The sequence below is a fragment of the Engystomops pustulosus genome, chromosome 2 (assembly GCF_040894005.1).
Source record: "Engystomops pustulosus chromosome 2, aEngPut4.maternal, whole genome shotgun sequence".
In the NCBI taxonomy this organism is placed as follows: domain Eukaryota; kingdom Metazoa; phylum Chordata; class Amphibia; order Anura; family Leptodactylidae; genus Engystomops; species Engystomops pustulosus.
Window position 1 is genome coordinate 133,948,709 of NC_092412.1, and position 72,089 is coordinate 134,020,797.

The 72,089-nt window shown below is 41.3% G+C and overlaps 2 protein-coding genes across 2 annotated transcripts; one reads left to right on the forward strand and one right to left on the reverse strand.

Annotated features, from left to right (window-relative positions):
• The first annotated feature begins 846 nt into the window (after positions 1 to 846).
• TMEM54 (transmembrane protein 54) lies at positions 847 to 20,764 on the forward strand. Its single transcript, XM_072136553.1, has 6 exons — positions 847 to 957; positions 7,668 to 7,861; positions 18,356 to 18,415; positions 18,559 to 18,747; positions 18,827 to 18,955; positions 19,676 to 20,764. Exons 1-6 carry the CDS (start codon positions 945 to 947, stop codon positions 19,754 to 19,756), a joined length of 666 nt encoding a protein of 221 aa, XP_071992654.1. The 5' UTR covers positions 847 to 944; the 3' UTR covers positions 19,757 to 20,764.
• A 367-nt stretch (positions 20,765 to 21,131) lies between these two features.
• Positions 21,132 to 34,589, reverse strand: HPCA (hippocalcin). Its single transcript, XM_072136555.1, has 4 exons — positions 34,326 to 34,589; positions 24,087 to 24,467; positions 22,412 to 22,517; positions 21,132 to 21,852 (listed from the first exon to the last, which is right to left on the reverse strand). Exons 2-4 carry the CDS (start codon positions 24,462 to 24,464, stop codon positions 21,755 to 21,757), a joined length of 582 nt encoding a protein of 193 aa, XP_071992656.1. The 5' UTR covers positions 24,465 to 24,467; positions 34,326 to 34,589; the 3' UTR covers positions 21,132 to 21,754.
• Positions 34,590 to 72,089: the final 37,500 nt, after the last annotated feature.

Genomic DNA, 72,089 nt, shown 5'->3' on the forward strand with positions numbered 1-72,089 from the left:
AACTACAATACAGTTATATTGTCATTTTAAAAAGGATTGTGTTTAGGATTGTGTTTCTAGGTGCCTGAGATATACACTCTTAAAGATATCTCTGGTTCTGTGACAAGGAGATGAAGGGAGACAAAGCTGACAGTTTGCAGAAGTACATCCACTCTCCTCATTTGTACTTAAAACTGTGAAAGGGTTACGGATCAACACCGTACATATTTTGAATACATTTTTTAAGATTTATAAAATTTTACTATGTATTGAAAAAAATGTAAAAAAATACACTGTTTGTCATTTTTCCCATTACATTTTTATTCATTTTTCTGTTATATATATATAATTCTATAAAAAAATGTTATTAATAAAATTATCCTATGAAGTTAGTCTCACATGTTATGCAAAAAAAATTTAAGTAAAAATTCTTAAAATATGTAAAACTGTTCCAAAGATATTGGGGCACATTTACGATTACATTTAAGGTCCTTGCACCAGTTTTCTGTAGAACTTTTCACACTCTTTTAGGTGCAAACTGGTATTTAAGAAGTGTCTGCACCACAATTATTTCACACGCAGCCCCTTTGTGCCGCGGCTGCACTATTCTCAATGGGATACACATTTTGTCACTGAAAAAAATTGACCAGATGAAGTGCTCAGCGCAAAACGCGTATCTATACTTTATTACCACATGTTTTAAGATAATAAATAGTGTTTTAAACCTCCTTAAAAGTCATCCAGCGTCGTGATATAAAAATCATGAACTATTGTCATATTATCTCACATGCAGGGAATCCTCATATTATACAGACAGACACAAAAGCACACTGTAGGTGGAGTTCTTAAACTAGTCAGACTGGTTAAAAGATAGAACCGCCCCAAGGTGGATCCCAGAGAAATGTACCAGCGGGAACTGAGACTAAAGGAGAAAGAGCACAGGAAAGATACATCACAAAAAAAACATGTGTGGACCCAGTAAGTTGCCTGTTTTGTTACATGCTAATTCAACTTGTTATAGTTGAGGGACTATCGAGGGTGGTGGATGGTTAAAAAAAATCCTTACTATGTGTATTTTTCACACAAATGTTTAGGGTGTATTAGGGAAATTTACATTAATGTTTGAGGTAATTTGTTACCTCTGAAGAGACTAAGCTTGCAACAAAATGTTGGCTGGTGCTTTTAGACAGAAGTTTTTATTATGTACGGTGTATGATGTAAATGGGATACGACACCCTTTGTTTGATGAGAAATTTCATAATAAAACTTTAGATTTTTTTGGTATACAAAATAATTCATCCTACAAAATGTGTGTTTTGTAACTCTCCTGGCAAGTCTGATCCTGCGAGTATTATCTGATGAGCAAACACTGTTTATGCCTGTACCTATATTCCAAAGATTCACTTATCATAGTACATGCCTGTATGTGATAATATGCTACATACTATAAAGTGGATGTACTGTATATTTTGGGGACTTTCTTGTTGTTACAGAGTTTCAGTCGTAGCAGAAATCCTGATCCCAGTCTCTGTATATTAATAGTTGTGGTGTTCATGATGTTTTTTCTTCATAAAATCCTCATCTACAACCCTGAGGTCCAAATTGCACTTCTTTGTACATTCTTTATCTGCATTCATTTTGAAAAATGAATGATATTTTCCTATTTTTCGGTAGTCAAAACTGGATATCAATAGAAAAGTGTTGTCTTAAGCAGTATACATATAATCATGAGTGTAACAAAAATTAAGTAAAAAAATAGCCAGTTACTCACAACCATGGCCGCACATAGATCTTGTTAATAATTACAGATTGTTTATCTAATGTTAGGTATCAGTGTGACCCTGTACCTTACACAGATGGCTCACTGCATAGTAACCAGCTGCATCACACTTCATCGAGCAGCTGCCCCAAATCATATTAGTTATATAAAAGTATCCTGAAATGTTCATAGGAATGCATAACAAAAGAAATGCTCTGTGTCCTCAGTGATCACTGGCAGTCCCAGCAATCAAACTTGAAGTTTAATAGATAATATCTAATTTACTCCATTATGATACCTTGTACAGCTCCCATCCCCACAATGGTTTACCCCAAAGGGTTTTACCCCCTGGTAGGACAAAACTCTTTCAGTGTATTGTGTCAAATAAAGAATCTAAGGAATGCAAACATATTGCAGCCCCCTCATCAATTCTTTTCAATGGCTCTTTTGGTCTCTAAGTGGGATGCCATTATTTATTTACAAGGCATGTTTGTATAGAACAGTCCACAGTATCTGTACATTATTAACAGGCATGGTCGGGATGTTTCCCTCCTAGACTAGAGACTCATTGCTGAACTACCAAGAGGCAAAGGAATGTGATATTTAACTAGTAAATAGAACCAGGATATTAATTACAGTAAAATGAGAAAATAAGTATTTTTGTCCATTTCTTGGCTAGATATGTTTCAAGTGAATCTGAGAGTGACAACTATCTTGTCTCTTATCCCACAATCTTTAGATTTTCTAGCTGTGTTGGTCACTACACAGCTCGAAAAAAGATAATAAATAAGATAAGATAATAAGCATTATTGGCGACAAAAAGACCTACATTTACCAGTATTTTTGTATGAGAATGCAGAATTGCAAAAATACATACATTATGGGTCACTTTTACTAATAACAGTGCAAACTGCACTAAATGCAGTTTGCCTGTGTAGTGTACAGGGTGCGCCTGATTCAGGATTTCTGGCGCTGTTTTTTATGAATCTGGCGCCCCCTGTTCAGCTCTGACAGATTTCACCTCTTTGTTTTGGTGCACCTTTAACATAGGGCGTGTAACACAATTCTGTCATGAATTGTACGGTCCGACTGAGCACTAGAACGCCCCCAAATTTGTGTTGCATGATGCCTAGTGCAGAAAACTGCCGCACAGCCCTTAGTAAACGTTCCCCTATATTCTTTTTATACAGGTGGTCCCCAGGTTATGTACAAGATATGATCTATAGGTTTGTTCTTGAGTTGAATTTGTATGTAAGTGGACACTCTATATTTTATCATTGTAGCTCCAGACCAAATTATTTTTTTTGTCCCTGTGACAATTGGATTTTCACAATTTTAGCTGCAATGGGACCAAGGATTATCAATAAAGCTTCATTACAGACACTTTACAGCTGATTATTGCAGCTTGGGACTATAGTAAAGCATCCAGAGAGCTTCACCAAAGGTCAAAGTGGGAAGAGTGGTCCGTCTTTAACTAGGGGTCGTCTATAAGTCGGGTGTCCGTAAGTAGGGGACTGTAACTATATAAAAAATTTTTTTTTTAAAATAGTTTTGAAGCTGCACCTTTTTTTTCATTTTTCCATGGACAGAGCTGTGTGAGAGCTTATTTTCTGTGTAACAAATTTTACTTCTCAGTGACATTATTATTTCATGCTGTGTACTGGGAAGCTGGAAAAAAAATCCAAATGTGTTGAAATTGGCAAAAAAAAATGCATTTGCGCCACTCAGCTTTTACATCTTTCAATGTGTACCCCATTTGATATATCCACTTTTTTATTTTGTTTGGTACGATCACCGTGATACCAAATTTATATAGGTTTTATTGTGTTTTAATACATTTTCAAAAATTAAAAGTTTAATTTCGCCATCTTCTAATGCTAATAACTTTTTCATACTTCGCTGTACGGAGGTGTAATTTTTTGCAAGATGAGCTGAGATTTTCAATGCCACCGTGTTGTCGACTGTGACCTTTGAACCACTTTTTATAGAAAAATGTATGTGATGTAAAATGACATAAGTGGTGTTTCAGACATTTGGTTTCTACAGGGTTCCCCACTGGGAATAACCGTTTTTATATTTTGAGCATTTTGGGACACAGCAATTCTTAACATGTTTGTGATTTTTACTGTATATTTAATCTTACATCAGTTCAAGGGAGAGGAGGGTGATTTGAATGTTTAGATTATTTAACTTTTTTTTTTTTACAATTTTTTAGACTCGCTAGGGTACTTTAACCCTAGACAGTCTGATCATCTCTACCATATATTGCAATACTACTGTATTGCAACATATTGGGGCACATTTACTTACCCGTCCGGAGTTCACCGAAAGTGCATTGTCCGACCACACTGTGCTGCAATTCACAAAGATTGTGCTTCCGATATCCTGCATGTGTCTTTCCCTGCTCAGGTCCACCGGAGTCCACCCTCTTCTTCCTGGTGCATGTAAGTGCTTGATCTTGCAACACAATTTTTGTGTTAAATCCCGCGCTGGCGGCCCGTCCCCCGATTTCTGTTCCATGAAAGCCAGCACATCCACGGCACAATTTGACTGCGTGCGGCACAATCCTCAGTTAAATACCTGTCACAGCATTACAAATCCCAAAAACGCCTGAAAATCCAACAAAAGTGCATCCGCGGGCCCTTACTGAATAAGCCCCATTGAATCTGGAATATTGGGGCAGAGTTATCAAGCTGTCTGAAAGTCCGAATATTTCTAGTTGCCTATGGCAACCAATCACAGCTCCCCTTTAAAATATTCATGACCACTGGTAAAATGAAAGCTGAGCTGTGAATGGTTGCCATGGGCAAGTAGAAATATTCTGACTTTCAGACAGCTTGATAAATCTGCCCTATTGTGTTTCACACATGATTCATTACAATATGCCACTGGCAAATTATAACAAATCTGCAGAAACCATACAAACCCAAGGACTCATGGGGAGAGACAATCGCAAACAAGATGGTGCCACCCACACAATCATACAGTACATATTAGAGGGGGGTGTTTGCTGCAATATGCAGCAAACCCCATGTCTGTATGATGAAAGGTTACTCCGTGAGCCCTCCTTATACATAATTAGCAGCTCCGTGCTGTACTGCAAAGTGTTAAGAAACAACAAGGCTGCTTTCTCTAAAAAGTTCACCACCTGTAGCCATGGTTTGTGCCAGGGTAGAAGGCCATCATAACTCTACTCCAGATTATACATGGCTATAGTTTGACCTAGGCCAGAGTTTATCCCCCCACCACTTTGACATAAATATGCCAACACAGTGTTAGGTTGCGCTCACAGGTTGTGTTTACATTTCTTATATTGCGTTGATGTAAACAGTATTTATATTGCATTGATTTAAACCAGTTAAATACCAGAGTATTTTATTTTTAATATTGTAGAAAAAAAGTGAAAATTATGAAAAAAACCCACATATTTCCATTTTTATATACCAGATTCTAATACAAAATAAATCAACAATATTTGTATACCGTAATTTATTTTCTAGCTCAACACTAGACATGAAATGACTGGAGGACATTATGGATGTTGTAGGGTCCCAAAATATTACAAACACTCAAAGTTATTCAATGAAGGGACATTTGGACTTTTTAAATTTCTTATTTTTATTTTGTGGAATTAAATAATATTTTGAGATAAAAGAAAAATAGAAAATTCAGTTTAAAAAAAAAATATTTGGATTCTGTAGCCTTTTTTAACTTTGGTATGTGCTTTTGGGGAAAAAAAAATAATTTTACCAGAGGTTCCCATACTTTAGCAATTTTCAGTGATGCCCTATGTGTGCTTCTTACATATTGAATGAAACACCCTCAAAGTGACTAATTTTGATAAGGCTGACACCCACACGTGTTTATTTAGTGCAATCCTAATTGTAGTTTGAGTGTCATCAAAGTGTGTTTACATATATTCACATCCAATCTCCTTGCAACACATGTATAAAAAACTGAATGCGTGTCGTCTGGCTTTTTTTTCACACACCAACTGACTTGATTTATATTTATTGATTACATGTATTGTATTAATTATAAACTTACTGATTACTTCTATATAGAGAGATCTCTTAGAAGATACAGCTCTCTGTATTAGTATAGTGGGATTGTAATGCAGTATACCTGTAATGAAGCTCTTACTTATAAATTCTCCTATAGCCAGTAGTGTAGCAAAATAGCTCACTGGGCAGAGCTGTGATGCTCAAATCCTGGACAGGTAGTAGTTTCCCCTCAATTCTTGTGTATATCACAATGCCTCTGATGGGGTATAAAAGGCCACTTTAACCGTCAGTATAGTTTGGACTAGGGGTATACTCTTGCCTGTTAATATGGTATTGAAGCTCATCTGCATTGAAACGAATAGAGCTAAGCTCCAATACCACTTTGCGGAGAAAGCAGACATATTTTTCAGATCTTGGACAACCCCATTAAGTGTGGGTAACTTAGTAACATGTCTATCAAACTGCTAGAGGTCAAGATAACTACAATACTAAAAACATACAGAAATTATTCTGTATGCCTTTTTCTTTCATCTACTGTTTTCTTTCGTTTGATATGATGTACTCATTCACTTCCAGGAGACTTTAATAAACTATAAGATTGAGTTGGCACCATTATTATTATTTTAACAGGAAGAGGGAATGAGCAGCTTCAGCCACTTACTTTTCTATTGTTATGTGAACATAAACTCTGCTTCTAAGCCCCCACCTTTGTTGGTGCAGGATGCTGCTGTAGTGGGTGCTGATAGATGGGAACATAAACAGATGGTTATCTTTTAATAAATAACACTGTAAAGGACATGGGAAACTATGTAGACTATACTAGTAGGTAGCTTCCACAACATGTATTGGGATAATTATACACCACTGAGAACCCCACCTGTCACAAAAATGGAGGCCCCATTCCCCCATCTAAATAAAGCAGGGTGCCCATCAGGGGTGAACCAAGCCTTTCTGCTGCCTGAGGCGAGCCATAGAGAGACGCCCACTCCCCCCTATATGTAATATATCTGGGAGTGTCAGGACCAGATCCTTCATATTGGTTTGGTGTGAAAATAAAGCAACGCAAAATGCATACAGCATGCCGCCATGTAGTATGAAATGCATACAACGTGCTGCCATGTAGTATAAGATAGATATAGCGTACCTCCATGTAGTATAAGATAGATACAGCCTACTGCCATGTAGTATAAGATAGATACAGCCTACCGCCATGTAGTATAAGATAGAAGCCCTGATAAATATCACAAATATATATATATACACATATATATATATACACACATATATATACACACACATACATACATACACCATATACAGAATATGCATAAAAACTCATACAGCATATGCACATATACACACACGCACACACACATATATAATATGCACAGATAAGTTACTTTACCATTTTTCTATGGTCCTGACAGGTATCAGGGCCTTGGTGCCGGCCAGAGCAAGGGCGGGAGCTCGGTGCTGGCCGGAACGCGGGCGGGAGAATGGTGCGCCTCATGGCAGGTGCGCCCCTGGTGTCCAGCATACACACTAGTGCTCCATTCATTTATAAGGGACTTCCAGAACAGAGCTCATTTATTATCTGGAGTCTCCACACATGCCATTCCTTCAGATTGTAGAAAGGGAGCACATTATACCCTATCCAGTGGTTAGGGGAGTGACTCTTAAAATTAAAGCTCTTAATTTTCATTATTTCAGCTGCCATTAATCATATTTACCCTATTGTACTGTCTATCAAGATACTAAAGGATCTCAAAAATGGCCCCATTAATTCATAATTTTTCCTTCTACATACTTATTGAAGCCCCAATGAATACAAGATAATTTGGTTCATTTTAGTGTGTAGATGATCCTAAAATGTTTAATATTTGGTACATTATTCATACTTCACATACTTTTCTTTCTTTCCACAGAGCCCACGGACAACACCATGTTTGGAAAAATTCTAATGAAACAGGGTTTGGCACTGATAGTGATTGGGCACCTTAATTTTATAGTAGGTGCTATAGTTCATGGATTGGTTCTGAGACATGTGGTAAAATTTGTGGACAGTTTATCACTACAGTATTCTGTAACCAACATCACTGCTGTAGCATCTGCAATTCTGGTAGGTAAAAAGAAGTAGATTGAAATTTTTGTGTTCTCTCTTGATTTAAAGGGGTTTTCCCATCTCATTTCCACAGGATTTAATAAAATGTATTCTGGCACTGTCCAATCCTGTGTCATAATGTAATATAAAGTATTTATTAAAATGTACATGTAACAATTGGCTAATAAAATCGAATGATAAAATGTAGAGCAATAAAAATAAGCAATAAGATAAAATAGTTCTGAGAAAAATCCATTGGCCTGCTGTTTAAATGCACTATAATAAAATAACATATGATATAAGTGCATACAAGTGGCTAGTAGAAATTGTTTGGGTAGTAAGTTTTTAGGGCTCTTGCACTAATAAATGTATCCAACGCATATACGCTTATATATTGCTTTAGCCATCGGCTGCTAGTAATTTCTTAAAACGTATTATATAATAATAATGTAGACCATGAGTGACAAGAGTTATGCACATAGGTTATACACAGAGCATCATGCCATGGAATGGTATTTTGGGGTAAAATACAGAACATCAGGATTGTCTTCCTATAATTTAATTACAGTTGTACAGAGTCAAATGCCAATTCTGTAGGTTGTTCTTTGCCAATCCGTTAGTGTTCACTTTGTAGTTTGTATATATGGTTATAAAGAGTTTTCAACAATATACACAATTACTTCTTTGCCATGGCTGTAGAAGTTCAATGGTCCATTAGCGTTAGCAACATATTCTTGATTATGTAAATACATAATTTGCACATAAATACATGTAAACTGCACATAAATACATGTGCAAATCGGTTATGAAGTATTTCCAACAGTATTGTGATACAATAATGTGCACATAAAGGGGCATTCTGGTGCACATTAGCACCGGTCGCGAGAAAAAAAATGGTGCACTCAGTGTAAGCATTTCATGCACCGGACTGCATGAATCTGGCATACTTTGCAGGATATCGGAGGCAAACTGCACAGAGTGCACTATTAATAAATGTGGCCCTATATATTGACATGGTGCTCTGGTGTCCCAGCTTTCTACCCCAATCTATTACACAGAAAGAGTTCTGTTACAAGTTAGCCTTTTTTTTTTACATTTATTTCAGTTCTACTAGGGCGTTTGAAATCTGCAATTTTCTGATCAGAGCAAATACGGCTGTGCTACTGAACAGGTGTAATTAGTACCCTCAATAATTGTATCGCATATTACAGTGTTTCTTATTTATGTTTTAAAATCTCTAAGGCTATTTGTCGCATAAGTGGGTCCTACCTGATATCACAATGCCATCTCTATATGAGCTATAAGTGAGCCAGACCACTCAATAGTCTCCTGGGCTCAGAATAATTAAGGATTTAAAATATACAATTGTCAAATTATACAAAATCTTTACCCGTAAAACTGAATATCAATCTGCTTAGAAGCTTCTCATCTATAATATGATGCTTGCAGATTAAACATTTTTACCGTAATTAATTCCCTTTAACCACCTTAAGTCTCTGCAATGTACATGTTTAGGTAGTTAAAGGAAATTTACCATCAAAATCAAACATGTTAAAGAAGGGACACTTACTCATAGATCCAGGCACTGTGACTGTGGTGATCATATATTTGTTATCCATGGCCTCCTTTCTTCTAAGATCAACTTTTGTAACTATGTTAATAGCCTGAGGGGCTGTGATCTGGTTTTACTGTGATCTGAACAGCCAATCCGGCTAATTGACTCCCCTTCCTAATAGCCATGGCTTTGATTGGCCAGGGGGACACCTCATCTCTACACATGACCTCAGTAGTTGATACAGAAAGCATACACGGGGAGGGGGAAGTGGGAATTTGTGGTTCTGTATAAAATGTTTTTAAAAAAACCAATAAAAAAAGATTTGATAAAAAAAAGAAAGCATACATGAGAAAATTTATAAAAAAAAAAATTATATGATTTAAGGAAATGGACACCACCGCCAACCATTTACCCAGCTTCATAAAATTCCTAAGAAAAATAATTTAGTTTTGCCAGACAAAAATGGAATTAAAAATAATCAAAAAGTCATATGTAAAGAATAGTTAAGAAGTATAGCCCCCTCTCAAAAACAAGCCCACAACCAGCTTTCTGAAAAACAAATCAAAATGAAACATTTTCAGAGGCTTCTGCCCCAAATTAGCTGCATGATCAAATGGCTAAAGGAGTTGTCTATATTTAACCCTTTAACTACATACCACACAATAGTAGTAGGATTTGGAATTTTTCTCCAATGCTACAAATAGTGCCACTAGGAAATATAATTTTTCCCACAAATAACAAGCCCTCATAGGTCTCTGTAAATTGAAAATATGGAATGGCTTTTGGAAAAGGAAAAGGGTGGCATTAAAGGGTTCAACATTTGTTTCCATTCACATGATTCTAACAACATACAGCACACTACGGAGCATTTTTAGGCAGTACATTCACTGATGATGCCCCGTGAATGGGTATTGGCTATACAATGGATGAATGTTTCATTTCTTTTGCTTATCATTGAGTCACAATGAAGAAATGTTTTTCTCTATTTTACTTAGTTATTGAAAACACTTTGGGATTTAACATCTACTACAAACAAACAATAACCCAAGCTGTAAAACAATGACAGTTTTAACATATAGTCATAACGTCACATTCATTTCTGGTCTAGCTGACTGTATTCATCCAGAATTTCCTAGGTGTCTTGTTTGTGACTCATACACATGGGAGCCAGTTAGGGTGTTGGCACTTTTTTAACATTTTTTTTTATTACTCAGCCTCATTACTTAGGTATGTTGAAGGTTTTAACAGTACCACTCATCTGTTATTGTTAACATGCATACCTTTGGGGTGGTTACATTTAAAAATATGTAAAAACCTTGATTCTAGAAAACACTTCTAGGCTACTTCATATTTAGCAACATGCTTGTCTTGAATGCTACAGAAGCAAAATAAAAACAGTGCAGCGACTAACTCACTACAGAACAATATATCCTCAAGGAAACCTCATGTCTCAGAACAAATGCTGGGCCAGTGTGAAGGGTACAAATAGAAAATAGATAAAGAAGTTCCAGCAATAAGTGTATCCTTTAAAAAGTAGTAGCTTTATTCAAGAGATGCAGAACACCAAACAGATACAAGTTTATGAGTTTCAAACTCTTCCTGTTCTTAACTATAGATAACCCATTTTAATATGAAATTTGTTTTTTTAGCAAAATAAATTATTTTAAAATGGAGAAGTGCCTTGAAGTGGAAATTGTTCTATGAATTGAGTACCTTGACTTGCATAATTCATTGAAAAAATAATAGTGGTATACATTGCCAAATGAAGGAAGTCAGTGACATAAATGCAAATGTTTATGTTTTGCCAAAAGCAGTTTCAGCTGTTTGTCACTCTTGTCTTGCCTACATACATACCTAATCATATTTTCAGCCTATTTTAGAGGAAGTGATAGAAGCCACCAATCAAGTTCTGTTCACATGTCACTTGCATGATTTGCAGAACTATTCAGCCAGAGGCCATTTCCAATGAGTCCAGATACAGACACAACTCAGGGAAGGGAAACCTGAAGAACTGGGGCACTGGCTGGGTGATTCTTCTGCAATATTTATGACTTGGGAGAAATTAAATTCTAATTGATCCTAGGCAGAAACCAAATGTATTACAAATACTATGTGTTGGAATACATTTATCACAATTAGTTAAAGGACATAGGGTATTACAATAGAGGTCAGCAGAGACATGCAAAACTATTATACAGTCATTACAATTATGACAGGTGTGTATCCTTCATATATAGCTGTCAGAGCAAAGATAAACCATATACATATATGATGTATATTAACCGGTTTGGACTAAGTACAATTTACTCATGATTATTTTGTTGGTTTATAGGTTATAACATCTATGTGGCAAGCCCAAAATAATGTAAATGGATTTAAACTAGAGCTAGGTCTTGTTTTTAGTATTATCTTTTCCCAAAGAATAGAATGTTATGTTAAAGGGTTGGCCACTTTTGTAATGTGTGTTTAAGTTTGGGGGGCAGAATATTAGGTAATTTACCAATAAGTTCTGCATGACTTTCTTGATATCAGCCAGACATTTCTGCAGATGGAAGGGGATGTGATCACCAACTGTACATGAGACACATGAAAAATTGCCTTGCCAGGGCGATTGCTCATGGATAGAGCGGGTTTGTTGAAATTCATATTCAACGGGTTTGTCCAAATTTTGCAACACAATTAGTTTCGGGACCTGGGCTAAACTTTGACCTCAACACAAACCTCATTGAAGTCAATGGGAATTTGGAGTTTAACACCCAAATTGACTATAAATGGGTCTAGTAAGGGCTAGAGGGCTGACAAATGGTGAGAATAACAGGGAAGTTGCCATGCCCACAATGGGCTCAGGAAAATAATTAAAATAATAACATAAAAAATAAACAAAGAATTAAATAAAAAAAAAAAGATGTCACTGCTGCTAAAAGCACTATGGGTGTTCAGACCTAATCAATCATTCTCATAGAGGTAAAAAAAAGCAATGGGAAAACCACACACCCTTCCTCTCACTGATGTTAAAGGTGCTTGGGGTGTTCAGACTGAGTTATTAGAATGCAGAATTTAGAAAAATGTAATTTGCAAGACGCAATTGACAAATGTTGATCTTGAAGATATAAGATACATTAACCCCTTCCCGGCATGTGATGTACTACTACATAACATGCCGGCTGCCCTCTCCATACAAGGTGGGCATTTGCTGCATATTGCAGCAAACTCCCACCGGTAACACCCGCGGCCTGATGGCACTGATGGTGAGTGTTTATCCTTTAAATGCCCCCGGCAAAGTTGCCGGAGGCATTTAAATCCTGTCGCCATCTTGGATTAGATCGCCCTGACATCAAGGGGGGGGGGGGTGGCGATAGGTTGCCATGGCAGTCTTCCGAAGACCCTAGGTTTTAACCTATTCATTACAATGTGCGATTTGTGCAATGTGCATGGGAGTATATGGTAGGATGAATCACATAACCTAGAGTTAAAGTACCCTTGGGGGTCTGAAAAAATCTAAAAAGTTAAAGAAAAATTATATTAAAAAACCCTAAAAATTCAATTCACCCCCTTCCCCTAGAAGTCATATAAATATAAATAAAAAGGTAAAAAAAACATAAAACATGTTAGGTTTTGCTGCATCCCAAAATGTGTGATCAAAATATAATAATGTTTTTTCATGGTGTTTAACCCCATAACGGAAAATAGTGCCCAGTCAAAAATACCACTTTTTGGCATTTTGAAAAATATTATAAATTAAATAAAATGGGGTCAAAAGAAGATGGCAAAATAAGAAAATGTTTTTTTACAGAAGGTTTTAATTTTTGTAAATGTATGAAAACATTATATAACCTATGCAAATGTGGTATCCCCGTGATTGCATTTACCCAAAGAATGAAGTAGACATGTCACACACAGTGAAAACGGTAAAATCCAAGCCCACAAGAATACTGTGCAAATGTGTTTTTTCACCATTTTCACACCATTTGAAATTTTTCCCCACTTCCCAGTACATGGTATGGAACATTAAATACTGTCACTATGAAGTGCAATTTCATCCAACTCTTTACAATAAAAAAAGTTATGGATTTTTGAAGGTGAAGAGTAAAAAATGGAATTGCAAAAATGAAAAAGGGCCTCGACATTAAAGGGGTTTTCCCACAAAAGAAAACTCTCACATTTCAATCCCCTAGTGATGTTAACACAATAGATTATTTTAACCCCTTATTTTGCAAGTTTACTCAGTTTTATTGCTGTTTTAGGTCCTTTCACTTTCTAGACTGCTCTGTGCAAAATCCCAGGGTGTGGGCGGGGACTCTATAAGCCAGCACTTCATGACCCATCTAGTTCTGTGGGGTAATCAGGGCACAGGTAATGTAATACACTTTCATCTGGCTTTTCATCTACACTTTCACTTCTGTAATAACACACTGACACATAGAAAGAGAGGTGAGACAGATCAGAGATGCATTACATAGAGGCATGACAGACAGAGGCTGACAGACTTTTACACTGTTACACTTTTAGGTCTGCTACATTGCACCGATATGTGCCTGCCTCCCCCGGATGACTTATCTCCTTGTAGTTTGCTTCTCCTCTCTGCTCATGATGTCCTGATAGAATGTGAGTGTCTCTGAGCTCTGGGCAGGGGGCGTGGCTACAGGCTCAGAGCAGAGACAGACAGAAAGTTACAGGGTCGTGTCTAAGGGCAACAATTGTGTACACCAGGACTGATAAAGACAGGTTGGACTTATATCTGAGAAATGCTGTATTTTTGTAAATAACAATGTATAAGAGAATGTGATACTTTGTTATCCTCTGTACATATAACAAACTCGTCTTTGTGGGAATATCCCTTTAAGGAGTTAATGTGTAATTGGAAAATTTTTGCATTGAAGTTCCATTAAATATTCAATTAAAATATATGAATTTGAAGTTCCAATGGCAAAAGCATGTTGCATGAGAATTGTTCATCTTAATGAATGTTAGGATGTCCACATTGCCTGTAGAGAGGTGGATCCTCTTGTTGGTGATGACACCGCTAGATGTGCTGAATGTACACACTGACAGCACACAAGTCACAGGGCAGGACAGCACCTACAACGCATAGAGGGCAAGATCTGGCCAGGTGTCCAATTTTCCCACCCGGAAATTGAACAGGGAGGACCCATCCTTCAGGGCCAGGAGACATGTTGACAGATAATTCTCCACCATGTGAGTCACATTCTGTGTCCTAATACAACATGCCCCATTCAATGGTGGTGGTGATTGAGAAGAAGTGAACATGGAATTTCACATAGTGGCCATGCTTACTTTGCTAGTGTTTTTGTTGCATTAGCGACTTCCTCCTCCTCCTCCACGTCTTCCACTTGCACCACCACATCCAACTCCCACAACCCCTGGAACTCTAAAATTATTGTTTTTAATTTTTTCATATTTATTTACTTTATTTATTTATTATTATTTAAGTACTTTAGCCAACCATTTTTCTTGCAGGGCAATTGCCCTGTTTAGAGATGAGCAAACCAAAAATGCATCTGGATACCAATTGTGTCTTTTTTGTCTGTGAGAGGAAGGGCCTTGATTTTCCCATTGCATCTTTTATGGTAGTGAGAGAAAGTGCCTTATTTTTCCCATTGCGTCTTTCAAGGCATGAAGAGGAACTCTACTACTGATGGAGTTCTCATATGACATTAAGCTCAGTGGCATTACAAAAGACTAAAGACACTACATGCATCATTCATTACAGTTTCCCTGAAAATGTTGGTGTGTCAAGTCTTTATCTGTTTTCTTTGAATTATTATGTTCAGTTCCCAATGGGAAATGACCACTATTCAAGGGCTTAATTTTGCCAGAGAAACAGGCAAGCTGCGCCACTGATTTACTGAAAAGTTCTAATCGTAAACTCATCTCTCTAGCTCAGGGGTTGTTGTAGGCACAAAAAAGCAAGAAGCAAGATGAGGAGCTTTACCAGTTTCTTAACCCCTTAATGACCTGGCCCTTTTTTGTTTTTTCATTTCCATTTTTCACTCCCCACCTTCAAAAATCTATAACTTTATTTTTACAAGTAAATAGCTCTGTGACAGCTTGTTTTTTGCATAACAAATTGCACTTCATAGTGATGGTATTTCATATTCCATGCCGTGTACTAGGAAGCGGGAAAAAAAATATCCAAATGAAAAAACGCATTTGCGCCGTTTTCTTGTGGGCTTGGATTTTACGACTTTCACTGTCTACTTTATTCTTTGGGTCGGTGCGATCCCAGGGATACTAAATTTGTATAGGTTTTATAATGTTTTCATACATTTACAAAAATGAAAACCTCCTGTGCAAAATGTTTTTTTTTTTTTATTTTGCCATTTTCTGGATCTAATAACATTTTCATACTTTGTTGTACTGAGCTGAAGGTGGTGTAATTTTTTGCGACTTTTAATGACGTTTTCAACGCTAAAAAGTGCCATTATCGACTTTGGGCGCTATTTTCCATTACAGGGTTAAACGCAGTGAAAAAACGTTATTATATTTTGCTAGATCGGGCATTTTTGGATACGACAATACCTACTGTGTTTATGATTTTTACTGTTTATCAATATTTATATGACTTCTAGGGAAAGGGGGGTTTGAATTTTTGTTTATTTCATTACAATTCTTTTTTTTTTTTTTTTACTATTTTTCAGCCCCCTAGGGTACTTTAACCCTAGGTTGTCTGATCCATCCTACCATATATACTGCCATACTACAGTATGGCAGTATATGGGGATTTTCCTCCTCATTAATTACAATGTGCAAAACTAGAATGGGTTAAAACAAGACAGCCTCGGGCCTTCGAAAGTCGCCATCTTTTTGAAGCCATCACCCGCTTTCAGTGCCAGCACCTATCGCGGGTGTTACCAGCAAGTTTTTGCTGCAATATGCAGCAAAGACTTACCGGCAATGGAGAGGGCTCAGCCCGTGAGCACTCTCCATGTACCCCCACCCGGCGCTGTACTACTATGAAGCATTTTGGTAAGGGGTTAAAACCTTTGGTTAGTGCAACCAAGACATTTATGCTTGTGGGACATTCATAGTGTTGTACCCGCCACACCAGAGAGGAATCAGTGTATTACAATTCTCCCCCCCTGTGTTGTGGATAGAGCTCAATTTTTTTGGTCATGAAGTAACCAAACGTGATCCATATGATAAACTTATTGCAGAACTTTAAGGAAATGTAGCATTTGTTTTCATGCATAATGAACCAAACATACCTTGAGAATACTGTAGCTACACTGATTCAGAAACATATCATGTTTAATCCCTGCACTGAGTGGTTTTGCTGAAAAAACAATTACAAAATTATGATAATGAGGCTCTGTCGCTCCTGTGGCTGCCCCGTTGCTTTCCTCGCCATAATTATGCTCTGCTTCAGCCTTCTCCTGCCCAGCATAAGCTGAGAATACTCATTAATGTATTGTGCCTGCCAGGCAGAAGTAATCACTTGCTGCACCATCCTCCAACTGCTGAGTCATCCAGCTCAAGTTAATTAGTCATTTCTAAACAGTTCAGGAAGCTCCTTGTAATGCGTTTATGTACGGCAGCCAACAGCGCTTTTCCAAGGTCCTGAATTTTATAATTGTTTTTTGAGCAAAACCACTCAGTGTAGGGATTAAACCAGATGTTTCTGCACCAGTTTTGCTACAGCATTCTCAAGGTATGTTGGGTTCACAAAAATGAAGTTTAAAGGAAACCTACCATGAGGAATCAACTATTAGACTAGTAGATCTGATGGTAGATTCCCCCTGGTTGCTTATGTCCTAATCTGTAATGTAATAATACTGGAACCTGTGTAACTCACTACTAAAATAAAGTTTTTGAACATGTAAATTAACCGCAGAGGCTACTTGAGTGTCTACTAGCCTTAGCTCCCAGTGCCTGGCCAGGATAGTACATGCCCCAGTGGTCTCTGCAGTTAAGTTACATATTACTAAAATAAAGTTTGTGACAAGCTAGCTTCCCGGATTATTAAACTACAGATTACAGATCTACTTCTGATAGTAGATTCCTCAGGGTTGCTTTCCTTAAATGAATATTAATGATCACCAATGAATTAAATTATGGCACAGAAAACACTACTTTTCGTAGTGTATTTCTGCGCTATTCTGTGACTACACAACTTTTCTATTGCATGTAATCATGTGTACTATTCACTAACAGGAGGAACGTTATCATCAATGAATGATTGATGATTATTGCGATTTTTCTGGAGCTGAATACTATACAGGGACAGGGCCTTTAAGATCTTGATGGATGATGCAGTAAATGCCAATAATCCTGCCTGATCTTTGCTGGTATTGCTGTATAATCCTCTATAATCAGTAAGAATATCCCTGCGCTGATACAGTTCTTCAGAGTGACGTTATAACAGCAATTATATTAGATTTCCACCTATCCCCAATATTATGAGCCTCTTCTATACACCTAAGTGTCCTAGCCATGGCAATTGCTAATGTTTCACAATTCCCTGCCTATCTTTCTGACCCCATAACAAGTAGCAGGCTCACCTTAGCTCTATCTGCTATATGTGATGGAGTCTGGACATCTGCCCTGCTCTTATACTGCAGAGTCTCATGTCAAGCTCAGCAAATCACAGCGATGCTTACAGAGGACATGGCTGTTGTTGTTAATGGACTGGAAGCTGACTGGCTGCTTCAGCAGTCAATAAAGCAGCTTCATGGTTTTTGCTGAACACAAACCAGATGCCAAATAGAGACGCATAGGCTGGCGAGTTCGGGCACGCTGATCACTACTCATGGACAGTTAGAGATCACATGACCCGACATCTGCAGCCATTTAATGGACAGGAACGTATGGCTGATGAGGTAAGAGACTGGAGAGTTTGCTTTACATATCAAGAAAGGTGTGAAGAAAATCTAATAGATGTATATAGAACTAAAGGATTTTAATTGCTATGGTGACTATTATTTTTTTTCCTTTCTCAGAGCATATCCTGTGGAATAGTGGCAATTGTTCTCTCGCGGTATCTAGCACACACTTCTTTGGTGAGAAAGATCATATGACATATGGTACTATATGAGGTTGGGAATAAAGGATTTATGGGATTAAAAAGCCTAGATGCTTAATATTTTATCATACATCATAGAGTAATGGTGTTTATTCATACTGACGTCTCTTATTTTTGCAGCGCTGGGCAACAGTGATTTTAAGTATTACTAATGCAATAATCTCTGCAGTCTGTACGGTAGGCCTTACAGTGTCTGTTATAATCACTGTGGCCAATGAAGGACGTACTCTGCTGTCTACATGTACATTCACCAATCTGCAGCTAATACAGATATCGCACGAATGCCCCTTTGATCCTACGCGTATCTATGTAAGTAATAGAAAATAGCTTTAGTATAATCCCTTCAGTAAGTTACCTGCTGTAGGTTCTTCTTGTTCATCTCTTACAGAGCACCACATTATGTCTCTGGGTGATTTCTATACTACTGGATGCTGCAGAAATGGTATTCAGTGCACGCTGCTACTTTACAGTACTCCAGCTGATGGATATACATCTGTGTCACAAGACAAGAAAGAAAGTAAGTGAATCATATGCCTTACCTAAAATGGGCAATTTTTCCCATTGTGAATCTGTGCACTGGGAAATTTAAGTGTTAATATAAATGCAATCTACACTTACCGAAATTACCTGATTTCCATAGTCTTTTTATAAAATATTCACAGAAATCACCAATATGGTTCTAAAAATAAACTATTGTACCGATAACCATGTAAACAAGCCTACACATATTACAGAGACACGGTAATCAACACTTCTTTTTCTTATACCCAGTTTTTGAGAGCCAGACAGGAAGCAGCTACATCCTTTACTATAGTGAACATGTTTTAATAGCCTTTTTTATTACCTGAAATTTTAATCCCAAAACCAGCTTGTTGCGGTATGTAATGTCCATGCCATGATCACACCTTTGTCTCAAGGATCATTTCACCATTTTACTGTATGTATTAGTGTAAAAAAAAAAAAAATCAGCATTCCAAAACAATGATATAAGAGGAACAAGTTGTTCCTTTATTCCAACAGGCATGTTTCCGGCTCATTTAGCGTGCACCCACATGACAATTCAGTGTTGTGTTGCTGGGACTTTCATATTCTTTATGTGTATGTATGTTTTATATACACACATACACAATACTTTTTACTTTTTTATACTGGTATCACACACACACACACAATTCGATTTTTTACAGAATATTTTTAAGAAGGTTTATTGTTTTCTAAAATATACAACTTGTTCTAGGTCAGAATACAAACACCCCTAGAAGAAAGAAGAATGAGTGCAGAGGAAGAAATGCTTGGAAGCCATAGTGATTGGCTATGAAGTTACAATAATAAGATATTAGGTTTAGCCAATTCCTTGAAGAAAACAATTCAAAGATGTACTGTCTACAATAGTATGGACCCATAATTGTGATGCCCATGTTGGAAGTGGATTTTTATCAGAAGTTGCGCAATGATATTTGGTGGATTTCAAGGTGGGCTTCAGGATTTTTTTTGCCATGCTATTTTGTGCAGCAAAAGTATATATACAAACATGCATAAACACACATGTAAGGACATACATAGATACACAGAGAGGTATGAAACAAACATCTCCTTTTGTGGCATTATCTGACCCACTGTAAAGAAGAGATTCATTATACAGGACATAACCAAACTGCATTCCATTTTATAGTGCGCAATAAACTTCAGGCAGGATATTGCCGGTAGCAATACTGCAATCTACGATTCAAAGCCTTGTGCAGAGCACTGTACCTATATAAAAAGATTCCTGCATACAAAGGAGGAAGCAGGGTCATTCCATTACCAGTAACAGAAATACAGAGCAAATGAAGGTTGCCATCAATATCCAATGATAAAACATTATAAATGTCATTTCATTCCACATGTGGTTTTCCTTATGCGTGGAAAGGAACACGGTAATAAAAATTTAACTCTAAAATATTTCCCAATAAAGTACTGTTCCTGCTGGTAGAAATACAAGCTGTAAAGTATAACACATCAAAGCAAATTCTACTTATTCTAATAAATATTTCTATATGCGTGTGCGTTTACCAGATAATGCAACCATAGGTCATTTTTTAACAACCTTGCCCTCCTCTGAATAGCGCCTTTGCTAGGGCTTAAGGTAGTTTGGTTTACCAATGTGAAGGACTTAACATTTCCACAGATTCTACCTTCTCTTTGACATTGTCTTTATTTATAGCTACCTCCTGTACATCAAACCTTTATTACAAAGTGCCAGGTAGTGCTGTAAATACCCACTCCATGCATTGCTCTGATGTTCCCCACACATACTGCACTGCTGACCAACACGTGAGGGGAGAAATCTATGTATGAAAGGGGACACAAGTATCAGGATATGGTCTTGTAACTGCAGGCAAATTTGTCTTACAAACAACACTTCAATAGTAAGACAATTGAAGTGTCTAAAGAAATACATAACTGTACCTTCAGTTATGGGGCTTCACTTTTACTGGTCAGTCATTAAACAATATTTTTTTCAGTGTTTTGCACCAACAATCAAAACATAAATAAATAAACAATGGAAAAAAAATAAATACAATATATAGCTTTATATTATTCAGTCTCCTATATGCAATGTCCTTTTATTGTGGACTATTGCAAGTCTCTGCAATTTTGCTATATACAGAACAAAAATGCATATTGTGTTTTTATTGATGCTTTCAAATAGGTTTACAGTGAACACTGGTAAACTTTAATAGAATTGATACTGTAAGTAGAAAAATTAAGTGGGAATAAATTATTACTGGTATTCACATATCATCTACCCAGGACAAAGGGACACTAAATAAAATACTCTCCCTCTAATGAGAGGAAGGAGACATAGCAAAGTGCAAATCTAGACAAGATAGGAAACTATTAATCTACCCCCTTCCCCTAATAAATATATTAAATATAGCGTGCATAGTAACTCCCTGCTTTAGTGCATCCATTTACCACTGCTGCTCATTTCACATAACCCACCTTGTTTCCATCAAAGCAGAAAAGCGCCAACCAGGTACCCTATTTTGTGCTCATCCAAACGTGCAAGGTGTCCCTTGGCGCATTTTCCCATCTAAAAATGCCCACCCCACCCTTTCCTTGTGCCCAAATTCTCCATGCATCCTGTGGTTATTCCATATAATAAACATAATACAAGAGTTAGAGTAATAAATAAAGGGGTAGGAAGTGAGCTGATTGGTTGGCAGTGCATTCATGTCCATCTAATGCCCAAAAGGATTCTGGGACATGCCGCTATACAGAGGCGAGGCACGGCCACTGGAAGAAATGGAGGTTACCCAGGCTGCAACAAGGCTCAGAACTGTGAGGCTGTGCTGGGATCACACTGCAGTAACCGTACAATAGATGGGTCACTCTTGGCACCTTTAATAAACTCTTCCAAGGATAGTTTACCTGGAACAAAGAACATACAAAGAAATATTTGTGATGAAAATGAAGAGGTAACAGTAGACAAAAAATTGTTTTCTGTTATTAAGCCTATATACAACAAACCTAACAGCCTAACCATGCTTTTGGAGGTCATGGCAGTTTCTAATGCCTTAAAAAAAATCCTGTACCCCTTTTATGTTAACTCCACAGCACTGTCCATTGTGCATGCAGAGAGAATGATTGTCACATGCCTTATGAAAGATACCGCTAGTCAAAATGAAAAAGTAACATGATTGGTTCACTTAACAGATCGAGTGCAGCATGTATCTGGATACAGTGACCACTGGCCAGATTTCACCTTACTTTGCTTGTCTTATAGTTCTAAGTGTGAACGTGACACTGAAGGCAGCATATATGTGTTGTACAGATCAATACGGTGTGCTCTTAGGAAAACATTGCTCATTTGCTTCTGAACACATGCACAGTGCACCAGGCAATATGTAAAACACACTGTTACAGACATGACAGGTCACTGCAAGTGTAGCTGAGAAGGAAAAAGGACTGCTCCCTGCTTCCAACTCACCATCATTATTTGTGTCCATCTGTCTGAATATTTTCTCTGTGCGTTTCTCTGGTGTGGACTCATCCTCTGGCATTTTCATTACAGAGGAAACCATCTTGTAGATTGCCTAGAGAAGTCATACAGGAATCAGCCATAGTATTATAAGCAGATCAAGGTTATACAATACATTCATGGCCCTTCCATAGTAATAGAACATAGCTCGCAGAAAGTTTCCCTGTTCCTTACCTGCCAATTACAATTGGTGAAGGGGGAGGTTAGAAAAAGTTCAAAGCAGCCTCTAGGGCAATCCATAGGAGGCCTACTGAAATCTGCGCACAATGTGCACCTGATATGGAGTTATAATCCATTGTGTGCAGGAGTACTCATACTTGCATAGAAGAGATTGTAATTTTGTATACAGTGCATCACACACTATCCTTGTAAGAATCCCAGCAATAATCTGGTTTATAAACTTGCTCTATAACAGTATGTTATCATCACGTTAGATCGATTGACTGATCAGCAGCCTGGCCCTTTCCCTGCAGGGTTATTCCCCAACGTCACTGTACACTGGATCCATATTTCAGGCTTTTCTAATCAGCATTACATGGTAGATGACAGAAAGGAAACTACAATAGTTGGAAAGCATCTCTATAGGTTAGGTGAATGAGGACTGTAAATTGGGTCATTCTGGCTTGTCAAAGTAATTTGCAAGCTCTTTTACATGCAGGAGTTTACCTCAATAACAGGTAGTACACCACAACCTGCTTTAGTTTTGCAACAGAAATGTTACATTTCAAACAATAAACAGCAACCTTGTAAAGAACCAAATCAAGTACATAGTCTGTGCACATCTGCCTTTATATCCACAATAAATAGCTATATCATATAAGAACCTTATAAAATGATAAATCTCAGCTTCCTCACAAAAATTTCTGGCCAAAATACCTGGAGGCTTAAAATCTGGTGGACTATGATCTGACATCACCGTGTCATCTGTCTCCCCCAAGCTTAGTAAGTGTGGGCATGCACAGTTTGCTTACAGAAGTGTTTAGTAGGGTAGAGATACAAAACAATGCCTGCCATACAGGAACAGAGCAGATGCTGAAAAAAGCCATTTCTGTAAGAAGTTTAACATTTTTCATAGTTTTTGTTCCCCCATCAAATTTGTAAGGGCGGGAGGATAAGGGTAAAAACACTGTGGGTATTCTCATTATACACTGAACACATTGGGGGTCATTTACTAAGGGCCCGATTTGCGGTTTCCCGAAGTGTTACCCGAATATTTCCGATTTGCGCCGATTTTCCCTGAATTGCCCCGGGATTTTGGCACATCGGCGCTGGCATGCACGCGACTGAAATCGGGGGGCGTGGCCGAACGAAAACCCAATGGATTCGGAAAAACCGGTGCATTTAAAAAAAAAAAGTGTTGCGGGACTCGTGCCTACCTTGACCAGGAATAGGCCGGTAAACTTCAGTGCATTCCGGCGGGCCTCGGTAGACTTCAGCGCAGCAGCGTCACCTGGTGGATGTCGGAGGAACTACCTTAGTGAATCCCGGCCGGACCCAAATCCACCGCAGAGAACACGCCGCTGGATCGTGAATGGACCGGGTAAGTAAATCTGCCCCATTGACATTTCACACATTCATTTAGAAAATGATTCATGTACAAACTGCATATTCACTCCACATATACCTGTACAATCTCCAACATCTCCTCCCGGCTGATGTAGCCATTGCCATCAAGGTCGTACATACTGAATGCCCACTTGAGTTTCTGCTCCAGTTTTCCCCTTGAGGTGACGCTCAGTGCAATGATAAACTCCCTGAAATCTATAGTTCCATCACCATTTGTGTCAAAAGTGCGGAAAACATGCTCAGCAAACTTGGACGCATCACCATACGGGAAGAAATTAGCATAGATCTTCTTGAATTCTTCAACGTTGAGTATGCCAGATGGACAGTCCTTCAAGAAGCCTTTATACCACTCCTGCAGCTCATGATCTGAGAATTCTGTATTTTCCCGCAGGTCTTGCAACATCTCTGGACGGAGTTTGCTGTTCTGCTTCCCCATCGCCTGCACAAGCAAAAATGCATGGGGACATTAATAAAACATAGTAAATTTTGTTGCTACAATGCATTTTATATACATGCTTCCCTTTGCATTCAATATCAGTTGCTATGGCTCTGTTAATGTTTGAGGGTCTGTAGAAGTATGATCAATGAAGTAATACAAAGGTATGCAGCACAAATAGAATGGCCTCAAGGTAAGTATCTATTCTGCATAGAGGTCAGAGGACCTTAGTCCAAACTTCTAAATCACCATCATCCTGCGGTTTCTTAACCATGGATCAGGAAGGTTACCTGACTTCCTTAGGGACTCGCCTCTAAAGCCTGGCAGATGTGTTAGTTCCATTTTTAACCATCATCATTAACCCACGGAAGGGAAAAGAACGACTCATTACTCCTCTGTAAGGAAGAACATCTGTAACTCACTCCACTGAGACAAATAAAAGACTCAAGGCCATAATTAAGTAAGGAGACTTATAACAACTATCTTACTGTAAATCTTGGGTTTAGTCCATAGTGATCAGATCGTTATCTTATAAGTAAAAGCTGATAAAAAATGTCTGAAAGCCATTGTACCCATTTCAGTGCTAAAACTTGTGCCAGTTACATACCTTTCTGCTGTGAAATACACTGTGGCAGCATTCTGTTCCATATGTACTTCTTTTAATTTTAAGTCTGAGTTGAAGTAAAGCAGAACATGGGGCACCACTGAGAAGTATATTTAAAGAAGATTCATTTTGTAACCCTACCTGTAAGGCATGTTCCTCTATTGTAAATTAACTGCATCCTTCAGTTCAGACATGTTGAAAATCTTTATCTGTTACAAGCAAATGTAACCACTGCAAAAGTGAACTCTGTTACAGGCATGTTGTGGATTTTAAAAATGGCATCAAGACTCCAAAATATGAAATATTCACCAAAATTGAAATTAAAGACTTATGTCTGACAGGGTCTTTTTCTGTCTGATGCTACGATACAGAACACCGAACCCTAGGTTATGATATTGCTCATTCACAAATGTAGTGTGTACAGGCTCATTCAGATGACACTGGTCCATTAAATGCTTACCATTAAGTCGTTCATGTTTCCCAAACCAAACATTATGCAAAAATAAGGACTTCCAGCATCATAATCATCCATGATGCTCGGAGACCTTTCTGTCATGCTGGACTTCTTTTTGTATAGTACCATGGTTTTAGTAGTTAGAGACTCACAGCCTAACATATGATTATGATATGATTAATTTTCATGGGAAAAAAAGTACTCACTAACTTAAAGGGAATCTGTTATCAGAAATTGGCCTAATAAAACACTAGGAGTTTCTTGTAAAGCAGCAGAGCAGCTTTTAGATCATATTTCCATCATGACCCAGTGTGGTATCATCATACAGGAAATCAACTTTGAAGCCAGATGTAAATTTGTTTTATGAAGTCAAGGAGGCGGAGAGTTTAACACTCAAGTCAAGCTTTCCCTGCCTTGAAATGCCCCCTTCACTGTAATTGATGGTCCTGCGGCCAGGGACATTATTAATCAGATCTCCTGAAGTCCAGCACATGCTGTCACCTAACTTCAGATTTTTAGGGTGATCACCCCCAGCTGGGCCAAGAAAGACACAATATCTAGAAGCCGTTGAACTGCTTGACAACATACTGGGATTGTATTATTATTCCAATTTCTAATGACAGGTTCCCTTTAACCATAGGAACTTGCTGATAAGATGTGATAGAACAAAGCTACTCACTATGGGTATGCACATTGGTAGCATTGGCAATGCATATGAGAGGATAGCATGCATGCAAAAGGCTGCATAATACCGGAGGTGCTCTGGTGATGCCTCCCAGAGTGCTTCAGCCAAATTTACACAAAAATCATAAGTTATTATTTGAAAGAGCCTGCTAATATCCGGTGTGTCTGCAGTTAAGAATTTTTATCTCTACACAGCATTCTTGACATGGACAAAATAGAACTAGAATCTTTCCTCCATCTACAACATTCCCCCACGCCAGACAGCAATCACATTGAATGGGTTCACATCCCCCACCGTCACAGACAAAAAGTCAGATGCCTTGGAATAATCTTTGATTCTGCCCTATCCTTTAAGCCCTACATCCAAGTCCTCAATACATACCACTGCCACCACCTCAAAAACATTTTACATTTGCCTCCTCCTCAACTCCGAGTCCACATAACTTCTACTCTATGTCCTCTTCATCTCCTGTCTGGATTACAGTACCATAGTTTTGTGTGCATTGCTAACTCCCTTAGTCCATTCCCATCCAAGCCGTTCTCAGCTGTTGAAAATCCCTGTGTTGCATCCATTTTAATGCACATATTTACAGAAACAGCAGAAAGTGACTGTTCTGAACAACTAAGTTAGGGTAACAGGATACACTCACCGGCCACTTTATTAGGTACACCTGTCCAACTGCTCGTTAACACTTAATTTCTAATTAGCCAATCACGGCTAATTAGCCAATGGCGGCAACTCAGTGCATTTAGGCATGTAGACATGGTCAAGACAATCTCCTGCAGTTCAAACCGAGCATCAGTATGGGGAAGAAAGGTGATTTGAGTGCCTTTGAACGTGGCATGGTTGTTGGTGCCAGAAGGGCTGGTCCGAGTATTTCAGAAACTGCTGATCTACAGGGATTTTCATGCACAACCATCTCTAGGGTTTACAGAGAATGGTCCAAAAAAGAAAAAACATCCAGTGAGCGGCAGTTCTGTGGGCGGAAATGCCTTGTTGATGCCAGAGGTTAGAGGAGAATGGGCAGACTGGTTCGAGCTGATAGAAAGGCAACAGTGACTCAAATCGCCACCCGTTACAACCAAGGTAGGCAGAAGAGCATCTCTGAACGCACAGCACGTCGAACTTTGAGGCAGATGGGCTACAGCAGCAGAAGACCACACCGGGTGCCACTCCTTTCAGCTAAGAACAGGAAACTGAGGCTACAATTTGCACAAGCTCATCGAAATTGGACAGTAGAAGATTGGAAAAACGTTGCCTGGTCCGAGTCTCGATTTCTGCTGCGACATTCGGATGGTAGGGTCAGAATTTGGCATCAACATGAAAGCATGGATCCATCCTGCCTTGTATCAACGGTTCAAGCTGGTGGTGGTGGTGTCATGGTGTGGGGAATATTTTCTTGGCACTCTTTGGGCCCATTGGTACCAATTGAGCATCGTTGCAATGCCACAGCCTACCTGCGTATTGTTGATGACCATGTCCATCCCTTTATGACTACAATGTACCCAACATCTGATGGCTACTTTCAGCAGGATAATGCGCCATGTCATAAAGCTGGAATCATCTCAGATTGGTTTCTTGAACATGACAATGAGTTCACTGTACTCAAATGGCCTCCACAGTCACCAGATCTCAATCCAATAGAGCATCTTTGGGATGTGGTGGAACGGGAGATTCGCATCATGGATGTGCAGCCGACAAATCTGCGGCAACTGTGTGATGCCATCATGTCAATATGGACCAAAATCTCTGAGGAATGCTTCCAGCACCTTGTTGAATCTATGCCATGAAGAATTGAGGCAGTTCTGAAGGCAAAAGGGGGTCCAACCCATTACAAGCATGGTGTACCTAATAAAGTGGCCGGTGAGTGTATATCATTGTGCTTGTTTCACCCCAATAGGATTTACGGAAACCGATGCCAACAGCTGCAGTTTGCTGTGTTCATAGCTCCACCCACCTTAGGGTGGCAGAGATGAGGAGTTCTCATCTTGGCTGTGAACAACAAAGATGGGAATACTAGTTTAAGGGTGCAAATATACGGTGCAGTCATGAAGCGTCTGGCAGCATAAATTAAAGGACATCTACCACCAGGATAAAGGATTGTAAACCAAGTACACTGACATACTGCTGGAGACCCCTTTTCTTTGTGCTTTTTCTTTAAGAAAAAAGGCTTTAAATATTATGCAAATGAACTAGTGGGGCTCCAGCTCCAATAACACTTATTGAGCCTGAAATACTGTAGGCTAATTTGCATAATTCAAAAAATCCTTTTTGTAAAAAACAACGTCATAAAAAGCTACAAGAAGAGCAGATTCTCCCAAAGGGGCAGACTCTAGTATGTCAGTGTGCTTGTTTTACAATCCTTGATCCTGGTGGTAACTGTCCTTTAATTGTCATGTTAACAGTACATGAAACGGTCACTAAATAATCATTTTGTTATGAATTATCGGCACAATTACTTAACTGATGCAGCTGGCTACATCGCAGCCACGTCATGGCTGCACACCCCAACTCTGCTACCTGGTCAGTGCCCTTGTTTCTAGTCATGGCTGCACACCCCAACTCTGCTACCTGGTCAGTGCCCTTGTTTCTAGTCTGCCTTTCTGGCTAGCCATCAACAAGGTTTTAAATGCTAACTGCTAGGCCCCTTCCCCTATTGTTTCCATTTATACTCCCAGTAATCAATTAAAAGAGAGAAGAGACCCACGGCGCTTCGTGTGTAGACCTTTCCTCAGAGGAAGAGCCCGTTCCGAACTTGAAAGGTGCTTTGCTTTTTATTTTTATTTTTTGGAACAACTTTTTGTTGGAATAAAAATAAAGACATTTTAATGAATAGGATTTGAAGTGTCCTGCGCCACAAAGATAGGGGAAGCATTCACCTGAGATTCCCCAAGGATAATAGCAGCTATGCTCCCATACTTTTTTTATCCACTACATGTAAACTCCTTTTTGAATGCATTGCGCCATGGAATTTATGGTGCTCTATGAATAAATAATAATCATTACTGCACACGGATGAATAAATCTTTCAACCCCATACAGTTTGCAATCGTCAGCATCATACTGCCTCGTATCAGAAGGATGAGGTTCTCATTAATCCGCACTCACTTGGACATGTACCATTTCTATCTTGCTCATGCATAATGGGAATATCTGTAATAGAATTTGGATTCGTAGATGCTTTGTGTATGCATGTTTCTACTATAGCAGTGATGGCGAACCTTTTAGCGGCCGAGTGCCTAAACTGCAACCCAAAACCCCCCTCATTTATTGCGAGGTGCCAACCAAAAATTAAAGCAGTAACTTATTGCTCACTGTTCCTCAACAATGTTAGATCATATTGGCCTCCTGAGGACAAGTTGGGAAATTTGCATCATTTTAGCTTCTTTCCAGTGTCCCTCAGTGCTCAGAGAATCGTGGGGCGATCAGAAGGTCCTCCAAAGATAATTCTGCCGTGTCTACACATTCTCCCTCTTCCTACATTCCCAAGCAGCGAAGTAAGTATCACTTTAATATGACTGAAAGCAGCAACTTTTAAGTAGCTTGGAACTGCAGGAAGATTCTTTGAGATCTGTCAGGTGTGCTGGGGTGATGGCCCGGGTGCCCACAAAAAGGGCTCTGAGTGCCGTCTCTGGCACCCGTGCTATAGCTTCCCCACCCCTGTACTATAGTCTTTTTTATAGGCAGTGTTTTATGGAACTTTATATAGCATTGTAAAAATATTGCTGCTTTCTTTCATTGAAATCACCCCATCAGTAAATGGGTTGTGTGTGGTATAGTAGCTCAGCTCTATGGATACAAAACGGTGCAAAGCTGATATAGTACATACAATACATTGAGAGGTATGTCACAGTTTCTGGAAGAAAACAGCCATTTTTTTACAAAATCCTGAGCAACCAATATGAGATAAAATTCTGGTAGCTCTGCAGACATTACTATATTATAAACTCAATAGCCTTTTTACATGGTAAACTATTGGAATAATTTCTGAGCTGTCCTCCTATTACAAGATGATGTTTTCCCCTGCTAGAATCTGGTTGCAACGCACAATGTCTTCACACTTTAAACCCAATGTATTTAGCATGAAATTAGGTTCTTTCCCATCTGTCCATGACAAGAGAAATAATATTCTGCTCCAGACATTTTCTATGTTCACCGCATGACAGCTCTGAGACAGCATAGTGAATCCTATCTAATCAAGGCAAACAGATTACAGGGGAAGCCGGTTTCCAAAGGAAGTCTCTGCACAGTCTATTAAAGAAATAGAAGATGCTGAATGGTGACAGGATGCGTCCAGCAATTACAACAGACCCTGTGGGCAAACGTATGTCATCACATCATATGGGGCAGCCGTGGACATATAACAAGAGACTAGTATGGTCAGTGACTGAACTGTCTGCAAAGGCTCTTGATGAATAAAGGTCCATTGCAGGATTAATCTGCATCACATACAAGAGAATGCTCTACCACTACACAGAGAACTGAGAAGTTCTGGTCAATGGGTTAAGATATACATATAAGAGGTATCAGACATCTCCCCGTGATATCACTTGTATTGAAAGTTGTGGCTCTTTTCATTGTGTGTAGGGCATGCACATTTTACAGTAAGCCCCTACAGAATAACTGCCCCAAAGAAACATCATTAACGATAGCCAAGAGTGGATTTAACTATAAAGCAACCAAAGCAATTGACAGTGGTGGGGAGCCTACCCCTTCCCAACTCACAGTATTGTTAAGCATCATACCTGCTGGTACACCTGTCTTCCCTCTTTCTATGCTGCATAAAAATCAACCAAAAGCAGAAGGTAAAGAAAGAAGGAAACTTGTGCACCAGGGGGGGTTGTACCAATCACTCTCATGTAAGACAGTCACTGTTTGGGCACATTCAGATGGCCAGGTGCTCGCCTGTACCGAATCCCGGACAAGCACAGGGCCGGAAGGAGGGGTGAGTGCTTTTCACCGCTTCTCCCTTTACAGGCAGACAAGCGGCTGCGCCGCAAATAAGCCAGGTTATAGTACATTTCCTATATTTTGCATAGCGGCCGCCTGACTTGGAGACCGTGCCGCGACACACCATGTTCTCACCTCAATGTGACTGTAGAACATAGTCTATGTGGGCTGTGATCTGGTCGCAAATCATGCAAACACATCACGAACCCCCTAATGGCCATTTGAATTAGCCCTCATTGTGCGTAAGGGCCTTCATGGTCATTATTCAAGTGGATATTGGTGTCCCTAAAAGGGTAATTATGTTCATTTTTGTGGAAGTACTTAACCCGTTGCATTAATGGGGGTTTTCTCTATGTAATAGTTGATAAGGCAGTCTCTTTTACAGGGATTCGGTTATATCAGGACAAACACTTGAAGGTTTGGTACCTAGTGCCATGTAATAGGGACACGTTGTTGAATCCCACCAATATCAGAGGGATTCACTACAACAAGCATGTTATAATATTCAGTTCTCCAGGTAATAAAAGTCTGCCAGATAATGGCTACATCTGTTCACATTTACCCCCTCACTACTATAACAGACATGCCTAAAGGTTTAGTAGTAGAGATCTGAGTCAGCAGAGGTAGCAACTTAAAATTGCAGTGGCCATTGTTTTTGTAAACTCCTTTTTGATAGTACTGTGCAGTGGATTCCCATTAGGAGAAGTATCTAAATCCTATGGCTACCTGCACATTAAACAGTCTTTAAAAACTGACCATTTCTTCAATTTTTCACAGATGATTTCCTTCAGTCTGGAATCCGTTTTTCACAAATTAAACAGTAGACTATAAGTGATCTGTGACAGAGGGTTTGGATTAGGACATGCTCTACTTTTTAATGGATTGGGTACACTGCCCTTTAAAATAATGTGTGAAGGCATTGATCCAATGGAACAGACAGCGTATGGCCCATTTTCATTGTTATGGGCATATTCTGTAAAAGAGGATGTTCTGATTGCATTAGAACACATGCATGTCTTAGGGTGCTTGCACCAACAAGGTTTCATTGGACTTGTCTTTAAAAGCCAGGCGCCATGTCCATTTTTAAAAGACAAAGTAAAAAATACAACTTCAATAAACAAGCTTATTTTGTGTTTCCTTTCAAGTCAGAATGGAATTTATCCATAAAGGATACAGGAATTTATTTTTCCAAGTGTTCTTCTGACTGTTCGTACAAGAGTATGTTCATGGATATTATAGAATTGCAGTAAATGTTAAATAAATACAATAAAGAAGTACAGGCAGTCTCCGGGTTACATACAAGATAGGGTCTGTAGGTTTGTTCTTAAGTTGAGTTTGTATGTAAGTTGGAACTGTATATTTTATCATTGTAATCCCAGCCAGAAGTTTTTTGGTCTCTGTGACAATTGGATTTTAAAAATGTTGGGTTGTCATTAGAACCAATATTAACACTAAAGCTTCATTATAGACACATTTGATAACTGTTACAGCTGATGATGGTAGCCTAGGACTAAAGTAGAATAAATTACCAATATCCAGAGGTCTGTTTGTAACTAGGGGTCGTATGTAAGTCGAGTGTTCTTAAGTAGGGGACCGCCTGTACTCCCTTTACATTTATGGAGGCAGTGCAAAATTCTCCAGGCATCCAATTTCTGGTTATTTTCAGCATTCAGTTTCAATATTATATGTGGACTTAGGCCACCTGCGCATGAACGTTGCAAGAATGGATGTTCACATAAGCTTTTTAACAGACACTTCGTGTCAGTCTGTCATTCGTTTTTTTTTTTAACAGATGAGTTAAAAGTGAGTGATATGGTCTCACAGTCTGTTAAGAAATGGCCATGGGTACCGATCCATTGAAAAGTATTGTATTTAGTGTAGCCGTGTGCTGTCTTTTCTAAAAACAGACGGCACACAGACTCTCTTTTGCCTCTGCCCTTGTTTTTATCCCATCGGCACATAGAGATATATATCTAGTTTCTGAAAGTAGCAGAGCAATATACCAGTGTGTAAATATAATATATTTATAAAAAATAATTTTTGGTGACCAGCCATAATCCAATACCAAAGGCAGATATAACAACTGGATTATCAGACACCTACTGCCAATGTTCCAATGTGCTGATATGATAAAAATAAACAAAATTTGTTTCACTTATCTACCCTCCCTTTTTACAAATAAAACAGACCACTGCCATTCTGGAGGCCCACAGAGGATCTGAGAAGGGGGTATATCTACATTTGGATGGTTTAACCAATTTACTCCCAATTGTGAATAATAGTGTACTGGAGCACTCTGCCAATTCTGATTGTATATTATAACAAGTAGGGGAATGATAGCATGGATGTTATATGCCAAATTAATATTACATGACATGTATGTATAATGTATATATTTTTCTTTTGGTCAGTGCCCGATCCTGATACACTGGTGTATGTTTGTGCTGAAGACAGGCATGTCACCTCCTCCCTGTGTGTGATGGGAATTCATTACCGGCTGGCTGATCTCGGATTATCCCAGGGTCTGGTACAGCTGTTCTGCACAGCTGGCATGTGCGGAGTATCTCTGGACACCAAACTCAGCAGATGTGACCCTTTGGGGAGAGGGGGTTCCTTTGGGACCCCAAAGAGCCATCTCTCCCATTAGGCAGGGGTTTCACTAAAGACTAGGCATCAAAATTGCCCAGTTAACCCTTAAATTATCTGCAGATTTAGAAGTGTGTACTGTGTGGCAGTGATGAAGAAGACCATTGGCGGTGCTGCTACACATGAAGTGACAGACATCCTGCAGGCAGCATAATCCATACTTTTAGCAGGATGCATATCCATCAGAGCCATGGCATAATGCTGGCAGAGCCCTCCTGCACGCTATAGCCATGTCTAATGAAGCTGGATTACATAATTCATGTTATATAATATAATGCACTAACCATAGGTGTTACACATCCCAAATCATCCCTACAATGCAGGGCTCATTGCTCTGTATACTATGTAGACACTGGGGATAGGCTTACAAGCCTCAGGTGCTTAGTTCTCAATGACCACAAGGATATATTCAAGTTTTAATATGCAAATAGCTTGTGCTATAACGGATGGGTCAGGCTTCCGTCACTGACAGGGTTAAACTACAACGTTATCATTCACAGACGGCACCTATGTATATATTACCTTATCACCGTGTCCTGTCCTCGTAACAAGACGTAATCTTCCAGCGCCTTAGGGTGTACCGCCGTGCTGTGCCCCAGCTGTGCCCGCCTGCTTCGCGTCGGTGGTCGTGGCTCCCAGATGAGGGTGCGTCCGGTACAGCGGCCCCGGTAGATGTGACTGTGTGTTTCTCCCTGGAGCAGCTGAGCGGATTGTACAGCTTACAGACCAGCCGGGAGCCGGCCGCGCCCACAGCAGAGGAGAAGGGAGGATTCTCATTCAGGTTATAATAGTAATGTCATAGACACTGGCTCTATGAATGTAGTACACGTGACAGAGCCTGGAGAGTTCCTTTATGTACAGTGATTCAACAGTTAAACCATCGGAACCATACTTCAGGTCAATTTAATTCCTAAAGAAAGTGCGCCCCCCTCTGCGGGTAATGGTTTAGTCCAGTTCTCAGCACAAACTGAATGAGGCTTCAGAAAGATCAGACAATGATGCGCATATAACGTTCTGGCAATGTAGTAGTCGCCAAGTTCCTCACACGTTGTATAGGTGGCGGCAGACCTGCGGCTCTTAAAGGGTCTCCTTATTATCCTACTATACTTCCATTCATATGTAGTAAGCTAAAGAACAATACCACATGCATGGGATTGTCCTCGAAATTAGTGCCACAAAGCTGCCACATGTGCAGACTGCAGCTAGGAAAATATAGCAAATCCTGCAGCAGGTCTATTGCAAAATCTGCATGTGTCATTCTACACAAGCTGTGCACTTGGTCCAGTGGCAGGGGCGCCCATGAAAAAGCCCTACGATCAGCCAACACATTAGCCATCTGATCTTTGAATTTGCAATCTTTTAACACCAGTCATAGGATCATCATTACCTGAGGATACGCTGCTGATGCAGGAAATCTAAACTGTATAGGAACCAACAATTATATTAACACATGTGCTATGCCATTTGGGGTTTCATCAGACTGCGTAAAAGGCCCTCATAATGTAACTGCACTCAGGCCAACATTTTTGCCAGTTACATCATTGACCAGTTTTCTTTCATTTTTGCAGTTGACCTATGGATGCCATACGGATAAGATATTGATTGCATACTAAACACGTACTGAACGCAGATACTGACACTGTACGCCCTGTATAAAAAAATGTGTGCAGGTAGCCTAATGCCAAAGTATTTTATTGAACTAGATGTAATAAAATTTTGTTTCCGCACATGTGGTGCAGTTTTATTCTTGCCTAGTTTTTCTATATTTGTTGCTAAGTGATTTTATTTACGTCCTCTTTCCTGGTTGTTGCTCTTTTAAAATAATTTATCGAGTCCAAGGGACCAGCAAGCAGTGCTTTTACACTGCCGTAAAGGAAACCTACAATCTGGAATCTAACTAATAAGGTAGATCCGATGGTAGGGTCATATATATACCCGGGCCCTATATGAAGAACCGCCATAAGTCTTAAAAAAACCTATTATCACCTTCCGGCTTCTTCTTCCCATATTCTGCTCTACCAGCATCACTATGATTTTTTGATTTTTTTTTCTTTCAAGTGGGCCCTGCTGTGGACATCACATTAAAACAGGGCATATGGACATTTCATTAAAGGGGGCCATCTCGGGTAGACATTTCATTAAATGGGGGCATCTTGGGTGGACATTTGATTAAAAGGTGGCATCTGCTGTGGACATATCATTAAATTGGGGCATTTGCTGTGGACATTTCATTAAAAGGAGGCATCTGGGGTGGACATTTAATTAAAGGGCGCATCTGGGGTGGACATTTAATTAAAGGGCGCATCTGGGGTGGACATTTCATTAAAGGGGGCATCTGGGGTGGACATTTCATTAAAGGGGGCATCTTGGGTGGACATTTCATTAAAGGGGGCATCTGGGGTGGATATTTCAGTAAAGGGGCCTCTGGGGTGGACATTTCATTAAAATGAGAAGACTAGTACTATACACCAGTGATTTTCAACCTGTGTGCCGCGGCACACTAGTGTGCCGCGACACAAGGTTGAGTGTGCCGCGGGGGAAAGTTGCCCAAACTAGGCTGCCCCGGTGTCGAGCTGCCGCCGCGCCCCCGTATTTCTGCCCCATACTTACCTCCAAGTCCCACGTCGGCGATCCGCCCGTCTTCTGTAGCTCCTGTACCGCGCGGCCCATGTCACGTGACTGACGCGACCTGACGTCAGGTCGCGTAAGTCACGTGACCAGAGGCGCGCGGTGCAGGAGCTACAGAAGGTGAGCGGATCGCCATTAGGAGTGAAGGAGACGTCAAGAAGACATCAAGGGTAAGTATATAGGGTTATTATTTGTATAAGGAAGGTAGCTAGGGTTTTTTTTTTATTAGTAAAGGGAGGCTGGGGCTTTTTATTTGTTAAGGGGGGCCTCTAGGGCCTTTTAATTAGTAAAGGGGGGCCTCTAGGGCCTTTTAATTAGTAAAGGGGGGCCTCTAGGGCCTTTTAATTAGTAAAGGGGGGGCTCTAGGGCCTTTTAATTAGTAAAGAGGGGCTCTAGGGCCTTTTAATTAGTAAAGGGGGGCTCTAGGGCCTTTTAAATAGTAAAGGGGGGCCTCTAGGGCCTATTAATTTGTAATGGGAGACCGCTAGGGCCTTTTTATTAGTAAAGGGAGGCTGCTAGGGGCTCTTGATTAGTAAAGGGAGGCCGCCAGGGGCTTTTTATTAGTAAAGGGAGGCCGCCAGGGGCTTTTTATTAGTAAAGGGAGGCCGCCAGGGGCTTTTTATTAGTAAAGGGAGGCAGCTAGGGCCTTTGTATTAGTAAAGGGAGGCAGCTAGGGCCTTTTTATTAGTAAAGGGAGGCAGCCAGGGGCTTTTTATTAGTAAAGGGAGGCAGCCAGGGGCTTTTTATTAGTAAAGGGAGGCAGCTAGGGCCTTTTTATTAGTAAAGGGAGGCAGCTAGGGCCTTTTTATTAGTAAAGGGAGGCATCTAGGGGCTTTTTATTAGTAAAGGGAGGCAGCTAGGGCCTTTTTATTAGTAAAGGGAGGCATCTAGGGGCTTTTTATTAGTAAAGGGAGGCAGCTAGGGCCTTTTTATTAGTAAAGGGAGGCAGCTAGGGCCTTTTTATTAGTAAAGGGAGGCATCTAGGGGCTTTTTATTAGTAAAGGGAGGCAGCTAGGGCCTTTTTATTAGTAAAGGGAGGCAGCTAGGGCCTTTTTATTAGTAAAGGGAGGCAGCTAGGGCCTTTTTATTAGTAAAGGGAGGCAGCTAGGGCCTTTTTATTAGTAAAGGGAGGCAGCTAGGGCCTTTTTATTAGTAAAGGGAGGCAGCTATGGGCTTTTTATTAGTAAAGGGAGGCAGCTGGGGGCTTTTTATTAGTAAAGGGAGGCATCTAGGGGCTTTTTATTAGTAAGGGGAGGCAGCTAGGGCCTTTTTATTAGTAAAGGGAGGCCGCCAGGGGCTTTTTATTAGTAAAGGGAGGCCGCCAGGGGCTTTTTATTAGTAAAGGGAGGCCGCCAGGGGCTTTTTATTAGTAAAGGGAGGCCGCCAGGGGCTTTTTATTAGTAAAGGGAGGCCGCCAGGGGCTTTTTATTAGTAAAGGGAGGCAGCCAGGGGCTTTTTATTAGTAAAGGGAGGCAGCTAGGGCCTTTTTATTAGTAAAGGGAGGCCTTTTATGACTGTTTTAGTGTCATTTTGTGCTATTTTGGTTGGTGGTGTGCCCCAGGATTTTCTAAGTATAAAAAGTGTGCCGCGGCTCAAAAAAGGTTGAAAATCACTGCTATACACCATACATTATAGTTGGGGGCCTGGCACAGACATTGCACTGGGGCCCGTTAGCTTCAAGTTACGCCACTGTCTGGACAGTAGTCGGGATGGATGGTTTCATGCAGTTAGGGAATGTAATTGGCTTTCCTAAATAAATGGGTTATAAGAACGTGATTGAAGTTTATCATTAAATTACTTTTATGAACAGTCTAAGCTTAAGGATATACAGTGCCTACAAGCAGTATTCAACCCCCTGCAGATTTAGCAGGTCTGATAAGAAGCAAATAAGTTAGAGCCTTCAAATTTCAAACAAGAGCAGGATTTATTAACAGATGCATAAATCTTACAAACCAAATAGTTATGTTTTAACAGTTAAATTTTAATAAATTTTAAACATAAAAGTGTGGGCCAATTATTATTCAACCCCTTGGTTTAATATTTTGTGGAATAACCCTTGTTTGCAATTACAGCTAATAATCGTCTTTTATAAGACCTGATCAGGCCGGCACAGGTCTCTGGAGTTATCTTGGCCCACTCCTCCATGCAGATCTTTTCCAAGTTATCTAGGTTCTTTGGGTGTCTCATGTGGACTTTAATCTTGAGCTCCTTCCACATGTTTTCAATTGGTTTAAGGTCAGGAGACTGACTAGGCCACTGCAACACCTTGATTTTTTCCCTCTTGAACCAGACCTTGGTTTTCTTGGCTGTGTGTTTTGGGTCGTTGTCTTGTTGGAAGATGAAATGACGACGCGTCTGAAGATCCTTTATGGAGGAGCGGAGGTTCTTGGCCAAACTCTCCAAGTGGCCGTGCTATCCATCTTCCCCTGGATGCGGACCAGATGGCCAGGCCCCTTGGCTGAGAAGCAGCCCCACAGCATGATGCTGCCACCACCATTCTTGACTGTAGGTATGGTATTCTTGGGGTCGTATGCAGTGCCATCCAGTCTCCAAACGTCACGTGTGTGGTTGTCACCAAAGATCTCGATCTTGGTCTCATCAGAACCTTGAACCAGTCTGTCTCAGAGTCCTCCAAGTGATCATGAGCAAACTGTAAACGAGCCTTGACATGACGCTTTGAAAGTAAAGGTACCTTACTTGCTCGTCTGGAACGGAGACCATTGCGGTGGAGTACGTTACTTATGGTATTGACTGAAATCAATGTCCCCACTGCCATGAGATCTTCCCGGAGCTCCTTCCTTGTTGTCCTTGGGTTAGCCTTGACTCTTCGGACAAGCCTGGCCTCGGCACAGGAGGAAACTTTCAAAGGCTGTCCAGGCCGTGGAAGGCTAACAGTAGTTCCATAAGCCTTCCACTTCCGGATGATGCTCCCAACAGTGGAGACAGGTAGGCCCAACTTCTTGGAAAGGGTTTTGTACCCCTTGCCAGCCTTGTGACCCTCCACGATCTTGTCGCTAATGGCCTTGGAATGTTCCTTTGTCTTTCCCATGTTGACCCTGTATGAGTGCTGTTCACAAGTTTAGGGAGGGTCTTAAATAGTCAGGAAAGGCTGGAAAAACAGATAATTAATCCAAACATGTGAATCTCATTGTTCTTTGTGCCTGAACTACTTCTTAATACTTTAGGGGAACCAAACTGAACGCTGGTGGTTTGAGGGGTTGAATAATAATTGACCCACACTTTTATGTTTAAAATTTATTAAAATTTAACTGAACAACATAACTTTTTGGTTTGTAAGATTTATGCATCTGTTAATAAATCCTGCTCTTGTTTGAAGTTTGAAGGCTCTAACTTATTTGCTTCTTATCAAACCTGCTAAATCTGCAGGGGGTTGAATACTACTTGTAGGCACTGTAGAGAATATAGAGTATATCAGGGACGTCGCTAGGTCAAAAGATCCGGGGCTCGTGCCCCGGATCTTTTGGCCTGTGCCCCGGATCTCCCCGGGCATCCTACCCTCTCTCAACACGATCCGTGTCCTGCACGGATCGTGATGAGAACGTTTGCTGTCACTGCTTTCCCCAGCAGCTCAGCCTCCGGTGAATAATAGTCACAGAGGCTGAAGGACCTGTGATGATGTCATGGTCACATGACCTGCTGGGGAAAGCAGTGCACACAGAGAGAGAGAGAGCTGCATCTGTGAGGTAAGGGGGGAGACATGACAGGGAAGGGGGAGAATAAGGGGGGTTAGTGTGAGCACATTACTTACTGGGGGGCTGTGTGTGAGGCACATTACTTAGTGGGGGGCTGTGTGAGGCACATTACTTAGTGGAGGGCTGTGTGAGGCACATTAGTTAGTGGGGGGCTGTGTGAGGCACATTACTTAGTGGGGGGCTGTGTGCGGCACATTACTTGGCGGGGGCTGTGTGTGAGGCCATTACTTGGCGGGGGCTGTGTGTGAGGCACATTACTTACTGGTGGGGGCTGTGTGTGAGGCACATTACTTACTGGTGGGGGCTGTGTGTGAGGCACATTACTTAGTGGGGGGCTGTGTGAGGCACATTGCTTAGTGGAGGGCTGTGTGAAGCACATTAGTTAGTGGGGGGCTGTGTGGGGCACTTTTCTTACTGGGGGGCTGTGTGGGGCACATTACTTACTGTTGGGCCGTGATGGGTAACACGCACCTGGTTTTGTTTAAATGCAAGACAAAGTGTGAGCGCTGCCTTACAGTATTTGGGGGAGATTGTTAGGGGCGGCAGCAGGATAACACTGCCAGGGAACCAAGATGTAGGGACAATGAGGAACATAAGATGTGGTGATGCCTAATGGAGAAGATGGAGGAGACGTCACCTGCAGTCACTGGAGGAAAAAAGTAGGGATTTCTCTGGTGTTTCTGTAGCTGTATACCCTGTCAATAAAGTTATGTGAGGGGTTATGTACAGGAGGGGGCATTACTAAAAGAGTGCTACATATGTATTGGGGCCCGTGCCCCGGATCTTTTACAACCCTAGCAACGCCCCTGGAGTATATAGAGGGTATAAAGTATATAGAGGATATGCAGTATATAGAGTAAAGAGAGGATATATATTGTACAACCGGGCACATGTTGGTTTGGGCCCTAGTTGTGTGAAGAGCCCGGGGTCCATGGGACACTTAATCCGCCACTGGTCCTTAACCCTAAACTATCTCTTATCCTGTTATATAGCCTAATCTGATCTAAACTTTATCCAATATCTAATATGCAAATTTTCACCAGAGGCTACTGGGGCGTGGAGTAGCCTTTGCTCCCACAGCTTGGAAAATATACTCCACTCCCCAGTAGGATCTAACTTAATAGGTACACTCCTGAAGGTAGGTTTCCTTTAAGCTACAAACAAACAACCATGGCCAGAATTCATGGACAAACCACAGTGCAAAGGAAGCGACTCAGAGCATCATAGTAATATATGCAAGGAGTCCCTGAGGAAAAGAAGCTCCAAACTGTTGTCATGATTACAGCAGACAAGAATGGACTGCTTGCATCTCATATCACTATAATGCCCATCCTCGGTACTGTGTTCAGTCCGTGAAATCTAGCCAAGGCACAGTCATGTGTCCCTGACATAAAGGTGACAAAAGACCAAAAAAAGATAAAAACCTAGTACTATACTTTATAGTTTAAAAATCAGATAAAATCTAAAACTGTACACACAATGATACATGACTCACAATTGACCATATTTGCATGAACTAAACATAGTAAAGATAGATAATAGATTTATTAACATCATTCCAAGGAAACATTTATGGCACAAATAGGTCACCCGATGACATTGATACAGCACATGAGCAGTAAGGAGGCAGCCTTCAGAGCAGTACAGCAGTGAATCCCCAACATGTGTCCTGCTTCTCTTCTTAAGGGGTTCTTGCCTTACAGTGATGCTCCAGGCGACATAATATGCCCCCTCCTGAGAATTGATGGTGACTGGGGAGCTGGATTTATGCAGCTGTACTGGATGCATTCAGCCCCATCAGTCACAGCAAAGAGTATCATTAGCAAACAGTACATATGCATCTCTATATGCACCTACAGCATCTGGCAGCTACTGTGATTGAGGGAGCTTGGTGTCTTCAGTATAGGAACACAAACTAGTTGCATCAGTAACCTTAAGTTCATAAAAATAAAGCAAAAGTACCCCATGGAAATGAAACACCAAACTTGTGATTCAGATTATCATGTGAATGGCCCTCACAACAAACCGACTTGTCTGCAGGTACCCTAAACTTGTGCTGACCAGCTTCCAAGGGAGTTCCAGGGGAGTTGATATGAGATTTGTTCTTTAAAACATATATATATATTACTAGTGGAGGGCTGTGTGAGGCACATTAGTTAGTGGGGGGCTGTGTGCGGCACATTACTTGGCGGGGGCTGTGTGTGAGGCTAAATATCTCAAAAATGACACTTCTTATCACATTTTCACATGAGATGAGTCATGTTTAGTGGTTGCAGGGGTAGTGTCACTTCAGAATCTATCTATCTTCTGTTCTATAGCACCTGTAAACAAGTGCTATGTGTCATATTAAAGATACAAATCTTTCACATCACATTATGGTTTTATGAGCTACAGAACTAGAAATACAGGCAGTTAAAAAAATAAGCGGGAGCTGGATCTTTATCTGCAGCTTGTATTTCTAACTATATATTTAGCTGCCTGTAGCTCTGGTTCTATAGCTCACAAAAACATAAAACTGATGAGATCAGTACCTTAAATAAAAGCATCTTTGTAGGTGCGCTATATAATTTGAACAAAAAATTGGATACAGGTGGAGGGTTTATATTTGGGGAAGCAAGTGTCTTCACCAAATGTACGTAAAGGCCAAATGCACGGCTCCAACAGTGATACCCCTATGTATAATTACGCATCTAGTTTTAAGCGTCCCCAAGTTGGAGGGTAAATGTTTTCTCTGTGCGCTATATAAGAAGCTAGGACTTCTGAATGAGACTTCCTTTGCAATCCCTAAACTTGACTCATCTCATGTCAAAAAGAAGTGTCATATTTGCTTGACTTTAGGGGAGATCTAACATCAAAATCAAGCATGGAAAACCAGGGGCACTGTAGTACTCTTCTTATATTGGTTATAAATGCTAGTTATTCAGCAGCAGTATCCTACTTCTCGACAACTCTACACCAGAGGTGTGCAATTGTACAAAGTGTATAAGTTTATACACTTCTCATATTTGTTATCCTTAGCCTTTACAATATATGTTATTGTACCAAGTGTATAAGTTCATCCATGGCCTCCTTCCTTCTAAAAACAATCTTTAGAATTATGCTAATGATCCTGAAGGACTATGGGCGTGCTAAAGAAACCCTCTGTACTATGGCTTCAAAAGCTCTGTGCATGTCTCAGTCTCGCTCTCCTCCTTGCTATTCCTGTAATCTTGGCCGCAGGGAGCAGTGAGTACACAGTAAGAGGGAGAAGAGGGAGAATGTAACAGCCTGTGAATCTGCAGCACGGAGGGGTTCTGGTAACTTGCCCATAGCCTTTCTGGCTCATTAGCATAATATTTAAAGTTGATTTTAGAAGGAAGGAGGCAGTGGATAAATATATACAAATATAATTTGATTACCAGAGTTACAGTGCCTGGATCTATGAGTAATTGTCCCAGGTTTATGGTAGATTCCCTTTAACCCCTTAAGGACGCAGGGTTTTTCGGCTCATTTCTCGCTCTCCAACTTCAAAAATCAAAAAACTTTTTCATTTTTACGTGTACAGACCTGTGTGAGGGCTTATTTTGTGCGTAACAAATTTTACTTTCCCGTAATGTTATTTATTTTAACATGCCGTGTACTGCGAAACTGAAAAAAATTCCAAATGGGGAAAAATTGAAAAAAGCACGTCACGTTCTTGTGGGCTCAGTTTTTACGACTTTCACTCTTCACTCCAAATAACATGCCTACTTTATTCTTTGGTTCGGTGCGATCGTGGTGATACCAAATTTATATAGGTTTTATTGTGTTTTAATACATTTTCAAAAATTAAACGAATGTGTACAAAAAAGAAAAAAAATTTTTTGCCATCTTCTGACGCTAATAACTTTTTCATACTTTGGCGCACAGAGATGTGTAAGGGGTCATTTTTTGCGAAATGAGGCGAAGTTTTCATTGCTACCATTTTGAGGTCTGTACGACATTTTGATAATTTTTTATTTCATTTTTTATGTTATGTAAAAAGGTGTAAAAGTCGCATTTCGGACATTTGGGCGCCATTTCCCGCCTCGGAGGTCGCCGCCGCCCGTAACCGGTTTTATATTTTGATAGATCGGGCATTTTGGGACGCGGCGATACCTAATATGTTTGTGATTTTTACTGTTTATTATGTTTTATATCCGTTCTAGGGAAAGGGGGGTGATTTGAACTTTTAATATTTTATTAATTTTTTTTATTTTTTAAACTTTTTTTTTATTTTTTTTTTACTATTTTTTAGACCATCTAGGGTACATTAACCCTAGATAGTCAGATCGCTCCTACCATATACTGCAATACTTCTGTATTGCAATATATGGAATTTTTGCAGCACATTCATTACAATGAGCCACCTGCTCATTGTAACGAATCTGCAGATGCCAGATAGTCTCGGGTCAAACGAAGACCCGAGGCTACCATGGCAACCGATCGCCGCCCCCCGATGCCGGGGGCGCGGCGATCGTAATAAAGATGGCGGCGCCCGCCCGCAATATGCAACAACCCCCACCTCTGTATGAAGAGGACTCAGCCCGTGAGCCCTCTTCATACAACCCTTATACCTCTGCGCCGTAGAGCTACAGCGCAGAGCGTTAAGGGGTTAAAGGGCTTGTCCACTTTAAGAAAATAATTGATATTGTTTGTGTAATGAAAAGTTATCAAATTTCCCAATTCTGTATTAATTTCTCATGGTTTTCTTCTTCATCCCTGCTTGTTGTCCTGCTATAGAAAGCTTCTATGTTTACTTCCAGAGGATAGAAATCTGACCATGGTCTGTGATTGAAACTTAGGTACACCAACTATTAGAATCACAGAGAGTAATCAGAACCGTGTGTTAAAACACCTGTGTGTCCATCACAGAACATGGACATGCAACATCCCCCACCGGGGCCTAGCCTTTTCTTGGGGCCTGGAGTCAGCCGCAGTACTTAAGTGGCTGGCACGCTAGTGTCACGGTGCTTGGTATGGGGAACCGGAGGGCTGTCCTACAGCCTGGCAGGTCTCCAGCAGGGACACACTTTAATACGCTATATGCAGTGGACCAGATTCTTGAATATTAACATATTAACAATACATCATATTAACAATACAAAATGTAATTTTTTAAATTATACAACCTATACTTCATCATAACAGAAGAAAAAGACTGGACAAAGAGAGGGGGGACACGTGAGGTTTGAGGTGTTTTCAATGCAGCATGTATTCTACTGGGCCACTGTGGTGTTAGCCCCAGGTAGCCCAAATGATCTTCTAAATTGTTTTTAATCTCACTGTGGTGTATTCTTGAGATTTGCTAATTACTACTATTGTGGTGCCCGTTCTTCATGAATCTGGTTCACTTTTAACATGGGGCTTGCAACACACTTCTGTCGGACTTTGCATGTGAAATGTGGTGCACATTTCACACGTGTGCAGCACCGTATCGCTCCATGCACCTATTGCCGTCTATGGGGACATATGTATGTGTGCACATATTTCACCATATTGGTACCATATCCATATAAAATACAGTGAGCAAAAGCTGGCCAAACCCCAAATTTTGTCACCTGACCAGCCCAGACTCCATTTTGTCTTTTTTGAGAGCGAGGTTAAACTATACTGTTGTTTTTGACTGTGGTTTCTGGCATTTTTAGGCACTTTTGATGGTGTACAATCCTGTTGATGATCGGCTGCTGGACTGAGTCATTCTGAGACTTCTACGAAGACGTTTAGCTGTGCTGGAGGAGGAGCCTAAGATGACCAGGCTGTTATGGGTTCATCCCATTGTCACTGAGTGGCCTAGGAAGGGTCACTTTAGGAACCTGTATGCTGACTTGCGACGGCATCAGGACAAGTTTCATAACTAGGTTCGGGTGTCTATTCCCTCTTTTTACTGTATTCTGGGGGACCTGTGATCGGGGTTCTGGTTACCGGATACCAACATGAGGCGGTCCATCGCTACTTAGAAAAGGCTCATTGTTACACTAATATATATATATTATATAAAGCTGGATGTATGTGTGTGTGGGTATGTCCGCTAAAGGAATCTGTACAGCCGCATTTACAATCACCAAATTTTGTACAATTGTTGCATGTGACTCAGGGAACGTCTTAGACCAGGTTTTGAGCCAAAATTTTTACCCCACACTTTCCAAAATCCACTTATTACCCACCATATACAGGAGCCATTGTCTGCTGCTGCTGCTTTGGCAGTTGGAAGCTAAGCCGTGGTTGCTGTTCTGAGCTCAGAGCTTTGATTGGCTACTACATGCAATAAGTAGAAGACAACTTATGTGTGAGGTAAGATGGATAGGGATCCAGAGATAGGGGGACATTAACATAAATGCCTGAGGTAAAACTGTTCCAGTTGCCCATGGAAACCAATCAGAGATCAGCTGTAATTTTTTGCCAGCCATACAGACAGACAGTCACTGAAAGAGACTGCCAGCCACACAGACAGTCATTAAAATAGACTGCCCGCCACACAGACAGCAACTGAAAGAGACTGCCGGCCACACAAACTGTCACTGAAAGAGACTGCCGGCCACACAGACAGTCACTGAAAGAGACTTCCGGCAACTAACTGCTGTCCAATTTTGCAGCAACAAGTCTTGACAGGAAGGCCCTCCCGCAGTTCCTTGTCTACCTGGATACAGCAACACATTTCCACTCCCATAGACTTATATGGGGCATTGGGACGAAAATACTAGAGAAAATAGGACATTCCGTATATTTTTAAACATCTTGTTTACAGTACAGTATGATGTGCAATAAGGCTATATAAATGGCTGGACGTATTGTCCATGGAAATTAATGTGGCCATATTCTACCCCTATATTAACAGTATGGTAACAGATAACATACAGCCGTTTTTGTATGTTCATGTGAAAGACGCCTAACATAGCAATATTAGCCATCAAATAAGGATGGAAAATGTCAGGGGTGCCCCCAGCTCCCCACAATACATTACCTGTCCGCGTTCCAGCTCTGGCAGCGCACCTGCACTCTAGGATTAAAAGAGCCAACGCACCACTAATTGGTGCAGGCCATTCCCAGGAAACTGATTTAAGACGGCCTCTCCCAGCATTTCCGGTTGTAACCCCGGTTCCATTCCTGACTCCGCTCCACTGCTGCCTGCCTTGACCTCCTGCCTGTCCTCGACTACGAGATTGCCTGCCATTCCTGTACCTCGACCTTGGCTACCCCCACGGACAAGTCACGCCTCTGGAATGACCTGGTGGTAGCATGCTGCAGCAAGACCAACCTGCTTTGCGGCGGCTCTAGTGAAGACCGGGTGCCACTTAGACACCAGTCCCAGGTGTTGGCTTGTGTCATTGTCCGCGGTGTTTCAGAGGATCCACTACCTCCGACCCTGACAGTAAGATCTGGAAATGGATCCCGCCGAGGTTCCGCTATTTATTCGGTCCGATCTTACCACCATCGTGGTCCAGCAGTCCCGGCAGATTGCTGCGCAAGGTGAACAGCTAGGACGGGTCACCCACATGTTGCAGCAATTGATGGCAACTCAGCCACAGAATCAAGCTTCTGCAGCTCCTCCTGTGGCCCCTCCTGCTGCTCCCATTAGCCTGCTTGCCGCTGAACCTAGGCTATGACTATCTATGCCCGATAAGTATTTATTCGGTCCGTATTTATTTATTTATAAGTGGGCAGGCGTGGGGTTTTCCTGCTCGAAGCCTGCACTCTCACTAAAGCCTATGAAAATTCTCTGTGGAATGTTTGCAGGTTTATACACAAAACCACAGCAGGTTGGTCACCAGTTGTGATAAATGTCCTCCAAAGTCTTATCTCAACCTGTTAAATAGTTGACTATGGGCCACATCTATAGCAAGTATGGAGAAGGACCTATTGCATGTGGCCTGCATCAGTTCCAACATTTGCTACAATATGCAGATAGTTTCCATCATTCTTGGGCCAGTAAGGGTTAAATTATGGGACAGGAGAATTACATTCATAATACATTTTTTCATATTTTTCAGAACTACAGAAAATATTATTTTCCCCTGAAAGAACCAATTTGGCTACCTCCCAACAGAGATGCATCTCCCACGTGTTGTGCATTATCTTGGCTGTACTTCATCTATCTGCCTTTTAGTATGCCACAAAAGTCATCATCTTGCACTAGAGATGCTGTGAGTCTGTACAGATCATCAGGCCACACGTTCTCGCAGTAGGGCAAGATACATGGAATTAGTAATAAGTATAATATTACAGATTTTAATTTGTCAAAATACAATCATATCTGAACACATTATCACTATTTTACGAAACAACTTCTTAACAAAAAGCAACCTAGTTCTATTGACATAGAAAATACAACCGGTGCTACAGTGCCTATATCTAGTGGTTCCTCACCATTTCAAACACTCTATTCACTCTAAACAGTCTAGTGTAATACATCTCTGCCTCAAATGCCTCAAAGTTCTTTCTGTAATGTAATATGGGAGCTGTTACCCTTTTTCAGGCTAGCTTACCATTACACAGTGGGATCACTCCCCCCATATACCCTGGTACATCATTAGATATACAGCACACTTGTTTAATATTTTTATTGTTTGTAGGGTGTTTCTGTGGAGCTGGGTTGTTGTGTTAGGCGGATAATACCTCTTTCTTCCTAGCACATGATTGTTTTCGTATACTCTTGGTACTCTTCAATTGTATTGTTTTTCAACAGTTTTTTTTAATTTGTTTTCGAAGATAAACAATAGGGCTGGGGGAGTGTAAGAGTTGCAAATAAAGAAGGACCCAGGACCCCATTGTATAAGTTCTACTATTACAGAACAAAAATTAACAGTGTTTATGAAACATCATATTAACAATACAAAATGTAATTTTCTAAATTATACAACCTATACTTCATCATAACAGAAGAAAAAGACTGGACAAAGAGAGGGGGGACACGTGAGGTTTGAGGTGTTTTCAATGCAGCATGTATTCTACTGGGCCACTGTGGTGTTAGCCCCAGGTAGCCCAAATGAGATCTTCTAAATTGTTTTTAATCTCACTGTGGTGTATTCTTGTCTATATGAGACTTAATAGAGATTTGCTAATTACTACTAACTGAGCCATATAGTAGTACTACACCCTATTTTATATTTATTTTTACATTGCTTAGTTTGTGTGTTTGCTCATAGTCTTATGTATCTGCAGTGGTAGATTAAGTGTCTCATGGGCTCTGGGTTGTTCACACGACTAGGGCTCCCCCATTGTCAACACCAACATGTGCCTGGATGTTAAGACTTAAAGGACACCTGTCATCAGGTCTCTGTCACTATTTCTGTCACCTCTACCTGTTGGAGCAGCTCACAAGGATCCCATCACATCCTTTATCTAGTTATTTCATACATTAATCATTATAAAATCATCTATTCTTTATTATGTAAATGAGGCCGGTCACATGGTCAGAGGCAGTGATGTCACTCCTGTTCCCCCTCCCCTCTCCACCCCCTGCTCATGTCTGTGTGTAATGTATAGTAAAGCATTGCTGGTGTGTGTGCTGCATCTGCTGACATGCTTCATCCTCCTAATACACATGTGTGACACAGACATCAGCTGCACAAGTACCTGACATGTTCTGCTATAACATGGCTGCCTGGAACTGTTGTATCTCTCCTATACACACACAGGCTGCAGGAGGCGTGGCCACCAGTAAGCACATGGAGCATCCATCACATCACTATACAGCCTCACATCATTGTAGAGGCTGTCAGTCATGCACTGGGGGCGTGGCTGTACCTCCCACTCATGAATAAGCTGGACAGCTTGAATATGCTAATGACTCATTGGACATTTCACAGGTCATTTGCATACAGCTTTAGGTTAGGTTTACAGGCATGTAGAGGGACAATGAAGGGATAGAGGCAATGCTTTCTAATGGCAGTTTATGAAAATATATTTAATTAGGGGGTTATTTTGCATGACGGGTTCTCTTTAAGTTCTACTCTGTATCCTTAATCTTTTACTGTAGATAAAAGTAATTTAATGATGAATGTCAAACTTGCTCTTATAGCCCATCTATTTAGGAAAGCCAATAACATTTCCTAAATGCATGAAACCATGCACCTCAACTACTGTCCAGACCAGATCTCCGAGACAGTGTTGGAGATCTGGGCTTCTAAACCTGGCTGGCCCAACTCAGTACCATTATTAAGGTTAAATATACTGAAAGTTAAAAAAACTAACCATAGCGCACTTTTGTGAGGTATAACTCGCCAGTTTTATACTGCACCAGATGAATCATCCAGCATCAGATTAATCAACAATGATTAATCTGGCGCAGCAGAGGACTGTCTAGTTCTACTCTGCACTGGTCTAAAGACCAACACATTAATACATCTCCCCCAATATCTTTTAAAATAAATAGAAATATACCAAAATTATATCCTCAGAATTTTTAGTTGTACACCCTTTGACAATTTTTTTTGTAGCTATCTATAAACTGCTGGTACTTCTCCTCTGTCATTTTCTCCCACCTTTCCTTTTCAGTTTATTCAATCTCTTGAATGTTTGCAGGGTTCTTTTTCATTATGATTTTCATTATGATTATCATTGCTGGCCATTTTAAAACAGTAGATTTAATCTTTTTCAATCATACTGTGTACTTTAGGATGGGTGCATAGGGTCATTGTCTTGCTGGAGGACCCATGATCTTGACTCAAACCAAGTTTTCTTACACTAGTTACTCTCGATAATTCTCTGATTTCATGATTCCTGTGATATGATCATTCCCTCTAGACTTAGACGCAGAAAAGAATCCCCACAGTATTAGGGATTCTCCACTAGAGATGAGCGAGAACTAAAATGCTCGGGTACTCGTTATTCGAGACGAACTTTTCCCGATGCTCGAGTGCTCGTCTCGAATAACGAGCCCCATTGAAGTCAATGGGAGACTCGAGCATTTTTCAAGGGGACCAAGGCTCTGCACAGGGAAGCTTGGCCAAACACCTGGGAACCTCAGAAAAGGATGGAAACACCACGGAAATGGACAGGAAACAGCAGGGGCAGCATGCATGGATGCCTCTGAGGCTGCTTAATCGCACCATTATGCCAAAATTAATTAACAGAATGAAGCTAGATAGCATCTAAAACATCCAATAATTGACCCTGACACTATAGGGGATGGCATGCAGAGGCAGCGGCAGCAGCGGCAGGCTAGAGAGTGGCATGGCGACATACCCTAAATGGACTCAGGCTTCAAACCAATGGGTGGCAGAGAGGAACCAAAGGAGGTGAGCAAGAAGCGCTTAAATAATATCGGTACATGATAAAAGTTTGCCAGTATATTTTGTGGATTACACAGCAGGGTGGCGACAAAGTTAACATGGAAGCCATGAAAACAACCCAAAATTCTGCCTGACACAGCTCGTTTGATAAGGGGACCATGTATGGAGGCAGTGAACTAGTAGTAGATTAACCCCTTCCCGACATTTGACGTAATAGTACTGCATGGCGGGAGGTGCGTTCCCGCAAAATGCAGTATTATTACGTCATGCTTCTGGCCCCGGCTCCTGAACGGAGCCGGGGCCAGAAGCTGCGGGTGTCGGCTATATATTATAGCCGACACCTGCCCCTAACACCCGCGATCGGAGATTTCTCCGATCGCGGGTGTTAACCCCTAACACGCCGCGGTCGCGCTGACCGCGGCGTGTTAGAGGCATTTAAAGTTTGACAAGAGGGAATCGGACCCCCCCGGGGCGCTTACCGGGGGGGTCCGCTGCTCCGATCGCAGCCCCGGGACTGCCGGTGCCCGGGGCTGCGAGATCTTCATCCCGGTGCCGGGTCCCTGCCTCCTGGCAGGACCCGGCTGTAAGACACTGGGCATGCGCAGCATGCTCAGTGTCTTACATTACACAGTGCAATACATCTGTATTGCACTGTGTAACCTGTAAAATAGCTTGAACAAGTGATCAGAAGATCACTTGTTCAAGCTTAGATGGCAGTAACTGTAAAAAAAGTAAAAATAAATAAATAAAGGTTTTTTTAAATAAAAATAAATAATAAAAGAAAGTGAAAGTCCCCCCAAACACCACATTTCCCTGTACACAAGTATTAAAGTATAAAAAACACTAAATCACAAAAAAAACCCACTTATTTGGTATCGCCGCGTCCGTAACAATCTGTACAATAAATCCTAATCATAATTGGACCCCCTCGGTGAACGTGGTAAAAAAAAAAACCCAAAAACATGCCAAAAATTTAAACTTTTTATCAAATTGCTTTACAAAAAATGTTCTAAAAAGTTATCCGAAAAAGTTACAAGCACCAAAATGATACCAATGAAAAGAACAACTTGTCACGCAAAAAATAAGCTTACAACCAGCTCCGTCAACCAAAAAATACTATAGTTATGCTGCTATAAAAATGGAAATACTAAAACAAATGCAATTTTTTCTATTCTAGTTTTCCTTCAATAAAATTGGACAAATATGAAATAAACTATATAAATGAGGTATCACCGTAATCGTAGTGATCCGTAGAATAAAGATAATATATTATTGTTATGCTACAGTGAACAACCCCCCAAAAAAATGCTAAAAACCCAAAACAAGAATTGATGATTTTATTTTCCTCCACACGTAAAAAGTTAATAAAATTGCTTCAATAAGCTAAAAACCCACTAAAATTAAGTTTTTTTTACAGTGCATCTCATCTCGCAAAAAATAAGCCATTATGTGTCTAAATAGCTTAAAAAATAAATAAAGATTGTATAGCCTATTCCCAACGCGCATTGTTATAGAACGGTGCGGCGGGTAGTGACTTGCCAACACGGTTCAGACACAGTGATCGGGGTAAGACGGCGGCTGTTCCTGACGGCCATTCATCCTGCCCCATGGACCAGAAGGGTTACGTCCCCCCCACATGATCGCTGCTACTGGCTCATCAATTCAGACCAGCCAATAGCAGCGAATTTACTTATGACGTCAGTAATACCGGTCACCATGTCTGTAGACACGGTGATCGGGGCAGGGTGGCGGCTGTTCCTGACAGCCACCAATTTTGCCTTGCGGTCCAGAGGGGTTTTGTTGCCCCCCTCTGTCCATGTTTGCCGCTATTGGCTGGTCGATTTGGTCCAGCCAAAAGCAGCAATATTCGTCACAATGGGCATCGCTAGGGTGAATAAGAGCAACACTTGGCGAAAATTTCCCTACGAAAAAACAAGATTTGGTACAAAAGCGCTGGTCGTGCACATTGTACAGATTACGCTGTACAACTCTTACGTGCTGTTCCAATGTGCAGGTCCTGCCGTATCATTTCTCCATTTTCAAGAGGAAGATATTAGGAAACTAATATTGGGACAAGAAGGACGGAGCCCCAGTACCTCTGGTTTAGATGTTCCTGTGTTTTGCCAGGACAGCATTTTCCCGGTGAATTCTGCTGCTTCTAAAGGTAGGACTCAATAAAGAGTCTGTTCCAAAAGAGAAGTTAGGATGGACACTATATACTAAGGATGGACACTATATACTACTAAGAGACATGCGACAACTCCAGAGTGACAAAAGTTTAGTTGGTCCCTTGGTATATTCCACCTCCTTATACGCAACACATTCACAATTCACGCCCAACCTGTTGTGAATTAATTTCGGTAAAATGAATAATTGTAACAACTGTTAGGTTACGATGCTCCCTATAACCCTCCATTATTTCATATGGGGCGCCACATAACGGGCACTGAACTTTCCAGAAATAATTGAAATTTCCATCTTGGACTCCATTGCACATCATATTTGGAAACCACCTATATGTTCAAAATGCTCATTTCACCACATGTATTACACTATACCACATATTACACCTTGCTATATTCCCCAAGGGGTGTACATTCAACAATTAGGGTCACTTTTCGGGTTTTCCTCTGTTTTGGTACCACTACGTCTCTCCAAATGTATCCTGACACATGTGAAGGATTTCTGTCAAATTTGGCCTCTAAAAGACAAACATCCCTCTTTTCCTCTACTGTGCGCCCATAAAGCATTTTATATGCACATGTGGGGTACTTCTACACTCGGGAGAAATAGTTTCACTCCTTTTTTGGGGTTATTTAATATATTATCCCTTGTGGCTTACAAAAATTAGGGGTAAAGTGACATTTATAGGAAAATTTTCACCTTTTTAATGTTTAGGGCCTAATTGGATCATTCACCTGTAGGGGCAAATACATATATTACACATTGCAAAATTCTCTAAGGGGTGTGCGTTCAAAAATTAGGGTCACTTTTCGGATTCTTATCTGTTTTATACCACTAGGGTTCTCCAAATGCATGTCAAACATTTCTGTCAAATTTGGCTTCTAAAAGGCAAACATTCCCCTTTCCTTTTACTGTGCGCCCATACAACATTTTATATACACATGTGGGGTACTTCTACACTTGAGAGAAATAGGTTTACACATTTTGGGGGGTTATTACATTTTTTTTATCCCTTGTGGCTATAAAAAATTAGGGGTAAACTGACCTTTATAGGAAAATTTTTAACTTTTTCCTATTTAAGTCCTAATTAAATCAAACACCTTTATGGACAAATACACATATTACACCTTGCTAAATTCTCTAAGGGGTGTGCTTTCCAAAATGGTGACACTTGTTGGGGTTCCCCTCTGTTTTGGTACCACTACGGCTCTCTAAATGCATCCTGACATATGTAAAGGATGTCTGTCAAATTTGGCTTCTAAAAGTCCAACGCCCCTCTTTCCCTTCTGAGCTTCACTGCGTACCCATACAACATTTTATTTGCATGTGTGGGGCAATTTTATACTCGGGAGAAATGCTAGTACACATTTTTTTGGGGTTGTTTCATCTTTAATGCCTTATGGGATACAAAAATTAGCCGTAAAAGTGACTTTTTTGGGAAAATGTTCATCTTTTTCCTTTTAGGGACCTATTTGAAGCAAACACCTGTAGGGGAAAATACACATATTACACCTTGCTAAATTCTCCAAAGGGTGCACTTTCCAAAATGGTGACACTTGTTGGGGTTCCCCTCTGTTTTGGTACCACTAGGGCTCTCCAAATGCATCCTGACACATGTAAAGGATGATTGTCAAATCTGGCTTCTAAAAGGCCAAAGCCCCTATTTCCCTTCTGAGCCCTACTTTACACCCATACAACACTTTATATGCAAAAGTGGTGCAGTTCTATGCTTAGGAGAAATAGTTCTACACATTTATGGGGGGTGTTTCATCTTTTATCCCTTGTGGCTTACAAAAATTTGGGGTAAAAGTGACTTTTTTGAGAAAATTTTCACCTTTTTTCCTTTTTGGGGCCTAATTGAATCAAACACCTGTTGGGGCAAATACACAAATTACACCTTGCTAAACTCTCCAAGGGGTGTACTTTCCAGAATGGTGTCTCTTGTTGGGGCTTTCCTCTGTTTTGGTACCATTATGGCTCTCCAAATGCATCCTGACACATGAAAACTTTTTCAGCCATATTTGGCCTCCAAAAACGAAACAACGCTCTTTCCATTCCAAGTGCCCCCCTGTGCCCGTACAGAAGGGTACAGTGACAAAATGGGTATTGGCATACTCAGGAGGAATTGCCCTCAACATTGTAAAATGCATTTTCCTTTTTAACCCATTGTGAAGGTGCAAATTTTAGTGTTCAATGAATCTATAGTAAGATAAAATTACATTTCTGTAATTTCACTTTCATTTATCTTTCACCCTCATGAAACGTTCATAGGGTTAACAAAATTCCCAAAGGTTGTTTTGAATATTTTGAGGGGTGTAGTTTCTAAAATGGTGTCATTTGTGGGGGTTTCTTGTCATGTGGGCCTTATAAAGTCACTTCTAACTAAATTGACCCTCCAAAAGTAGGTTTTGATGATTTTCGTGAAAATCTGAAAAATTGCACCTAAAGTTATAAGCCTCCTAACATCCTAAAAAAAGGAAAAGATGTTTGAAAAATGATGCCAAGTTAAAGCAGACATATGGAAAATGTTAGTTATCAAGTTATTTTAGTGATATGACCAACTTTCCAAAAAGTAGAAAATTTTGAATTTGGAAAACATAGTTTTTTTCAAAATTTTTGCCAAATTTCCATTTATTTCATAAATAAATACTAAACATATTGATTAAATTTCTCAACCAGCATGAAGTACAATGTGTCACGAAAAAACAATCTCAAAATCAACTGGATATGTTAAAGTGTTCCAAAGTTATAACCATTTATAGTGACACAGGGCAGATTTGAAAAAATGGGCCGTGTCAGGAAGGTGAAAAGTGGCTTCAGCGTTAAGGGGTTAAAGGTGCTGCAGTTAAAACTATGTTAGTTAGATCTTGGCATGGAGCTGGCGCTCCGCTGCCAGGCGAGCTTTCGCCAATCCAAGCCCCTGTCTCTAGGCTACTCCCCAAACAGCACTTCTAAGAACCTTTTGTATAAGATCAAGTGTAGTAGCGTTCTTATAAGTTTAGGATATGGCGGGTGAGGGGAATGTAAACAGATGCGCAAGAAGCGCTGAAAAAATATTGGTAAATGATAAAAGTTTGCCAGTATATTTTGTGGATTACACAGCAGGGTGGCGACAAAGTTAACAAGTTTGTTGTGGAAGCCATGAAAACAACCCAAAATTCTGCCTGGCACAGCTCGTTTGATAAGGGGACCATGTATGGAGGCAGTGAACTAGTAGTAGATTAAAGGTGCTGCAGTTAAAACTATGTTAGTTGGATCTTGGCATGGAGCTGGCGCTCCGCTGCCAGGCGAGCTTTCGCCAATCCAAGCCCCTGTCTCTAGGCTACTCCCCAAACAGCACTTCTAAGAACCTTTTGTATAAGATCAAGTGTAGTAGCGTTCTTATAAGTTTAGGATATGGCGGGTGAGGGGAATGTAAACAGATGCGCAAGAAGCACTGAAATAATATCCCTAAATGGTAAAAGTTTGCCAGTATATTTTGTGGATAACACAGCAGGGTGGCGACAAAGTTAACAACTTTGATGTGGAATCCATGAAAACAACCCAAATTTCTGCCTGACACACCTCGTTTGATAAGGGGACGATGTATGGAGGCAGCTATATGGACGACTTTTGGAGGTAGCAATGGAGACAACGTGTGGAGGCTGCTATGGAGACAATTTAATTTGGATAGTGCCTGTATGTGGCAGTCCAAAAAGTTTTCAAACCAGAGGAGCAGGTAGGTGGCCCTCCAGAAAAATGAAATAGATTGAGTGCCTGTATGTGGCAGTCCAAAAAAGTTTTCAAACCAGAGGAGCAGGTAGGTGGCCCTCCAGAAAAATGAAATAGATTGAGTGCCTGTATGTGGCAGTCCAAAAAAGTTTTCAAACCAGAGGAGCAGGTAGGTGGCCCTCCAGAAAAATGAAATAGATTGAGTGCCTGTATGTGGCAGTCCAAAAAAGTTTTCAAACCAGAGGAGCAGGTAGGTGGCCCTCCAGAAAAATGAAATAGATTGAGTGCCTGTATGTGGCAGTCCAAAAAAGTTTTCAAACCAGAGGAGCAGGTAGGTGGCCCTCCAGAAAAATTGAATAGATTGAGTGCCTGTATGTGGCACTCCCAAAAATTGTTTAAAACAGAGGACCGGGTAGGTGGCCCTCCAGAAAAATTAAATGCATAAAGTACTATAGCTAGAGCCAGTGGGCCCTGTCAAAAAATAGCCAGTTTCCTCTGCTTTACTGTACAAAGAGGAGGAGAAGGAGGAAAATGAGGAAGAGGAGGAGTGCATAAATTATTCAGGTTGAGCTTCCTTCACCTGGTGGAGATTGGAAATTATGAGAAATCCAGGCTTTATTCATCTTAATAAGCGTCAGCCTGTCAGCGCTGTCAGTCGACAGGCGTGTACGCTTATCGGTGATGATGCCACCAGCTGCACTGAAAACCCGCTCGGACAAGACGCTAGCGGCAGGGCAGGCAAGAACCTCCAAGGCGTACAGCGCCAGTTCGTGCCACATGTCAAGCTTTGAAACCCAGTAGTTGTAGGGAGCTGTGTGATCATTTAGGACAATGGTATGGTCAGCTACGTACTCCCTCACCATCTTTCTGTAAAGATCAGCCCTACTCTGCCGAGACTGGGGACAGGTGACAGTGTCTTGCTGGGGTGACATAAAGCTGGCAAAAGCCTTGTAAAGCGTACCCTTGCCAGTGCTGGACAAGCTGCCTGCTCGCCTACTCTCCCTCGCTACTTGTCCCGCAGAACTACGCACTCTGCCGCTAGCGCTGTCAGAAGGGAAATAGTGTTTCAGCTTGTGCACCAGGGCCTGCTGGTATTCATGCATTCTCACACTCCTTTCCTCTCCAGGGATGAGAGTGGAAAGATTTTGCTTGTACCGTGGGTCCAGGAGAGTGAATACCCAGTAATCGGTGCTGGAATAAATTCTTTGAACGCGAGGGTCACGGGATAGGCAGCCTAGCATGAAATCTGCCATATGCGCCAGAGTACCAACGCGTAAGAATTCACTCCCCTCACTGGCCTGACTGTCCATTTCCTCCTCCTCCAACTCCTCCAACTCCTCTTCTTCTGCCCATACACGCTGAACAGTGAAGGACTCAACAATGGTCCCCTCTTGTGTCTCGCCAACATTCTCCTCCTCTTCCTCCTCATCCTCCTCCACCTCCACCTCCTCCGATATGCGCTGAGAAACAGACCTAAGGGTGCTTTGGCTATCAACAAGGGAATCTTCTTCCCCCGTCTCTTGTGACGAGCGCAAAGCTTCCGACTTCATGCTGATCAGAGAGTTTTTCAACAGGCCAAGCAGCGGGATGGTGAGGCTGATGATGGCGGCATCGCCACTGACCATCTGTGTTGACTCCTCGAAGTTACTCAGCACCTGACAGATATCAGACATCCACGTCCACTCCTCATTGTAGACTTGAGGAAGCTGACTGACCTGACTACCAGTTCTGGTGGAAGTTGACATCTGGCAGTCTACAATCGCTCTGCGCTGCTGGTAAACTCTGGATAACATGGTTATTGTTGAATTCCACCTCGTGGGCACGTCGCACAACAGTCGGTGAGCGGGCAGTTGGAGGCGGCGCTGCGCTGCCCTGAGAGTGGCAGCATCTGTGCTGGACTTCCTGAAATGCGCACAGATGCGGCGCACCTTCGTGAGCAAATCAGACAGATTGGGGTATGTCTTGAGGAAACGCTGAACTATCAGATTTAACACATGGGCCAGGCATGGCACATGTGTCAGTCTGCCGAGTTGCAGAGCCGCCACCAGGTTACGGCCGTTGTCACACACAACCATGCCTGGCTTCAGGTTTAGCGGTGCCAGCCACAGATCAGTCTGCGCCGTGATGCCCTGTAATAGCTCTTGGGCGGTGTGCCTTTTATCGCCTAGGCTCAGCAGTTTGAGCACCGCCTGCTGTCGCTTAGCGACGGCACTGCTGCTGTGCCTAGAGCTAGCGACTGAAGGCGCCATGCCCACGGATGGTAGTTCGGAGGAGGAGGTGGAGGAGGGTTGGGAGGAGGAGGAGGCATAGTAAGCCTGAAAGACCTGGACCGAGGTAGGCCCCGCAATCCTCGGCGTCGGCAGTATATGACCAGCCGCAGGGTCAGACCCGGTCCCAGCCTCCACCAAGTTAACCCAATGTGCCGTCAGTGATACATAGTGGCCCTGCCCGGCAGCACTCGTCCACGTGTCCCTGGTCAGGTGGACCTTGTCAGAAACGGCGTTGGTCAGGGCACGGATGATGTTGTCTGACACGTGCTGGTGCAGGGCTGGGACGGCACATCGGGAAAAGTAGTGGCGGCTGGGGACCGAATACCGAGGGGCGGCCGCTGCCATGAGGTTGCGAAAGGCCTCGGTCTCTACTAGCCTATAGGGCAGCATCTCCAGGCTAAGCAATCTGGAGATGTGGACATTAAGGGCTTGGGCGTGCGGGTGGGTTGCACTATATTTCCGTTTCCGCTCCAGCGTCTGGGGTATGGAGAGCTGAACGCTGGTGGATGCTGTGGAGGATCGTGGAGGCGACGATGGGGTTTTTGTGCCAGGGTCCTGGGCAGGGGGCTGACTATCAGCTGACACAGGGTAAGGAGCAGTGGTGTGCACGGCCGGAGGTGAACGGGCTTGGTGCCACTGAGTGGGGTGTTTAGCATTCATATGCCTGCGCATACTGGTGGTAGTTAAGCTAGTAGTGGTGGAACCCCTGCTGATCCTGGTTTGGCAAAGGTTGCACACCACAGTCCGTCGGTCATCCGGTGTTTCCTTAAAGAACCTCCAGACTTCTGAAAATCTAGCCCTCGCCGCGGGAGCCCTCGCCACGGGAGCTTCACTACGTGACACATTTGGCGCTGATGCACCTGCTCTGGCCCTGCCTCTCCGTCTGGCCCCACCACTGCCCCTTCCAACCTGTTCTGGTCGAGGACTCTCCTCCGTCTCAGAAGCACTGTGTTCACCCGGTCTGTCACCTCATCATCCTCCGATCCCTCAGTCTGCTCCCCCCTCGGACTTCCTGCCCTGACAACAACTTCACCACTGTCTGACAACCGTGTCTCCTCATCGTCGGACACCTCTTTACACACTTCTTCCACTACGTCAAGAAGGTCATCATCACCCACAGACTGCGACTGGTGGAAAACCTGGGCATCGGAAAATTGCTCAGCAGCAACCGGACAAGTGGTTTGTGACTGTGGGAAGGGTCCAGAAAAAAGTTCCTCAGAGTATGCCGGTTCAAATGCCAAATTTTCATGGGAGGGGGCAGACTGGGGGGGGAGGAGGCTGAGGTGCAGGAGCTGGAGGAGTGCCAATTTCGGTGACATGGGTGGACTGCGTGGAAGACTGACTGGTGGACAAATTGCTCGAAGCATTGTCGGCAATCCACGACATCACCTGTTCGCACTGTTCTGGCCTAAACAGTGCTCTACCACGAGTCCCAGTAACTTCAGACATGAACCTAGGGAGTGTAGCACTGCGGCGTTCCCCTGCTCCCTCATCAGCAGGTGGTGTCTCACCCCACCCAGGACCACGGCCTCTGACCCCTGCAGTAGTTGGACGCCCACGTCCCCGCCCTCGTCCTCTACCCCTAGCCCTCGGGTTAAACATTTTGAAAATGAAAGTTATAACTTTAATTTTTTTTTAACTTTTTTTTGTGTTTTTTAGTTTTTTTAGTTTTTTTTTGTGTTTTTTAGTTTTTAAAACCAAACAATGCTATCCTATTGCTATGGCTATTTTCTAGCCAAGTATGAAAGCACACTGCTATGCCAGATGAGATGACGCTGAGTTATGAAAAAATAAACGTAAAATAAAAAGTAAATGGCAGACTGTGCCTAATTGAAATCCAACCCCTAATAAATTTTCCCACTTCGGTCTTTGCGATGGATATGTGCGTCACTAAGCGCTAAACACAGCGGTCGCAAGTCTCACTACAAATTCCTCACAATTGGCTAGTAGATGCACTGCAGCAAGGACAGCCACCAGCAGATCAACCAGAAATAAAATATATATAACGCTATTGTAGGTGTAAGTAAGCCGTTTGGATTCTCCTTTGGCTATTTTCTAGCCAAGTATGAAAGCACACTGATGAGATGACGCTGAGTTATGAAAAAATAAGCGTAAAATAAAAAGAAACTGCCAGACTGTGCCTAATTGAAATCCAACCCCTAATAAATTTTCCCACTTCGGTCTTTGCGATGGATATGTGCGTCACTAAGCGCTAAACACAGCGGTCGCAAGTCTCACTCCAAATTCCTCACAATTGGCTAGTAGATGCACTGCAGCAAGGACAGCCACCAGCAGATCAACCAGAAATAAAATATATATAACGCTATTGTAGGCGTAAGTAAGCCGTTTGGATTCTCCTTTGGCTATTTTCTAGCCAAGTATGAAAGCACACTGATGAGATGACGCTGAGTTATGAAAAAATAAACGTAAAATAAAAAGAAACTGCCAGACTGTGCCTAATTGAAATCCAACCCCTAATAAATTTTCCCACTTCGGTCTTTGCGATGGATATGTGCGTCACTAAGCGCTAAACACAGCGGTCGCAAGTCTCACTCCAAATTCCTCACAATTGGCTAGTAGATGCACTGCAGCAAGGACAGCCACCAGCAGATCAACCAGAAATAAAATATATATAACGCTATTGTAGGCGTAAGTAAGCCGTTTGGATTCTCCTTTGGCTATTTTCTAGCCAAGTATGAAAGCACACTGATGAGATGACGCTGAGTTATGAAAAAATAAACGTAAAATAAAAAGAAACTGCCAGACTGTGCCTAATTGAAATCCAACCCCTAATAAATTTTCACACTTCGGTGTTTGCGATGGATATGTGCGTCACTAAGTGCTAAACACAAAGGTCGCAAGTCTCACTACAAATTGCTCAGAATTGGCTAGTACATGCACTGCAGCAAGGACAGCCACCAGCAGATCAACCAGAAATAAAATATATATAACGCTATTGTAGGTGTAAGTAAGCCGTTTGGATTCTCCTATGGCTATTTTCTAGCCAAGTATGAAAGCACACTGCTATGCCAGATGAGATGACGCTGAGTTATGAAAAAATAAACGTAAAATAAAAAGTAAATGGCAGACTGTGCCTAATTGAAATCAAACCCCTAATAAATTTTCCCACTTTGGTGTTTGAGGTGGATATGTGTGTCACTAAGAGCTAAACACAACGGTAGCAAGTCCCCCTGCAAATTCCTCACAATATGGTACTAGCTGCACTACTAGTGCCAGCAAGCCCAGCCACAAGCAAACAAAAAAAAAAAAGTATAACGTTATTGTAGCCCTAAGAAGGGCTGTTGGGTTCTTGTTGAATCACTCCTGCCTAACACTATTCTAATAGAACACCCTAACGCTTTCCCTGACCAGCAGCAGCTCTCTCCCTAGCGGCATCCAGACACAGAATGATCCGAGCAGCGCGGGCAGCGGCTAGTCTATCCCAGGGTCACCTGATCTGGCCAGCCAACCACTGCTATCGACGTGTAAGGGTACCACGTCATGCTGGGTGGAGTGCAGAGTCTCCTGGCTTGTGATTGGCTCTGTTTCTGGCCGCCAAAAAGCAAAACGGCGGGAGCTGCCATTTTCTCGAGCGGGCGAAGTATTCGTCCGAGCAACGAGCAGTTTCGAGTACGCTAATGCTCGAACGAGCATCAAGCTCGGACGAGTATGTTCGCTCATCTCTATTCTCCACCCATGGTTAACTGTCGGTAGGGTGTTCTTTTCCTTTTGAGCTTCAATGTGTCCACTGCAATCAAAATGTTGCTTTGCATTGCCAAAAAGCTCTATTTTTGTTCCATCGGTCCACAAAACATTTTTCAGAAGGATTGTGGTTTGTCTTTGGCAAGGTACTCTTTGGCAAAGATCAGTCATCTCCTTTTACATCATTCTTCCTTAATGGTTTCTTCTTTGGCATTTACCTATAAAGGTTTGCTTGGTTTAGTGTGTGGCATATGGTACTTATTGAAACCATGACCTCAGAGAGTTTGACGGCATTTGCAGCAACCTTCAAAGACATCTCTTGTCAAATTTCCTCTTTCCCCCATGTCAAGGATTGTTCTTGACAGATCCATGCTTGGCATTTTGCACTGTTGAAACTGGAATACCAAGGTCTTTGGAGATTGTATTATACCCTTCGGAATTCTTGTGTTTGCTAATAATAGCAATTCTGACCACCTTATTATTATTGTTTAGTATTTGCTGTTTTGCATTTATTACAAATGCTCTTTCCAAAAAAAAAAGCAGTTTTTCTCAGCAGATATTCCACATCATGTACACCATGGGTGCCAATAGCGATGAGCAGGACTGTACTACTTCTCTTATATATATTATATTATATATTTGGGCGCAGCACAGTATCACTTTTTCATGTTGTATATTTAATCACTGCCCAGTACCATTTCAGGTATGCTGTATATATGGGCAGCATCCTGTAGCATTTCTTAATGTTGTATACATAATAACTACTTAGTACCACTTCTATTATGTTGTATATATTAGCAAAACACAATACCATTTCACTTTTGCTATATTTATGGGCAATGTAATGTATACCGAATATAAGCCAAGTTTTTAAGCACAAAAAATGAAAAACCGTTACTTGGCTTACTTGGCTTATACTCGAGCCTATAAAAAGAAAACTCTGTACTAACCTTTCGGACAACACCAAGTCCCCCCTCCCCCCCGCAGGTCCTCTTCTGTCTTCGGAAGCTCTGGTTCCGTGTTTGGGTCCCAGATGCGCTGCCATCATAGTGACACACTATGATGTCAGAAGAGGACCTGCAGGGTGCGTCAGAAAGGCGAGTACAGAGTTGTTGTTTTTTTTAATAGGCTGCGCATAGGGGGTTGTTGGCTATATAGAAGGGGGGCAGGCAGTGGCTATATACTAAGGGGGCAGGTTCTGGTTACATACCGAATGTGCAGGCACTGGCTATATACCAAGGGGGCAGGCACTGGTTGTAAACTAAGGGGGCAGACACTGGCTATATACTAGGGGGCTGCTGGCTATATATAAGGTGGCAGGCACTGGCTATATACTAGGGGGATGCTGGCTATATGCTAGGAGGCAGTAGGCTGGCTATACATTAGGGGGCAGGGGACTGCTGGCTATATACTAGGGGGCTGCTGGATATATACTAGAGGGTAGGGGGCTGGCTATATACAAGGGGGCTGACTATATACTAGGGGGCAGGTGATGTCTATATACTAGGGGACATGGGCTGCTGGCTATATACTAGGGGGCATTTCTTTGCTCGTTATATACTGGGTGTAGGCTGTGACCAATGCATTTCCCACTCAATAGATTTTCCCAGTTTTTTGTGTTAAATTTAGGTACCTCGGCTTGGGTCGCTTTATACCGTATTTTTCGGACTATAAGGCGCACTAAAAATCCTTTGATTTTCTCAGAAATCAAAGGTGCGCCTTATAGTCCAGTTGCGCCTTATATATGAACCGTACTTACAGACAACAGCTGCCTTCAACTGTGCACAGGTCTGCCACCTGCTGGTCATTCACCCTTATAATCAGGTGCGCCTTATACTCCGGTGCGCCTTATATATGAACCTAGACGTTTAGCAGGCATTTATTAATGGTGCGCCTTATACTCCGGTGCGCCTTATAGTCCGAAAAATACTGTTCAAGTATATATGGTACTTTTTTTGCCAATGTACATGATAACTTTTTGTTCCTCTATACATAGTATCCAGGGACAACCAAAATTGTAAACACCAGGACTGATAGAGAAGGTTGGAATTATATCTGTGAAATGCTGTATTTTTGTTAATAACAGTGAATCAGAGAATGCGTTATTTTGTTATCCTGAGTATTTTTAAGAATCTTATCTTCATGGGAGTACCCCTTTAATGGATTATATGATATATTTTTTCCTCAAGGCAAACATTGATTGACTTAATCTGCCTCCCAAATGCTTCTGTTGTTTTGCTCCCTCCCCCTTTACTTAAAGAGATTCAGGCCCCTTTGTATTCCAGACATTCGTGGCATGAACCTTTGTTGGTATGCCACCTGCAATGGTTTTCTGCTGTGCCACAGTTTATTCTATATTTCTACCCCTTGCAAGGGGATTTTGTGCGTATTGTGTTGCGTTGTTATCACATTTCCTGTTTCATAAAACATTACTGAAACTAAATGTAGGAGGTAAAGTAAATCTAATGCATAAAAATATGGCTACCTTAATTTGTGAGTGTTTTATATAAAATATAGGCCATATATAGAGCTCTTCTTCCAGAATTCATTTAGCTGAACCTCTTGCTGGTGTCCCGCTTCTCCTAGATAACATTAACGTTACCATAGCATTGTAGGAGTAAAGATAAGAACTGGGCCACATTTTCTCCTGCGTATTTTGGCCTGTGCTCAATGTTCTCTTTATAACCTACTTCATAATAACTATGCATCCTCACGGGGTAGGAATCATAAATTGTCCTAAATGGAACATGGCCGATGTGCAGAGGAGGTTATAGGTTGTAGATAAGCAGTTATTTGGTATAATAAAACAATAAATTTATAACTACTCTAGTAGTAGATTTTTTTCCCTATACATTTAGTCTTTTTTGACTGTTCTTATTAATGTTTTATTCTACTTACAAAATGGAAAAAGGGGTGAGGTGTGGGAACTTGTCATCAGCTTTTACACCATTAAACTTACAGCCTCATAAGGTAGGTTATGAAAAAAACTTTCTCGAATTCGAATTCATTTTTGTCCATATAGCTATACAAAAAAAATCACCAAAATCATATGCAAATTAGCTGAGAAGAGTCACTTTTACAGGATGGAGGGGGGATGTCCTTTCAGATGCCCTTATCTTGGACTCTATATTACCTAGATTGGTATCATCTTAAAGATAAGAATCTCATCAAATTGAGGTTTTGTCAACTACAGAACCGTAGATACATTCAGTTAAAGATATAATTGTTTCTTACCTTCAATATTATTTACACTTTAATCTGAATAATGGGAAGGTCATTTATACACACTGCTCAAAAAATGAAGGGTACATCCTAAATCTTAATGAATTCAATTTTCCAGTTACAATGCTCTATTCATTACATTGTAGAATGTGATTGAGAACATTAAAGCATTCAAATGATCAAAGAAAATCAAAATTAATCAAACAATTTTATGGAGGTCTGGATTTGGAATAATACTCAAAATCAAAATGGAAATCAAATTTCTAGGTGATCAAAATACAGAGGAAATGCTTCAACATGAGGAAATGAGGCTTAGGCTGGGTTTACTCCACATAATATGGCATACTTTGCAAGGACATAGTCCGGCACGATTCTTCAAGATTGTGCGTCCATTTTCCTGCATCTGTCGCTTCCCCGCTGAAGTCAGCTGGAGTTCACCTTCTTCTTCCCGGTGTATGAGAGTGCATTATCTTGCGACACAATTTGAATGGTAAATTCCGCGCTTGTCCGTCGGCCACACCCCTGATTTGTGTCGCATGCAAGTCTTGTGTCATGCAAGCGGCAAAATCTAATCGCGAGCGCCAAAAACCCCACTTAAATGCGGCGCAAATCGGAAATAGTCGGGAAACCTGACAAAAATGTGGCGTGCGGACCTTTAGTAAATGTGCCCCATTGAGTGCATAGACGTGTCTTTAACCGCACTGCTGGGGAGCCATGAGAAGAAGATGGAGCCAAGGGGAGAAAAGAAAGCCAATGGTAAGTACAGAGTTTATTATTTTTATTAATGAGGGGCTCTGCTAGTTATTTTATGAATTAGGGTCCTCTGCTGGTCTTTTTATTAAATTGGTTGCATTTCCCACTCTAGGCTTATATTCGAGTCAGCTAGCAAAATAAAATGAAAATATACTTGAGTCAATACATTTTTTTGTGGTAAAATTAGGGACTTCGAGTTTTACTCAGGACAGCTTATACTCAAGTATACAAGATAAATTATTATGGTAATTTTTTTTTTCACTTTTGCTTTTGCAATTTTCCAGTTTTGTATTTCCGCTTTTTACTTTCCTCTTTCCACAAGCCATTTTTTTTTCCATTTACAGAGAGATAGGAGGGCTTGTTATCTGTGGGACAAATTGTATTTTCTAGTGGCATAATTTTTTATTTTGTTTATTGTACAGAGAAGCTGGAAAAAAATCCAAATGTGGTAGAATTGCCAAAAAAACCCACAGGTACACCATTTGTACAGAGAAGCCGGAAAAAATCCAAATGTGGTAGAATTGTAAAAAAAAACACTGTACCTCACCTTTATTCATTGGGTCGGTCGATCACAGTGATTTTTATATAGGTTTTATTATGTTTTAATGCAAGAAAAAATCTTTTGTGAAAAAATTCTTAGTTTTGCCATATTCTGACAGCAATAACTTTTTTTACAGTATAGTGTACGGGGCTCTGTAAAGTGTCATTTTTTGTGGGATAAGATGACGTTTTTATTGATACCATTTTATGGACTGTATGGCCTTATCACTTTCTATTAAATTTTTATGTGTTGCATAATGGCAAAAAAGTGCCATTTGGGCACCATTTTCTGTTAATGGAATGGAGGCAGTGTTCTGCGGCTGCATACTATAGGAATGGGTGGGAGAGGGGTTTGGGTTCAAGGGCTGGGAGGAGGCGGAGACTATGGCGCTTCCTTAGTCACGCGGCTGCATACTGTATAGATAAAGTATGCACCATGTGGGAATGGGGCTGGCAGTGTGAGAATATACCTCATATATGTATACACTCACCGGCCACTTTATTAGGTACACCATGCAAGTAACAGGTTGGACCCCCTTTTGCCTTCAGAACTGCCTCAATTCTTCGTGGCATAGATTGAACAAGGTGCTGGAAGCATTCCTCAGAGATTTTGGTCCATATTGACATGATGGCATCACACAGTTGCCGCAGATTTGTCGGCTGCACGTCCATGATGCGAATCTCCTGTTCCACCACATCCCAAAGATGCTCTATTGGATTGAGATCTGGTGACTGTGGAGGCCATTTGAGTACAGTGACCTCATTGTCATGTTCAAGAAACCAGTCTGAGATGATTCCAGCTTTATGACATGGCGCATTATCCTGCTGAAAGTAGCCATCAGATGTTGGGTACATTGTGGTCATAAAGGGATGGACATGGTCAGCAACAATACTCAGGTGGTCTGTGGCGTTGCAACGATGCTCAATTGGTACCAAGGGGCCCAAAGAGTGCCAAGAAAATATTCCCCACACCATGACACCACCACCACCAGCCTGAACCGTTGATACAAGGCAGGATGGATCCATGCTTTCATGTTGATGACGCCAAATTCTGACCCTACCATCCGAATGTCGCAGCAGAAATCGAGACTCATCAGACCAGGCAACGTTTTTTTTCCAATCTTCTACTGTCCAATTTCGATGAGCTTGTGCAAATTGTAGCCTCAGTTTCCTGTTCTTAGCTGAAAGGAGTGGCACCCGGTGTGGTCACTGTAGCCCATCTGCCTAAAAGTTCGACGTACTGTGCGTTCAGAGATGCTCTTCTGCCTACCTTGGTTGTGGCGATTTGAGTCACTGTTGCCTTTCTATCAGCTCGAACCAGTCTGCCCATTCTCCTCTGACCTCTGGCATCAACAAGGCATTTCCGCCCACAGAACTGCCGCTCACTGGATGTTTTTTCTTTTTTGGACCATTCTCTGTAAACCCCAAAGATGGTTGTGCGTGAAAATCCAAGTAGATCAGCAGTTTCTGAAATACTCAAACCAGCCCTTCTGGCACCAACAACCATGCCACGTTCAAAGGCACTCAAATCACCTTTCTTCCCCATACTGAACTGCAGGAGATTGTCTTGACCATGTTTACAGGCCTTCATTGCCGCCATGTGATTGGCTGATTAGAAATTAAGTGTTAACGAGCAGTTGGACAGGTGTACCTAATAAAGTGGCTGGTGAGTGTATATATATACTGTCTAGGAAGGCTGATCTATTAGCTCTATTAGATGAGAAAGGGGATTATTATATTTTAAAGAGTGATGCGTTACATTGAACCACTGCTGCTGCCATAAAACACCTCCATCAGACACCTAACACAGCTGTAATTGTATTTGCCACTAGTTGCTGCATTTCCCACCCTAGGTTTATACTTGAGTCAATAAGTTTTCCCAGTGGCAACACCAGTTGTTACATAATGCGGGACAAGGCCTACGCGTTTCAGGTGCTACACGCACCCTTAATCATGGCACAAGTAAAGGTACAACAGCTCAGGGTAAATATGCTAAGTACATAGTGACGCAATAAGCGTGTTTCCGGTATCCACGTTCGTACTTAGTTAACCCTAAAATCAACAATGTATTAAAAAAGATGTGTACTTATTTCTTGATAAAGAACCCCCTAGATATAAGGTCATGCCTAAGAGACATGTATGAGTTTACAACCTTGTAAATTATTGATCCTAGTTGCGATCCAATTGTATATTCAGACGGCAAGGGTTAAAGATGAAACAGACAGGGAAAAACTAGATAATTACACAATAATCCCTCAATAGTGCAACAAGACAAGACAAGTCTATAATAATTAAAATAAACACTGTACTCACTTGCCCGACGCCCCCCACAAGTCCTCTTCTTGCTTCAGATGCTCTGGTGCCTCTTCGGGCCCTTCAGGTCTTCTAGCTCCTCTTCGGGTCTCCCCACAAGCCACGTCGGTGCCGGAGTGATTCTACTTAGACTTTGCAACAGGACGCCGGGGTCCAGGCGTACTCCACAAGCACAACTTCAGGCAAAGGTGAGCCGCTACTTAATCTATTTCTTTACTATATACCAGGGTAATTTAAGCCTAGAGTGTCTGATCACTCATACAATATACTGCAATACAATCGTATTGCAGTATATTGCGTATATACTGTATATACTCCAGTATAAGCCGATCCGAGTATAAGCCAGGGTGCCTAATTTTAACACAAAAAAATTGGAAAACATTTTGACTCGAGTATAAGCCTTGGGTGGGAAATACATTGATCACAGCCTCCCCCCAGAATATAACCTACCAGCCCCTACCCCCCCTCAGTATATAGCCTGCAAGCCCCTGCACCTTCAGTATATTGCCTACCAGCCCCTGCAGTATATAGTCTACTTGTCCTCTACTTTTTTCAGATGCCTCTTCGGGTCCTCTTTGGGTCCCTGCGCACGGCCGACACACACAATGACATCAGGGTGGGGAGACCCAAAGAGGAGCTAGAAGACCTGAAGGGCCCGAAGAGGCACCAGAGCATCTGAAGCAAGAAGAGGACTTGTGGGGGCTGTCGGGCAAGTGAGTACAGTGTTCATTTTAATTATTATAGACTTTTATAGGTTTGACTTTTACAGCACAAATTTTTAGCCCCTGAGCCCTCTCCACACTCCCCTTACTGCTGTATGACCTATATAGTCGTACAGAAGTAAGCAACTGGTTAAGAAATAACCATAGCCATACTTACTAATTAAAGGGAACCTGTCACCAGGGACATCATTTTCACTAAAGACAGATTGCAGAAGCCCATCACACCTGCATGGCAAATCTGCCTTTCTGCCTTTTTCTAAGCATTTGCATTACAATGTAATTGTGTATTATAGCTTACCTGGGGTAAGTCACAGGGGCTGGAATTTGGTTTGGATACATTTCAAAAAACAACAAGGCAGAAGGTCAGGACAGGCGTCAGAGGATCAGAGTCAGGAACAGGAATAGAGGTGACAACGGGAAATCACAATAATCGCAGGAATAACAAAGGGGAAGCTTTCTCAGAGGCATTAGGCACAAAGATCTGGCAGGGGACACAGGAAGAGGCTGTCAATTTAGGGCAGGCAGCCGGCCAGCGCCAATTATTGGAGAGCTGGCCCTTTAAATCTTATAGAGCTGGCGCATGCGTGCACTTGGAGGCGGGGACGTGCGTGCCGAAGCGTGCAGACCACTGCTGGAGGAAGTGAAGGTGAGGCTGCAGACGGCCTTCAGGGGGAGGCACACGGGTGCGCCTGCGACCCAGGAATTGGGTCGCAGGAGCACCTGTGACTAAACTCTGTAATTGCTAACAAAGGTTTCTGTAACAAATATTAAGTTCTGTTTTTCTATTGAACCAAAAGCTTTTTTCATGCAATAAAATGCAAATGAATAATTTAAGAATCATACAATCTGATTTTCCGGATTTGTTTTTAGGTTTTGTCTCTCACAGTTGAAGTGTATCTATGGTAATTTTTACAGATGGGAGAACTTGCAAAATCGGCAGCGTAGCAAATATTTATTCTACCCTTATATCTAACTATTTAAGGTATATAGAAACCAATATCACTTTTCCAGTAATGTCTACATTTTTTTACATTTTTCACTTAGGCCCCAAGTCATTGAACTAATGTTTTCTTCAAAGTTAAAAAAGAACATTAGAAAATCATCTGCAAATATTGACACCTTCTTTAATAATCTTACTATTTTCTATATTTCTCTTGTTCAAGGTTTACTATAGGTTTCATACATAAATCCAATAATATATACACTGCTCATAATTTTTTCTTTATAGAAACCTTTACTTCCTAACAGCTGCATTTTATTTTCTAAAGTGGTAAAATTATTTAATTCTTTGTTTCTA

Bases quoted from the DNA above. Each gene is read 5' to 3' on its own strand.
- TMEM54 (XM_072136553.1), top strand. The intron at 7,862-18,355 runs GTAGGTAAAAAG...TTCCTTTCTCAG, and splicing joins CTGTAGCATCTGCAATTCTG to AGCATATCCTGTGGAATAGT. The intron at 18,956-19,675 runs GTAAGTGAATCA...AACTTGTTCTAG, and splicing joins GTCACAAGACAAGAAAGAAA to GTCAGAATACAAACACCCCT.
- HPCA (XM_072136555.1), bottom strand. From the start codon at position 24,464: ATGGGGAAGCAGAACAGCAAACTCCGTCCAGAGATGTTGCAAGACCTG. The intron at 22,518-24,086 runs GTATATGTGGAG...TGACTTCTCTAG, and splicing joins AGATGTTGGAGATTGTACAG to GCAATCTACAAGATGGTTTC. The intron at 21,853-22,411 runs GTGAGTTGGAAG...TCTTTGTTCCAG, and splicing joins GATGGACACAAATAATGATG to GTAAACTATCCTTGGAAGAG.